We start from the raw sequence: 72089 nt of genomic DNA on the forward strand, positions 1-72089 counted from the left end.
ATACAATTGAAGAAGATTATAATTTGCTGGAAACTGTTTGAATATTGCTATATTTATGTTATATTGATATAATATGTTTGTTTAAACAGTCCACTTGATTATACTTGTAGCTAATAAAAACATTTTAAACAGTCTATAAGAAATTTTATGGTATTGTCACAATGTTTGAAGCCATATTGAGCTACACAAGCTGATAATTAAATCTGTTTTTAAAACATACTTTCATTGTTTTAGTTTAAATTTTTGTTAATAGGACATTAATATGGTTTGTATTTATGTTAGAACAAACAAGATAAGTAAAGTTTATTTGGTACTGAAGTTACCTTAATGATATGATATTAAATCATAAGTAAAATATTTGTAATAAGCTCATACATTTTAAAGCAAACACGATAGCAAAATTTGTAACATACTCTTTAGTAGCTAGAAAATCTAACATCAAAATGATTAGCCTCTATCCTATATTAAAAACAAGTTTTTTACAATAAAAGTTATCTTCAGCTCATACAGAACTGGATAAAGCCAGAGATTGTCTCACCGTTTCAAGGCAGGGTGTGGGCAGTACATTGACAAGCAAATAATATCCAATGTTACAGGCAGAGCTATAGAACTCATTGCAGCCTGTGCACCAACATACATCCACATAGCTCATTGCAGATATGTTATCACTAAAATTGTATAATGAAATTGTTTACTGATTTCAAAAAGGAAAAATCTTATACAAATTTAAAATGTGATTTTATTTATTTGTTCTTCAGCCATAACAATGAATAAAAACCACAAAGTGTTTACTCTGCATGAACACATGGAATTCGCTTGGCAAAAAAAGTAAATAAATGATCTATTATATTGTACATTGTATTATTGTATGTAATTAATATCTAATTATTGTATCATCACTATATGTTATTAGAGTTTTTTTTATGTTATACATGTAATGTATGTGTTATATATTTTCTTCTAAATATTATATATACAGAAGACAATTCTATAACATATACCTTGCTTTATAGTAAATTCCAGATGGCGTACCAGAATTATGTAAAGTTTTAGTTTCACACTACGTAAAAAATTCCATATGGCGCAAAGTCTCTAGTCAGGCAAACTCTGAAATTTGATTTCAATGATAACCTAGTTCAACACACATATGAAAAAAAATGAACTATGCATAGTGTCATATAATTGTTATATTGACTTTCACTAAAACTCGATACCGACACAGAATGGAACAGATTACTGGATTTACATACATTATGCTGTTGCTTGGAAATATAAAGACACCGCCAAAGAATGGATTAATCCCAGAAGTTGTACACATAACACACACCACGGGACGGACAGATAGCAAGCCACACCAACAACAAGACCCATGAAGGCATCCAATAATTCAAATGCAGCAACAAGCTAATTAAGAACTCTAAACTCAGAAGAATCAATCACCAAGAGAAGCTGAAACCCACTCTTCTCCCAGCTGACACCGAACACTGACAAAATAACTGAATATATCATCACATCAATTTGGTGAATTTCCCTGACGTACACAACAGAAGCAACATTGTGCAACTACAACATCCGCCCCGCCGGGACGGCGCTCTTCCGTTGACGCACTCAAAGTCAGTGCTCCCTCAGTGAACAACCGCAGTAATATAAAGACACAACACTTAACACTTATACGTCTACCTTCAGGCTAATCATATGCCTATAAAAGAGAATATTTATAGTAGTTCACCCTCTTTTGACTGTGACCTCTTGTAAACGTACAAGACAGAGCTTAAGGGCAGATACAGCTGTTGGCATAAGATATACTTTATTACTTAGCTTTTATTACTCATTGTTGCTTTGCTTTATTTAGAATTTTACTATTTATGTATTAAGGTTTTGGTTTATGAAAATAAAGAGTACTTCTATTGCTACACTGACATCTGATAGATAGCATACGTAGTTAGACTTGCACTGAAGATTTGGGTCAAGTCCTATAAATTGACATCGCAACTCTTGACAACCTTAATAAGGCAGCTTGCCTTCTGAGACATTAATCATAAAAGCATAGTCTGGATAAAGTGAGACAGGGTAGCTACTAATCACTGATGTTAGTGTGGTGTTCAAGTGAGTAAATTCCTTAAAATACCACACATAAAATATTTGGTGGAGATACCTCTTCGGTCACCAACCTTTCGCATAGCTAAGTGTGTATTCCCCTAACGCATAATCCTTTCGTTATACTTTCACAGCGCCAACTTGTAGCCTATATTGGGATTGAACATCTACTACATACTAACTATAGGCTGGAAGATACGAGGATTCTAAGTACATCTGTGGACAGATTTAACCTTGCCTAGGAGAGGACTTTAATAAATTCATAATTTCCGACTGTTTCGTTTGCAGGGAAATTACACATAACAATTTCATAGCTGCACGCTTCACTTCACATTTGCCATAGTGCATAACATTTCCGACTGTTTCGCTTGCAGGAAAATTACACTTACAGCCGAGCACTATTAATTACCATACTGCCTACCTTTCCAACTGTTTCGTTCGCAGAGAAAGTGCAGATACACTAACATAATTTTACACACGTACATTCCACTAAGGCACTACATAGACTTATCTTTCTGACTGTTTCGTTCGCAGGGAAAGCATACACTTGTACCCTTTCCAACTGTTTTGCCCACAAGAAAAGCGCTTACCTGATCTAGATAGAATCTTAACTAATAGTGACTGTAGATATACTGAGCTTAAGATACGTATAAGGCGTAACATTACACCGGTTACAACTACATATAATTTACGCTATCTTGGTATATGAAGTCGAGTATACTGCCATAAATACCCTAGAATCAAGTACATACATACATTCAGAAAGACATTAATATAGTATACAGACTGTACTTAACTCTTGACATAATTCAAATAGGATACTGAATCAAACTACTGCTAACCTATAACATTTTTGGTGAAGATGCGGTTTCAATTCCAACTTTTCGCATGCTAAGCTTTAGTCTACTTTTATTAATGAATTCCCCTTTCATTTCAGCCTTTAATGGCTTCTACTGGTAAATATAACATCTATATCTGTCTAACATCAAAATCTATATTCATATTTTGTTGCTTAGCTGTTGTCTAAAATATTTATTTGGTTACTATATTCTACTGGACAGGTGGATAATTAAAATATCTATTGTGGGACTAATTAAAAGTCTATGTTAGCTGAGATGTTAGTGACTAAGTAATCTACATCCTTTAGTCATAGCGCATTCACATAGGTACTTTTGAGTCACGATCTAATTCACTAATTAGTAAACTTTCCAGTTCAGATACCTATTATAGTACATCACCAAAGCTATCTATTAATTACAATATAATAGAGTAAACTACGGTCTAATCCCACGACCAAACAAAAGCGAAGCGATTGATTGAGAGATTTATGATAAATGCACATGTGCACACAGCTCCCAAAAAATTATCCGTTTACGGCCATCACCAAACCCTTGCAACAAAACCCTATTAACAAATTTAATTATTTTTCAGTAAAGTCGTTTAAAAATAATAATGATACAAAACGCTTATAAACCTATTTAAATTTGTTCCCAAGCCTTTGAAACGTTACCGCAAATTCCTAAAACTAACTCATCTGATCAGATTATACACAATTAGATTAGATTAGACAAAAATCGCCACAAAACGCTTGAAAAGCTTGGTTTAATAAAAGTTAAGACCTGAAATTGAAACGCCGAGCGACAGAGAATAGAACGATAAAGTTGTGTGCATTTCACGAAAAAATAACGTGCACATTTCACCCATCTATAGCATTGTTGAAGGTTTCTGTAATTAGCGTAGGAGTACTGAAATCGTTTCATTTCAGTAAAGGAAATGACGGTGATATTTTTTTCTAACGATTCTTATGAGATTTCAATATTTAATTATAAGTTTGGATATTCTTCTTGATATTGTTAGCTATGACGTTTTGAAATGAAAACAAAATTTTGCCTTAGTTTTTTATTGGCTCTACAATTGTAGTATTGGCTAAATGTGGTACACAGTTTATCAGCCTACGTTTTTGTCAAATTACCGAAGGTTTTTCAAATTATCTAGAACATCAGCCAGATTTCTTTACATCTTATCTACAAGATAAGGCGTTACTACAACGCCCTTTTATGACAAGAATATATTTTTATTTCACTCCAGTTTGCATAAAACTTCCAGACGTGTAACTGCCAACGCTTGCTTTCTGTTACATATCGCTGTCAAAACCATTCTACATTCACAACACAACCAACTTTCAAACTGTATATTGCACATCAGCTTGCCGTTTATCTTTTAATATTGCATTTCAGAGATATAATAAACATATTTCTTTATTGTTGCTGTTAGTTAAATTACGTACAGTAGGTTAGGTCTACAGCTGGAATTAATATTTATTTTATTATTGTATAATATAAGTTTGAGATAGTTAAATATTCATTTTATTAATATTTGTTTCTGTTACATATCGCTGTCAAAACCGTTCTACATTCAACACAACCAACTTTCAAACTGTATATTACAATATATTTTACTTTTAATATTGCATTTCAGAGATATAATAAACATATTTTATTATTGCTGTTGTTAGTTTAATTACTTACAGTAGTTTAGGTCTACAGCTTGAATTAATATTTATTTTAACCAACAACCAACTTTCAAATTGTATATTACACGGCAGCTTGCCATTTTACTTTTAATATTGCATTTTAATATAATAAGAGATATAATAAACATATTTCATTATTGCTGTCGTTAATTAAATGACCTGCAGTAGTTTAGGTCTACAGCTTGAATTAATATTTATTTTATTATTGTAAAACATAAGTTTGAGATAGTAGTAGCTTAGGTCTGATTTTTATACAACCTTTTGTTTTACATAATTGATTTTCTGAATTTTATTTCAAAACTACTTGACAACTACCTTGGACATACAACCTCCCAGAACATTACGTCGTCACCTTTTTAGACTCGTGCTCCCTCAAATTTATTTTATATCATATCAAACAAGTCTCATTTACATTATACTCTGTCAATTCCTGCTGAGAACTACTTTTTCAACAACCAACAGTACCCTTTGTTTCCATTATTACTTTGGTTGTGGGCTGTATGAAAGTGGAATTTCTAGTGTAATTATTACAAAATAACTAAAATCTGAGGTCAGATTTTTTTGCGTGAGATGAAGCGCTAGTTCGTCATAATTATACAAAATTTTCAAATTCTCAAAATCTTCTCACGACTGTGCTATTGAAATTATTATGAACAAGCCGAAGCATTGCCAACATATCCTTTCTCCCATGCTGAAAATTTATCAGCCTTTATAATATGTAGGCTATGTATTTTGAATTTGCCAGTTGCTAGGGAAAAAAGAAGATTTGCACATTTATGTATAAAGACTCCTAATGTGCATCAAGACAACCGCTTCACGGAACATAGCATGGTTTTTTATTTTATTTACTGGGCGGACACTGTTTTATTATCTTTGTTATGGGGTAGCAATGTTTGCAGGCCCACGCTAGCTGAAGTAAGATAAAGACAGGCTATGGCATTATGACCTCTTATAGATAAGAATATTTCAGCACAACCAATGATAGCGATAATTCTGGAAAGCATATTTAACTAATTGTTCAGAATCCAATATTTTCTATCTTATGGATAAGAATACGCAGGTGACTATTTCGTATTAAAGCAGCTAATTATGCTCGACTCACGCTAGCTAAGAAAAAATACAGATTCACAACTTTATTGAAAACCACTAGAAATGGAGTGCAAAATAAAATTAATTACCTTGTATAAAGCTAACATGTTATTGACAACTTGGTTTCTATAAAAATTGAGCTTCTTACTTTGCAGCATTCACTTAGCTCATGACTACTTAATGGCTATGAATACTTGAGACATGAAAAGTTTTGTTACATTCATGCTCTGCTGCTACTAGAGATTGACCATTAATCACTAATAACTTGACATATTGTTCACCACATTCTAACATTAACATTCCCTTGACAGGTACAGAGTGTCGTAATGATTTTTGACAACCCAAGCTAAGTGGCGAACCAGCTATAAAAATGAAGCATGCCCTTGATAGCTTAATCTTGAGATAGGAATTAGTTGAAGCCACTGTAGGAAATGGTGGCGTGCCTCACTGCATGAGATTATAAACTTGGCTTTTGAATTCTTAGGATAGATGCTATTGTTAATAGACACGGCACATACCATAAAACAAACTCACTTTGAAAACTTTTAACTACCTTTAAGGCTTTCTTATTTTTTAGGATAGGACAGGTTAGTGATAAACACAAATGCTTGAGCTATTTTTCTTTCTTTTTGTAGGTAGCTCTGATAATGGAGAATGAAAATGCCTTACACACAGCTCAGTCATGCATGCTGTAACATGTACTTTTGTGATTTTAGAATTTCAGAGGCACGCCAGTTTTTACTGTCATGTTATATGAAGTTTCTATTTCAAGATTTAGCTTCCGGACTTGACCGTTAGACTAACCACTACAGCCCGCCGTCTACTCCCCATACATACCGGCATCCAGACATACATAAACGAGAGGACTCGTTTACTTCGCCAAGGGAGACGCGATACAAACAACAGGACAGTAACACGCGATTCCGAAATGACAATTGACACTACTACATGACAAAATAGTAACCATATCCTTTTGCTAGTTATTCCATATATTCTTACTGCTCTGGGATAATCAAAAAACTTTTCTTATTATGGTTCTAAATTTTAATTTATGGTTTCAGATTTTATTAATAGTGCTTAACTTTTATTAATACTGGTACATAGTTTTCAGATTACTACTACTCAACCACTATCTTTATTGGCTTTTTTATTATTTGCTCTTTTATATTCTCTTTTGCCCTTACGCCAGCATCAATTCGACCACAGAACGCCGACACCAATATGAGGACATATCGTTCTTCAACAATGGGAGAAATGTTATATTGACATTTCACTAAAACTCGATACCGACATGGAAAGGAACAGATTACTGGATTTACATACATTATGCTGTTGCTTGAAAATATAAAAACACCGCCAAAAAAGGATTAAGCCCAGAAGTTGTACACACAATACACACAACGGGACATACAGATAGCAAGCCACACCAACAACAAGACCCCTGAAGGCATCCAAAGTCCAATAATTCAAATACAGCAACAAGCTAATTAAGAACTCTAAACTTAGAAGAATCAACCACCAAGAGAAGCTGAAACCCACTCTTCTCCCAGCTGACACCCGGACACTGACAAAATAACTGAATATGTCATCACATCAATCTGGTAAATTTCCCTGACGTACACAACAGAAGCAACATTGTGCAACTACAACATCCGCCCCGCCGGGACAGCGCTCTTGTGCTCCCTCAATGAACAACCACAGTAATATAAAGACACAACCCTTAACACTTATACGTCTACCTTCAGGCTAATCATATGCCTATAAAAATAACATTTATAGTAGTTCATCCTCTTTTGACTGTGACTTCTTGTAGACGTACAAGACAGAGCTTAAGGGCAGATACAGCTGTTGGCGTAAGATATACTTTATTACTTATCTTTTATTACTCATTGTTGCTTTGCTTTATTTAGAATTTTACTATTTATGTATTAAGGTTTTGGTTTATGAGAATAAAGAATACTTCTATTGCTACACTGACATCTGATAAATAGCATAGTTAGACTTGCACTAAAGATTTGGGTCAAGTCCTATAAAGTGAATTCGCAACTCTTGACAAACATAATAAGGCGGCTTGCCTTCTGAGACAATCTTCATAAAAGCATAGTCTGGATAAAGTGAAATGCTGGCATCCAGATGGCACTGTTTACAAAAGCTGATTCTAAGTAACTGCGTAAACCAATCAAATTAATTCTTGCACAGGATGCAAGACCAAAAATCTCTTCTCCATTTGTAACAGTTTTCAAGTGTTTTATTTACTTCCTTTGTTATATTAACACAGTTTATTAGAATGGTATCACAATAAAAATCGATTTTAAGGTAATTCGCTGTTAGGTCAGAAATGATTGGGATTCAAATGAAGAATGTTTTGATACTAACATAAATGTTCTAGTACATTTTGACTCCTGAACTGATGACGAACATGTGCTTGATACTACTGTGAATGTTGTTACGAGTTTTTGAAATCATACAAACTGTTATAATTTTAGCTTAGTTTTGTTATTTTGTTTGATAACACTTGCTGCTGGTTACAAGACTTTTTTTGTTAGTGTTTTACCAAATCTCATTGTATTATGAGCACATTTTGCTTTATTTAATAAAAGTTCAAAAACCTTGGATCGTTGGACAAATTGCACAGAACTACTGACATTCGTTGACAAAAACGGTTAGGGTTCAGAGGGTTAAGGCAATTAATTTATGCAGGTTTTACAGACACCAATTTGTCCACCAATGTGAATGTCACGAGTTGGAGTATAATTTGAAATTATCTTTTTTACTGATAAACAGCGCACAGGTATTATCTCTCTTTATATAGCAAATATGTTTATTGTTTTACTTTATTGGGTGCATATAAAATATTTTCTATTAGTGTTACTTTGCAAAATATACTTTGCTGTTTAGAGGAAAATAGGTAAATCGTTGTGCACGTAAATGAATATCAAAGATCTGTGCTCTCCATCAATTTGTTGTAACATAACCACAATAATGTCTAAAAAACTTTATAAGAAAAAGAAGAGAAGTTGTTAGGCAAACCAGTTGTACTGCAGTTAGGGTACAGCCACAAAATCTAAATCTGGTTTTTCCTTTTTGTATAACCAAAGGAAAGATTTTCGAAGGATCTTAGAACGGATTAGGCAGTTTACAGGTACACGTAATTTACTGTTCGTATAACGTAAAATCCTAACAAGGTAAATGTTCATGGAACAGATAATTTATGATGTATATTTATATATATATATATTAATATATATACATATTTATATATATAGATTAATATATATATATATTTTTTAAATATAAAAAAATTTGTCTCTCACCCCGGTAAACCTATCTGGGTGATCATTTCTGCTCTAACTTTGATCTCCTACCAAAGACCTGGGGGTTTGAGCCCTTGCTTCAATATCTTAGCTGTTTTCAATAGCGTACTGTTCTGCAACTCACTTGAGTTGATTGCTGTCGGTATCTGGGCAAACCACATTTTATGTGCAGGGGTTATTGCGCCCAGTGCCCCAAGGACTACTGGAATTATTGTTGTTTTTACATCACAGAACTTTCCAATTTCTCTTCCTAGAGAAAGATATTTCTCAACGTTTTATTTGTTTGCTATATCTTTGTCATTGGGTATTGCTATATCTACAAATATTATAGTAGCCCGTTTGTTCTCCTGGTCTACCACTGTCACTGCGAAGCTCCATTGTCAGAGCAGCGGATTAAAATTCAGCTAGCAACTTATCTGAAGTGGCCATGGAGGCTGCAAAGGCTTAATGCTTTTTTCTTCCTCCTTTACTATCTGCTGTACTCTTTGAAATCCCCCTATCTTTATTTTTCCTTGTGAGAGACAATCTAGTAATATCAGACTTTTGATAGAGTGCTCCATGCATGGTCAGCAGGTTGCGAGTTGCTATATCTGTTTCCTTGGTGTTTTCTTCAGTCCGATTTATTATGCCTGTTGGGTATCTCATTCCTGCCAGTGCATAGGTATTTATTGCCATGACGTGATTCCTGGCATTGAGCTAGCTTTTTAGGACCTGCCGAACGCATTTCTTGTATTCGGTTATGGTTTTGTGACATACTTCAGTTTTATGGATGATGTTGCTTTGCATAATCCCCAAGTACTTGTACCCTTCTTCTATATCTTTGATAGTACCATTTTGCATTTTAGGCCAACTGGGAGCACAGAATGTTCTTTCGTGAGAAATAGCCTTTCACACATCTCAATACGAAAGGTATTTCCGATGTCTTTGCTGTATACCTAAATAAGGCCTATTAGCAAATCAATGTCTCTTTGTTTGTTAACGTTCAGCCTGATGTCATCAATATAGTAGAGGTGGTTTTTCTGGATGCCACTCTTAAACTCGTACCAATATTGAGTCTATTTCAGCATTTTGCTTAGAGGGTTTAGGCATATACAGAAGAGCAGAGGTGATAAGGAGTCACCTTGATGGATGTCTCTCTTAATTTGGACACTCGCCAGCTTTTCGCCCTTAGACTCCAGTTCCGTCTTCATTTTGGTCATTGAAATCTTGATGAGCGCCACAAGAGCAGCATGAACATTGTATAACCTTAGGCACTCAAATACCCAACTATAGAGAATTGAGTCAAAAGCCTCTTTTAGTCAATGCAAGCCATGTCAATGTTGATATGACTTTTCATGCTGTCTTGACAGACCGTCTGATCCACCAGCAACTGATGTTTGGCTCCTCAAGGGTTCGCGTCCATTTCCTTTTAGAGAACCAGTCATATAGAGACTCATGTGGTCTTCGAGTTTGTCTGCAAGCAGTTTGCAACATATTCCTGAAAACAGTTTCCAGGTAGTGGGTAAGCAGTTTATTGGTCGATAGTTTTTGGGAATCGGCCCTTGCTTTGGGTCTTTCATCACAAACTCAGTTTGTCCTTTGTTCAGCCCTTCCGGATTTTCGCGTTTTTCTATTAGGCATTCTATCTGTTTTGCTATTCTAGTGTGAAGTGATGTCAGCTTCTTCAATCAGAAGGCTTAAATTATGTCATGACCAGGTGCTGCCTAGATCTTCATACGCTGCACTCCGCACTTGTTGTCCACAGCGCTGATGGTGAGTCCTTGTTTAGCCACAGTGTTTTCGTAGCTCTGTTTAAGCCTCTTCAGCCATTTTGAAGGGGGGTTATAAGTAGCTTCTTTTTCCCAGATGTCCTTCAAAAACTTTGAAGTGCTTGCTTTGGAAGGATCTGGCATTGGCCTCCATAGTTCACTTTTGAACTTGGAATACACTCTCAATGAATTATTGGTGAACAGTTTGTTCATTCTTTTGTTATCCCGCTTTTTAGTGTACCGCTTCAGTTGTGCCAAGATTGCTACTAGCTGCTGTTTGGCAGATTCTAAAGTTTCAATTTTGGCTTTCCTTTTTTGGACGCTTCAAACTGTGGTTTGATCTTTCATTGAGCCAATTAACTTATTTGTTCATGTCCCTAATACTATTTTGTAGCCTAATCTGCCAAGACAAAATTGCTTGAAGCCATTTTGAAAGTGGCTTAATACTCATCTCCTCTAAGACGACGGTTGCTGTTATTACTGAAGATTAGGTCATTAGTCTGACTGTTCGATGCGATTGAGATCGACTTCAGTGCCAAGATAATATCTTCTAACAGCTTTTTTAGGTTTGGCCTTGCTAAATCTTCATTAAAGTGCTCTGCTTTCATAATCATTGGCAGCTGGCATCTTGTTGATAATTTTTTTTCGCAAGCTCTTTCACCCTTGAGTCAAGGTCAAAGTGCATGTCTTCTTTAACTCATGAGTTAACACAGGATTGTGTATGTGTGATTGTGTGTATTGATATGCACTCCTCCTCATTGGTCGAGGTTACTTGTGCGAACTGTTGCTCAATGTTATCTACCTCATGTTCTGATAAGAGGTGCCGCTTGATTATCTTACTCCTTAGAGCTACAACTTGTTTAGCGGTTAGTGAAAATCCAGGGCACATGTTTATCTGCAGTTGACACATCTTTCCCATGTAGCCTCACTTTCAAAATTGACTCGAAAAATAGCACTGCATGAGGTCAATGTTATTAGTCCATGTTCACTTTACCCGTTTTGAACCTGTAAGCCATTTTTCATTGCCTTGTCCTGGCCCAGCTAAAGGCAGCGCAGACCTTGTTTGACATGGCAAGGTCTGAGCTGACACGGTTTCTGTTATTGCGTTCATTCTGAAGGTTGCAGACGTTATATAGGCAAGGGTCTTGTTTAAAAGTTGACTTGCAACAAAATTCACATTACAGTTATCTGGTATCAAAAGATTCACCATGTCTCACTCTGTTGTGCTGTAGGTGCCAAATACGTAGAAATTTGATTACAAGTTCTTAAAAGCTCAAACACGAAAAGCCACCATTGATCGGAATCCATTTATTTCTCTGACGTAGTAATTACAGTTTGATTATTGTCTCGTCACGTGATGTTCTCAAGGAATTGAAAGGCCAATAAAAAGCTTAATATAAAACGTATTGTAGCACTAGTTTATGACAAACACTTCGGGTTTTCCTGAAGACCCCATATCAAATATAGATGCTCGCTACTTTACAGTTTTGTTTCGGCTTGATCAAATCGTCAAGTCGTAATCTGATCATGTGACCCAATACTTCGAAAATAATTTTTGCAGCACTTTTCGATTATCATAGGTGACCAACAGGCTCGTCTTGTTTATCAGACAATGATATGTACTCCTTTGAGGTAAGGTTAAAAAACTAAATGAAATTTTATGGTAGGTTATAAGATATCGCTGCTAAAAGTGACAGCAGTACAAGGACGATAAAATAGACGCGTAAGAACAACAGACAAGTTTTATTGAATGCGTAAAGTATATTTTTAAAAATATTTCGACGAATAAGGTTGCATGAAAATTTTAACAGAAACCATCCTGTAACAACTGCGTCCCATTTGAGCCATTTTGGAAAGCGAAACCAAACTATGGCGGTCTGTTGCTGCGATTAACTGTTCGTTTCTTAGCTTTTAAGAGCCTGTAATCACATTCCCACACATTTTGCACCTACAACACAACAGTGAAAAACATGGTGAATATTTTGATGTCAAATAATTGTAATGTAAATTTTGTTGCAATTCAACCTTTAAGGATCTCCATAAAGTTGCGGTTGCTGATATTCGAATCGAGAACCTTATGATCACCATCCAGATACGTTACCAACTGTGCCATCTGTCCTATATATAATGCCATGTATAAATAGTGCATTTATGGTATAGCGTACATCATATTTTTCTTTCTTTTTATTTAACACAATTCAAATGATAAATAATATATTATATGATAAAATATATATTTTATGCATATATATGCATAATTTGTTGGCCATCTTGTTTTTTGCACGCAAACTAAGGATTTTCTGCAAAATGTGCGCATGACTGAAAAATACTACATTGGCTGATGGTTTGCTGTAAAATTGTCTTAAGAAGTCATGTTTCATAATTAACCTGCTTTTATAAACATAAATTTCTGCTTAAAACAACGGAAGATAAAATTTTAATTTTAAAAATTGTTTGACGGTATGTAACAAAATGACGTACATATTGTTGGCACATTCTTCAATAACTGACATCAGAAATGCAGAGGCATCATTTTCCCTTCCCCTTTCTAGACTTCTCAAATTTGCGTCGTTCCATGAATCTACAAACAAACACGATTGAGCTTTAGGCAACTTGAAATATATATTCTGAAATTATATGAATTATACTTTCAGAAACTGCAGGATCATGAACAGGCTTTAGTTAATTTAAAGTATATGTTCTGCCACAATGAGAATTCCAAACTCAGGATAGGTAAGAACACAAATAGACTTTAGCTATATATATACATATAAACATGTATAAAAAATTGTCTCCTCACCCTGGATACCCCGTATGGGTGGTAAATTCTGCTCTAACTCGGGTCTCCTACCAGAGACCTGGAAGTTTGAGCACTCGCCTCAAGATCTTAGCTGTTCCCAATAGCGCACTTTTCTGCAACTCACCTGAGTTGATTGCTGTTGGTATTTGGGCAAGCCACATTTTATGTGCCGGTGTTATTGCGCCCAGTGCCCCAATTACTACTGAGATTACAGTTGTTCTTAAATTTCAGCATTTTTCAATCTCTTCTCCAAGAGGAAAATATTTCTCTACCTTTTCTTTTTCTTTGCTGGCTATATTGTAGTCATTGAGTACTGCTATTTCTATTATAGTAGCCATCTTGTTCTCCTTGTCTACCACCACTATATCTGGTTGTTTTGCTAGGACATGTTTGTCAGTTCGGATGTAAAAATCCCAAAGGATCTTAGCCCGATCATTTTCATTGCCCTTACCAGGAGCTTCCCACCAGTGTTGTGGTTTATTAAAGCCATACTCATCAAATAGACTTCTATACACAACACCTGCAACACGATTATGCCGCTCAGTGTATGCGTTTCCTGCTAGTTGCTTTCATCCACTGATGATGTGTTGGATGGTCTCAGGTGCATCTTTGCACAGTCTGCATCTAAGATCGTCTCTAGTGTGATAGATTTTTGTTTGGAGTTGCCTTGTTGGGAGCACTTGCTCCTGGGCTGCCATGATTAGCGACTCTGTATTGGCCGTTAGGTTTCCTTTGTTTAGCCACATATATGTCTGGTGAAGATCGCCAACCTTAGATATTTGTTGGTGGTAAGCACCATGAAGAGGTTTCGTGTGCCAGTCAATTTCCTCATCTTCAGGGGGTAGGTCCGTTGTAAGAGCAGCCGATTGAAATTCAGCTAGCAACTTATCTGAAATGGCCATGGAGGCTGCATATGCTTTGATGCTTTGCTCCTCCTCTTTCACTGTATCCGGGGTGAAGAAACAATTATATATATATATATATATGTATTTATATAAATATATATCTATATATATAGATATATATATATATATATATATATATATATATACAGGACAGATGGCGCAGATGGTAAGGTGTTGGGACCGTGATCATTAGGTCCTCCGTTCAAACCCCAACAACTGCACTTTTCTGGTTGTCCTTAGACAAGACCCTGGCTTGTATAACGTCTACAACCTCTATGATGAGTGCAATAACCAAAGCCATGCCGGCTCGGACGTCGCCCGGTCAAACAAGGTCTGTGCTGCCTGTAGCTGAACCAGGACAAGTGAAAACCAGGACCAGGACCAGTGAAAATTGGGCTACTGGCTCAAAACGAATGAAATGGACTCGGACTGACAACACGGACCTCATGCAGTGCTACTTTAAGAGTGAATCTCAAAAGTGGGGCTACATGGGAAGGATGCGTCAACTGTGGATAAACATGCGCCTTGAATTGCCACTAACTGCTTAGCAACTTGTAGCTCAGAGGAATTACATAATCAAGCGCTGATCCCTAATTTCATCTACTTCAAGTTCATATCAGAACTTGAGGTAGATAAAATTAGGGATCAGTTCACCCAAGTAACCTCAACCAAAGAGGAGTCCATAACAACACACACTGTCACGCATGTTGACTCACGGGTTGAAGAAGAGATGCACTTGGACCTTGACCGAGGTGAGAGAGCTTGCGAAAAATATAATCAACAAGATGTCAGCTGCTAATGATTATGGAAGCAGGGTACCACTACAAAGAGTTAGCCAGGCCATACTTAAGAAGCTGTTAGAAGACATTAACTTGGCACTGAAGTCGATCTCAACTGGATCAATCAGTGAGACTAATGCCTTAATCTACAGTACAGCAACCGTCATCTTGGAGGAGATGGATATTAGGCCACTGCCAACAATGTTTCGAGCCATTCCATCTTGGCAGCTGAGGCTACAAAATAAGATCAAGGACTTGCGCAAGAAAGTTAGTAGGCTCAGTGAAATATCTAACCACAGTTTGGAGCGTCCAAAAAGGGAAGCCACAATAGAAGCTCTAAAATCTGCCAAACAGCAGCTAGTAGCACTCTTGGCATGACTGCAGCGGTACACCAAAGAGCGGGATAACAAGAGAATGAACAAACTGTTCCTCAATAATCCATCTAGAGTGTATTCCCAGTTCAAAGCTGAACTGCAGAGGCCAATGTCTGAGCCTCCCCGATTTAACACTTCAAAGTTCTGGAAGGACATCCGGGAGAAAGAGACTACTCATAACATCACTGCAAATTGGCTGAAGAGGCTTAAAGAGAACCATGAACACACTGTGGCTCAGCATGAACTCATCATCAGGAAAGAGGACATCAAGTGCAGAGTGCAGCGTATGAAGAACTGGGCAGCACCTAACCATGACATGATTCAAGCCTTCTGGTTAAAAAAATTGACATCACTTCACACTAGAATGGCTAAGCAGATGGAATGCCTAGAAGAACAAGGTGACCATCCAAAATGGCTGACCAAAGGATGAACTGTACTTCTGATAAAAGATCCAAAGCAGGGGCCGATTCCTAAAAACTATCAACCAATAGCATGCTTGACCACGACTTGGAAACTGCTCTCAGGAATAGTTGCAGACAAACTGGAAGAGCACACGAGTCACTATATGACCAGTGCTCAAAAAGGAATTGGGTGCAACACCCGAAGAGCCAAACATCAGTTACTGGTGTATCGGACGGTCTGTCAAGACAGCAGGAGAAGGCAAACCAATCTTGCCATGGCTTGGATTGACTACAAAAGGCCTATGACAAAATTCCCCATAGTTGGATACTTTAGTGTCTCAGTATGTACAATGTTCACCCTGCTCTTGTGGCATTCATCAGGATGTCAATGACCAAATGGAAGACGGAACTGGAGGCTAATGGCAAAAAGCTGGCGAGTGTAAAAATTAGGCGAGGTATTTATCAAGGTGACTCCTTATCACCGCGGCTTTTCTGCATATGCCTAAACCCTCTAAACAATATGCTGGAGGAGACTCAATATGGGTACAAGTTTAAGAGTGGCACCAAGATAAACCACCTCTTCTACATGGATGAAATCAAGCTGTACGCTAACAAAGAAAGGGACATTGATTCGCTAATATACCTCACTCAGGTATACAGCAAGGACATCGGAATGACCTTCGGTATTGAGAAATGTGGAAGGCTAATTCTTTAGAAAGGCCATTCTATGCTCACAGATGGCCTAAGAATGCCAAATGGTACCATCAAAAATATAGAAGAAAGGTACAAATACTTGGAGATTATGCAAAGCAACATCAACCACGAAGCCAAGGTACGTCACAAAGCCATTACCGAAAACAAGAAAACCCTTCGGCAGTTCTTACGAAGCCAGTTCAATGCCAAGACCCAAGTCATGGCAATAAATACCTACGCACTGCCAGTAATAAGATATCCAGCAGGCATAATAAAGTGGACTGAGGAAGCCATTAAAGAAACAGATATAGCAACTCGTAAACTGCTGACCATGCATGGAGCACTTCACCCAAAATCTGATACTGCTAGATTGTATCTTGACAGGAAAGATGGCGATAGGGGACTCAAAAGTGTACAGCAGACATTGAAAAAGAAAGAGCAAAACATCAAAGCATATGCAGCCTCCATGGCCATTTGAGATAAGTTGCTAGCTGAACATAAATCGGCTGCTCTTACAACGGACCTACACCCTGGTGATGAGGAAATTGACTGGCACACGAAACCTCCTCATGGTGCTTCCCACCAACAAATATCTAACGTTGGCGATCTTCACCAGACATATATGTGGCTGAACAAAGGAAACCTAACGGCCAATACAGAGTCGCTAATCATGGCAGCCCAGGAGCAAGTGCTCCCAACAAGGCAACTCCAAACGAAAATCTATCACACTAGAGACGATCCTAGATGCAGACTGTGCAAAGATGCACCTGAGACCATCCAACACATCATCAGTGGATGCAAGCAGCTAGCAGGGAACGCATACACTGAGCGGCATAATCATGTCACAGGTGTTGTGTATAGAAGTCTATGTGATGAGTATGGCCTTAATAAACCACAACACTGGTGGGAAGCTCCTGGTAAGGTCAATGAAAATGACCGGGCTAAGATCCTCTGGGACTTCTACATCCAAACTGACAAGCATGTCCTAGCAAACCAACCAGATATAGTGGTGGTAGACAAGGAGAACAAGAGGGCTACTATAATAGATATAGCAGTACCCAATGACTACAATATAGCAAGCAAAGAAAAAGAAAAGGTAGAGAAATATCTCCCTCTTGGAAAAGAGATTGAAAAATGCTGGAATGTAAGAACAACTGTAATCCCAGTAGTCATTGGGGCACTGGGCGCAATAACACCGGCGCATAAAATGTGGCTTGCCCAAATACCAACAGCAATCAACTCAGGTGAGTTGCGGAAAAGTGCGCTATTGGGAACAGCTAAGATCTTGAGGTGAGTGCTCAAACTTCCAGGTCTCTGGTAGGAGACCCGAGTTAGAGCAGAATTTACCACCCATACGGGGTATCCGGGTTGAGGAAACAATTTTGTTTATGTATATATACATACATATATATTTATATACATTTTTATAATGTTAAGCTTAACAGGAAGTACAAAGAAAATCACTGGTTTTTCAATTCTTTTATATTTCATGGTGTAATTTGCAATAATCCATTATTTAATTTACATGTACATATGATCAACAGTAGTAACAGAAATGTTATTGTAGCTAGCTTCATGTGAGTAAATCAACGCATTTAACATGTTCTACAATTTACCTTTGCTGTTCCAAAATTCATTTGAACTGATCACTGTATGATTTAGTGACTTCCGTGCAAGAGTTCGTAAACAGCAAGCTAGGCAGGTGGCAGCAGGTCGAACACCTGTAAAAAAATATCAAGTCTAGTAAGCTAGTTTTTTTGTATATCTAGTGTTTGATGTAATCGTCAACTATACTCTAAGCGATATACATTGTTGAAATATTTTACCCTCTTTAAAGCGGTTACACAAGTCATAAACTCTAAATGAAGTTTCTTTTGTTCACGGAAATATTAATAGTTAACACTCCAAAGCTGAAACTAGAGTTTTATTGCAGAATAAACTGAAGGCCTTAAAATTCAAACTTGGAATTGAGGTTTTTATAGAGTGCCCTTAGCTGTTTATACTTACATGTACTAGGGTATTGCACGCAATTCACCACAACCAAAGAGTAAATCCACTACTGCTAAGCAGATCGCTATCGCTTTTTATGCCCAAAACAAGCAAGATTTCTTTTTGTTTATTTTCTCAACAATTATTGAAAATAACTAGATTTTTGAAGCATTTAACATAAAATAGATTGTATGTTTAGACATTTAAAGTAAAGTGAAACCTCAGAATACCAAATCGATCCCTTCTAAGAATTTTTATGCTTCTGATAGAGCAAATATCTGAGCAAAAGTATGTTACAAGTTTTACTGTAAGTTCTTGCAGCTTTTAGCAGTTCTTTTTAAACTTACTAATTCTCACAGCTTTTATATCACACTATGCTGACAAGAAAAATGAATCTAGATTTAGTAGTTGAATGAGTATCACCATCAAATATAATTTACAAAAAGCAACGCATTACAAAACCTACACAGTATTATTAAATTTTTGAAACAGCAATGACCTTTGTTGGTCATCAACTAATAACGGGCTAACTATGAACACCCTCTACTCTAGGGCTGGGCAAAGTGCGGCTCTAGAGCCGCATGCGGCTGTTTGCACATTTTGTTGCGGCTCTTTCAACTCTGTGAAAAGTCCAGTTCTTTTAATGTATATAAAAATATCCTTATCCCAAGACCAAACACGAGTGAAGCGATTGGTTGGGGAGAGTTATGATAAATTCATATGTGCATACAACTCCCGAAAAGTTATCTGGTAACGGTGTTACCAAACCCGTGTACCAAAGTTTCTTCAACAAATTTAACCATTTTTGTGTAGAGTCGTTCAAGTATAATAATACTACAAAACAAATACGTATAAACCTATTTAAATATGTTACCAAGTCTTTGAAAGGTTACCACAAAATTCTAATCTACCCATCTGATCATATAATACATAAATAGACAGAATAATTCGACCAAAAATCCAAATAAAAACTTGAGAAACCTTTTTTAATCAAAATTAAGACCGGCCAACAAAACGCCAAGAAAGCTGTGCGACAGATAGTATAACTATTAAGTCGTCCGAATTTCACAAGCAAAACGTGCAAATTTCACCAGTCTATGGAATTGTTCAATTGCCAAAGGTTTCTGTAATTAACTTAGAAGTACTGAAACTTGATTGTTTCTCTTTTGCCAATTTTATTATTCAAATTAATTATTTGATTTTATAAAAACTATTATAATATTTAATTATAATAATAATCATTAGAATTTATAACATCGAAGTATGTAATGATTGCATTGTCTATTTGCCGAAGGTTTCTTTAATTAACGTAGACCGTTTGAGGCATAGACCGATTTACAGGTATGAAAATGTGGTACACGGTTTATCAGCCTATGTTTTTTGTCCAATTACCAAAGGTTTCATTGAATTATCTAGAACATTAGCCTGATTTCTTTATGCCTTATCCAAAAGCTAGGGCAAAACTCCAATGTCCCTTTGCGACAAGAATATTTCTTTATTTCACTCCAGTTTGCAGAAAACTTCCAGACACGTTAATTCTAATGCTTGCTTTCTGTTACATATCGATGTACAAACCATTCTACATTCAACACAACCAACTTTTAACTTTTCAACGCAACTTTCAAACTGTGTGTATTACATGGCAGTTTGTCATTTCACTTTTAATATTGCATTTCAGAGATATAATAAACATCTTTCATTATTGCTGTTGTTAGTTAAATTACGTACAGTAGGTTAGGCCTAAAGCTTGAATTAATATTTATTTTGTGGTTGTAGAACATAGGTTTGAGATAGTAGTAGATTAGGTCTGAATTTTATACAACCTTTTCTTTTGCATAATTTACCTTTTGATTTTCATTTCAAAACAATTTGACAACTACCATGGACATACAGCCTCCCAGAACACCATGTCGTTGCACTGGTCCTCTACGTGTCTCCAAATTATTACGGAGGACGAGAAATAGAAGGTCTTCACAGCACCATCAACATCAAATGCTAATGTTCAACAATACGCTACTCAACATAATTACAACAACTAATCTGATTCAGAGAATTCTTTAGTAAATGTTGTAGGCGAAGCCTACAACATTGCCACCGCCAAGCACCAAGCACTTTAGGCTCACTTCAATGTTATTCAATGCTATTGTAAAAGTATTCTAATGAATAAATTTTATTACAACCACTACCAAACTGGTATTATTAGAATGAAATGTTATAATGTAGTTCTTCATGAAATGTTGTAGGCGAAGCCTACAACATAGAAGTTGGACAACATCTTAGTTGTCCAACATCTTAGTTGAACCTAAGTATTCTATTATTGTAGAATTCTGACCTTTTGTCACTATTTTTTCAACAACCAGCAGTACCCTTTCTTTTTTCCCTTATCACTCTGGTCATGGGCTGTATGAAAGGGAACTTTTTAGTACTGTAATATATTGTACAAAAATACATGCATTGTGACATATTAGCTTCTCTAAAAGTGCACTATTACTGCGTTATATATATAGCTTACACATGCATCATGAGTCATAATCCATGACATCATGTACATGTAGCTTCTTAGATGTAATAACGTTCATTGCTGACCTAATGAGGACAAAATTAAAATGCTCCAGAAAGGTTCATCAGGAAGTCATCTCATCATGATTTCATAATGCTGGCTTATATATTATGCTGTGCCTTAGTTAAAAATGTCATTTGCAGTTGAGCCCATTAATGCAATGATGGTAGCAATGGCATCTTCAACAAAATGAGCCATTCCCAAAGTTACAATGGAAGCCTCAAAAAGTAAACAAAATAGAAACAAACCTACAAGAGAATCCCAAGATGAGTTGACCCTGGAATATGCCTTCATTTTCAGGCATGGCAAAACGCAATGTCTATTGTGCCAGGAAACGATCTCTGCTAACAAGAAGACGAACATCAAACGACATCACGCGACCAAGCACAGAGAGTTTACTGCAACATTCCCACTAGGATCTTTAGCTAGACATCAAAAGATAAACTTCATCAATCACTAACTTCTTCAGAAAATGTGCTAGTTTGTTTCACAGCTACAAACGCGCTACAAAAGCTTTTCTACCAGCCTCAATTAAGATTCTCGCAAAAGCAATGCTTCCCTATTCTCAGGCTGAGATTGTAAAATAATGCATGGTTGAGGCTATGGAAACACTTCTTTCAGATAAGCGTGATGGGATTGGTAAAGTCAAGGCAATACTACTTTCTAGGAAAACTACCACTAGTAAAGCTGAAAGCATTAAAGATCATCTCAGAATGATATTGCTAACCTATATAGACCAGGCAGATTATGTACTTTTCAATCGCCATTGATGAATCTACTGATATAATGGATGTAGCTCAATTAGCAGTTTTTGTAAGGTATGTAGGCTACTGTGTGTACACTAACAACTGGTAATCATTTTTACCATGTGGTTGCAAGCTAAAGTCATACAGGTGCATTTTAAGACAGTAAAGAGAGAACACAACTCCAAGTAGAAAGTGTTGCACCTATTTTATGATATTTGTTTCAAAGTGACAAACCCACACATTTATACTACATGCTTCTTTATGAAGCATGTTTCTTTATAAAACATAGTATTCTGATTTAGTCATATACCCTGTGTTGCAGATTCTTTGATGGTGAAGAAATGAAGGAGGAGCTTCTTACTTTGGTTGGATTAGAAGGAGAAACCACCGGTCAGACTACTAATGATGCAATCGTTAAAAGACTCTCTACAAATGCATATCTGTAACAACAGATGGCAGACCAGCCATGGTTGGAAGAGATCAAGGGTTCATAGCTAGATTGAAGAAAGATATGCCATCAATCCTAACATTCCATTGCATCATCCACCAAACTGCTTTATGTGGAAAACTAAATAATCTCCTTCAACAACTAATGTGTAATGCTATGAAGATGATCAACTTCCTCAAAAGTCAATCAGCTCTCAAACACAAAAACTTAAGGAAGTTTCTCAAAGAAACCGATGCCGCTTGTGAAGATTTACTAACACAGAATAACATTAGATTGCTAAGTAAGGGAAATGCTCTGTCAAGGTTGTGGAGTATTCGTGAGGAGCTATCCTCATTTCTAAAAACATGCACAAGCCTGATTGCAAGAAAGTTTCAAGAGATGATGAGCTCTTCTAAAGATATGAGTGACTTTGACTTCCTTGTTGACATCTGTGGCTATTTGAATGATTTGAACCTCAAGCTTCGAGGGAAGAACAAGACTATCATTAATACACTACCAGCTGTTCAAGTCTTCTTCCATAAGTTGGAGTTGTTTTGGTGGATGTGCAAGATGATATTCTTCACGATCTTACTTTAAAAGCCTTTTTAGATGACAATGAAGAGATGGCGTCTTGTACAGCTAAGTACGCACACTTTATAGAAAAGCTGCAACAAGAGTTTAGCAATTGATTTAGTCAGTTTCAATCTTTGAAACATATTATACAACTCTTAAAAGCACCTCAGAAGGCAAAGCCTAATGGAGAGGGTTACTCAGTTGCCAGTGGAAAGTGTTAGTGTCTCATCTCTGCAACTGGAGTTGTGTAACCTCAAAAGTACCGATATAGATAAAATTGAAGAGGGGTTCTACTTAAAAGCTTCAACAAAGGCTGACTATCCACAGCTTGCTCAACTAGGAAGATGGTTGTACACTGTGTTTGCTGCCACATATATATGTGAATCAGCATTTTCATACATGAATAATATCAAGAGCAAGTTGAGATCCACTTTGACCCAAGATCACTTGTGTCAGCTCCTAAGAATAGCATGCCGCAGTAGAGAGCCAGACTACTTAGAGATAATGAGCAGCCATAAACAATTCTATGCATCTCACTAATTTTTAAGTTATACAAAGCTCTTTAGGCTCACTTCAACATTATTCAATGTTATTGTAAAAGTATTTTATTAAATAAATTTAATTACAATACCACTACCAAACTTGTATTATCAGTATGAAATGTTATAATGTAGCTCTTCATGAAATGTTATATTGTCATACCAAGCACTTTAGGCTCACTTCAACGTTATTCAATGCTATTGTAAAAGTATTCTAATGAATAAATTTTATTACAACCACTACCAAACTGGTAATATTAGAATGAAATGTTATAATGTAGTTCTTCATGAAATGTTGTACTGTTATACAAAGCTCTTTAGGCTCACTTCAACATTATTCAATGCTATGTAAAAGTATTCTAATAGATAAATTTTATTACAACCACTACCAAACTTGTAATATTATTATGAAATGTTATACTGACACACATATTATGCGGCTCCCAAAAATCTTGCAACTTTAAAATTTGGCTCTTTGAGAAAAACTTTGCCCACCCCTGCTTTACTTCTTCAATGACTAACGGTGGAGAAGTAGAGGGGTTACCAGTAGTAAAATGACTAACGGTGGAGAAGTAGAGAGGGTACCAGTAGTATAATGACTAACGGTGGAGAAGTAGAGGGGTTACCAGTAGTAAAATGACTAACGGTGGAGAAGTAGAGAGGGTACCAGTAGTATAATGACTAACGGTGGAGAAGTAGAGGGGGTACCAGTAGTAAAATGACTAACGGTGGAGAAGTAGAGTGGGTACCAGTAGTAAAATGTTCTAGTAAAGTAACATGCAAACCAATAAGCAAAAACTGGCTGCCATGGCAGCAGCAGGTAAACATTAGAATAATTAAACGGTTGCTACTCAGTGCACCATTCTGTTGTAAAAAAGGTTTTGACACTGTAAGGCAGGTTAATTAGCTATGGCTGGCTTCTAATTTATGATAGACTTTATGGAAAATGGCTATATTTTTCTTTCTTCAATGCTTCCATACCATACCGATAATACGGAGTTGCTCTTGGACATAAAAAAACATTGAAATGTAATTTTTTCTTTTTTCTTATTTAACGACGCTTACAAAGCATACAGAGAATGTTAGAGTTTCCTCAGATATACATGTAGATGCTATGATAGTTCTCCTTCTCTTCTCTTACTTGTTAATTCTTAGAAAAAAACCAATAATACAGAAGTTGCTTGCCAAAAAAGGACATTCCAATAATTCTCATTGTCTCCCCTCCTTTGCTTTTGATTAAATGTATTTTTTTACCATAAAAGTGCAAACTATAACCATGCAAGCATCAAGTTAAAACTGGTCAGTACACATGTAAATATACTCACAACTAGAAGCATTCATGAACTCAGGTAAATGTGTCAGCGCTTGAAATACTGATATCATGTAGCAGTGCATGCTCTCATTTACAACTGCTCCTTCAAAAGTTATGAAACAAGATGACAGCCTGCATACCATCTTTAAAGTATGCAGGTTTTATAAGTAATTCTAGTTTGTAAAGATCCCAAATAACAAAAATCATATAAGTGGCTTAAGTAGCTGAAAATCTTATATTTATTACCAATGATTAAATTGTGTCTATTTATTTAACAGATCAAGATAGAGCTTACTATTCTACCATCTTTTGTATTTCTCTATCGGTTTATTTAAATGACGGCTTGCAGATTATTATTTTAGATTTACCAACTCACCTAAAAATGCACAGCTTGGTGAAAAATTAAACAAAATATTACTGCACATAACTTATATATCTACGATATAAACGACAAACAGCCTGTATGCATATTTGTGTGTGCGTGCACACGTGTGTGTTTGTTAGTCCATCTTATAGAGCAATATTTTCTTTTTTCGATTTACTCTATGAAGCCAACAGAAGGTCACATGAAGATTTGTCTTTTTCGGCTACCGCGACAATTGTTTTTGCTTTGAAAACTACCTTATAAATTTACAACTTCAAAAAGGTAAGTACTAATGATTTAATGTTCTATTGTCTATGAATTGCTACATCTCCACTACTTAAAAGCGTTGCATTTGCCACTGTTGGTGATATTACACATGTTCATTTCCTTCCACAGCTGGGTTACCTTTATTTTTTTCCAGCTACGAGTACTGTAACTTGCTACTACAGAACTTGCACTTCCACAGGTACTTCGAGTGTTTGGATAGGCGACGGTGAAAAAAAGAGCAGCTGGAACCGACTTATTGTCACCCTGTTTAAGCCATGGCCAGCTGTACATTGCCTGCTCAAAAGAAGGCGCAAGCCCAAAACTCTTGGTTTGTTCATAAATCCGACAAAAAACAAAAACTGTTGTCAATCCGCAATTGTTGCATTGAATTAACATGGTGTTATTGTTTTGTTATGCTTGCATCGAATTAAAATTATGGTATTGTTTTGTCATGCTATGTTTTTCATGAACTGAAAAAACAAAATAAACATCTTAAATATGTTGAATTAATAATAACTATTCTTGCATACAAGTGTCTGTGCTGTGTGTATAAAAAAGTTACTGTTCCACCGGAAGTTATCTATCAAAACTGTGAATACGTTGATTCGGGCAACTCTCGATACTAGTACACATGAAAAACGAGATAGTATACTGTCTTTTTCTGAACAAGCAAAAAGAGAATGTTGAGGCCCTTCCTACAGAGACAATACAATTGTCCTTGTAAAAAGAATTTGCCTTTACCGTAATCGAACGTTGTGAAATACCGAAAATAGAAGTTCAAGAAAACACAAAAAATAATTTTGTTTCAGAGAGTTAATAGAATTCGTAAAGTTTCAAATAAAACGTCATTTAGCAAATAGCTAAATGGTATATAATAAAATCTCTGATCACTACTCTTCGTATAGCTAGATTAGAAACTTGTGGTTGATATCCCTGTAAGTTCAAGTTTGTCAAAATGCAAAATTTAAATTCCCAGATTTTAATAGCAATAGCTGGACATACTAAAACAGAATGATGACAGCAGGCAGATAGACAAGCAGACAAACGACAAAGAATCAACTTGAACATTTTTGTTGTTGTATTTATTAATATTAAACATTTGCATATATAAATCTGAAAGTTTGTCATTTGTCTGTTCTTGTCTGTCCTTCTTGGTCTGTGTAGTTATAGCTACTGCAATCTAAAAATGATGAGTTTGTTCAGGGCTGAATTTGAACACAAAAATTTTACTACAGCAAGTTTGTAAACATGCGCTAAACAACATGGCTACACAGTTTTTACCTTACATTGTCACTGTATACCCTTTCCTCGATTGCCGACAAAATTTATGTGCTGATTCATATATTGCGCCTACCAGTGATGATGTCCTGTTTTGAAATATTTTCTGCCTAGCTCTTGGAAGCCCCATGATTTTTTGTCATTGCCATATTAGAGAAAATTTGTTTTAAATCTTTTCTACAACGCTTGAAAGAGATGTTCATCGTTAATTGGTGTAAATTATAGTGCAAGCAAAAACAGATACATGTAGTTGATCAAACTTGAGCTTTTGAAAAAACTTTAAGTTTAGTTTTCTTAAAATCCATGCTGTGGCAATCAATAAATATGAACAAAAGTCCCTTATTTTCTTTATCTACAGCTTTGATGTCATTATTCAAATTGCATTTTTAACCGGTTCTATTGAAAACATTTTTATATAAATATTTTCAATTTTTACTTAATGTATCTTTCAACTTAGATATAGTGAATTAACATACACACTTTGCTTTCCTCAAAAGAAAAATATTTAGTTTGTTGCACAGATTTTCACAAAATTTTATTTAAGTGCTCGCTTTGTGTATTTGCTTACGCATGATTCCTTTAACTTCAACGACGCCCTGATTCGTGATTGATTTGACATTTTAGAACAAAAATAGTTGCCTTGCCACTTAACTGTGCTATTGTGTAAAATTATAACTATGAGTTATTCATCACTCTTTTATATTTAATCAATAACTATTACATTCAGAAAAGTTGTAATGATTTATGATTATAGATTGTTGCATTTATTTACATTTACAATGTTTTAATTAATTTTTATTTTATAAAAAAACTTTGTGTATCAGCTTTCACATTTTTCTTTCCAACCCAAAAAATTAGTAATTTATGATAGATTTCACATTTTAGAACAAACATAATTACAATTCTACTTTACTGTACTATCACGTAAGATTATAAGTATCAACTATTCCTCACTTTCTTATATTAAATAAATAATTATTACATTCATGAAGTTTTTGTGAGTTCAGAAGTTTGTATTATAAGTTCATAAATTTCGTTTTATTATTTCCGTGTTGCATTTTTTCAAACATAATTTAAATATAGTGTTTTAAGTTTAAACACTTATAACTTCCTTACCGGTGTTATTATTACATGCAAATCTTCCATTTTTTATTATTGGTAACTTATCTTCCAACATTCTTTCAAGTATTGTTCTAATAAAATTCTAGTTAAAAGTTACTTTCATGTTTAGCTTTTACTTTAAATTATTCTGTTAAATTGTCAAATACGTGTATTTTGAAAATTTATAAATAATTTAATGCCTTCAAAGACAAGATTTTCTGAGTAGTGCGGTAATGACTTATGTCAGCAAATATCCAAATCTATAAATAAACAATTTCATCTAAAACTAAAATACTAAATTGTGTATGTGTTAAATAAAATAAAACTACTGTTGTGTGGTGTGCAAAAACCTTTTTGTTACCCAAGCACAGCCTGGTATTTATCAAGTATATTACATTTATTAATATAATATATATTCACATATATTGTCATATATGCTAATCAAGTAATCCATTTAAAAAAATTATATTACTTACCAGAAGGCGTTGATGGTCTACAAATAAAATGTGTATACATATATTGTATATTATTGTAATAATGTGGTCAACAGAAGTACATTTTTGATCCATACGTTTAAAAAAAAAAATCTGCATATGAGCTGAGTAAATACAGTCAACCATGGAAAACTCGCCCACGGATAGCTCAAACACATGGTTAACTCGATTGGTTTCTTTGGTCCGTTCCCACGTAATGATAAATTGCTATAGATAAATCGAACTCAACACTGTTAACTCAAACTGTTTTTTTTCCAATGGCTACCGAAACGGTTGTTATCGTTTTAGAAAATCACTTTATTCCAAACCATAGAGGTAAACCTCAACTTTTCGTAATTCATAATCGTCGTTATTACCACCATCGGCAAAATATTTTTTGTCAACACCTATTCTAAAGGTTTGGTGAAATTCGATTTATACCAAACATCCGCTTAGCGATCGCCCTTTGGAAGCAAGGTAAAGCGAGGTAATCTTTGCATAAACTTCAAGAAAAATCGGAAAAATTGTTCGTGGGTAAAACGCTCATAAAAAAGATGTCTTTTTTTTGAGCATTTTAACAACGATCGGCAAAGTTGATCGTAGGTAAAACGCTCAAAAGAAAAATATGTCTTTCCTTTGAGCATTTCAACCATGATCGGCAAAATTGATCGTGGGTAAAACACTCAAAAGAAAACGATATCTTTTCTTTTGAGCATTTCAACAATGATCAAAATTTGCCAATGTCATTCTAAAAATGTCCTGGCATAACATCACCTCGAACAACAAACCAATCTTAAGTGATAGAAAAATCTCTATACTTTTTAATAAAAACGTTTTAAACTTTATCTTAGAAGCATTTAATGTGAAACAAGCCATTTGTGCTTTTGATTTATATTATAGTTTGTATATGTACATGTATCTATTAATAAATAAGTAAATACATGGACTTGTGACAGTGCTCTGATAACTTGAACGCTCTGATAATTCGAACACTTTTGCTCGGTGCGGAGAAGTTCGAGTTATCCATGTTTGACTGTAGTTGTTTCAAGCTTATACATGTAGTTGAGAACTTGCCTATGAAGATGTCAAAATATTTGGCAAATCAAAAAATCTTTTGCTAGCAATAATATACATGTATTTCTAAAGCAATTGCTGAAGCATCTAAGCGTGTTTTAGTTTGGTCTTTATGGTTTCGCTAGCCATTGACAAAGCCAAGCGTATGGACATTTAACCAGCTGATTTTTAACAACTTACAACCTTATACTGATAAACGTTATTTAGAGTCACACAGAGATTCATTATTTTAGGATTTAATTCTCACTTACGATAAATCTTGTTAGCTTTTAAATAGTTTTAAATGCATCATTGGATGTGAAATAAATTTAATATATTATAATTTACGCATGTTTAAGAGAGTTGTGCACTTACGTCATTTATTTTAGCAAACGATCACTTAGACTGAGAAAATCTACAACGAGCTGGTCTCACACCCTGTAACCCTTCAAATCTACTACTATTACTAACGACTTGTCAGTGCTCACAATGTTGTCATTAGATTTATCATTTGGCTATATGATGACTGACACCTGCACAAGATTACATGCCAAGACTATAATTACACTGAGCTCTAATGCACGTCATTGACTTTTAGTGCAGTCATTAAGACTTAAAGCTAGTGCAAAAAATTAAATTTTTAAATTTATTAGACACTGTGTTAAATTTCTGTTGCTATCAGTAATAATTTCTTTTAAAGCAAATAATTTTTTTTCAAGTTTTAGTTGAGTTACGCGTATTAAAAGTATAAACTCAGTCTTCAAATATATTTCAACTGATGGATAAAGTTATATTGTAACTGCATAAAGTTATACGCCAAAACATAATTATAAAGTAAACAGCTGTTTTTTCTCTTGTACAACTTTTCAGAGCTTACAAAGAATTCCAAAAAATTTCATAAGATACTTGCACATCTACCAGTATTGTCCCGTTTACCATGCATTAAATGTTGTTGCTGAGATTATAAATTGTCTTTTGGAGCCTTGAAAATAGTCTTGGGAGCTGTTAAGGAAAGTCTTGTTTGGGGCTGGTTAGCTACTTTGGTTATTAGCATTCAGTAAAGTCACAGCTATGGTTTTAAATATGCCTATTACGTGTTATTATGTTTCTTGTAAAAAAGTTATTGTGCTATGCAATCTTGAAAAAACTTTTCTAAAGGTTTTTTAAGTGTAGATTTTACATACTGCCTAAGCGAACTAATTAGAAAACTAATTTCTGGCAAACCATATTTTAAAGTGTGAGTAGATAACCACTTAGGCTTTGAAAAAAAGAATATAAACTTGATTATCTAGATATTTACTTTTTGACTAAGCTTGCTAAAAAGTTATTTATTCATAAAAAATATGCTGATGTATCATTTTATTGATTTTTAATATAAACCGCCCAAAAAAGATGTTCAGCTCAATTCACTAGAACAATAGTTATGTAAAATGAAACTAGCATCAAACTCGCCAAATCTAAATATACATGTAGATGCAGTTAAACTACAACTTATAAAATGAATCTCTCCTGATATTGACAAAGTATATCAAAACTGTCATACCTTGGAGCAAATATTTGTATAAGAATACGATGTATTTTGCTTGATTCATTTCAAAGCTTAAAATTCAATGAAACATGATTTGGGTAATTGCATTTAGTGTGCAGGAAAAACAACAGCTATATACAAAAATGTATAGAAACATTTAGCTGTAAAAAATTAAGTATATTACCTTAATAATAGGTAGGAGTTAAATGATAATCGGCAAAAATATTAACTAGAAATGGCGTGTTTGAAAAATGTGTGAGCTTCACTATTCAAAAAGAAGTTAAAACACAATTCTTAATCATTACAAAATTGTGTGAAACACTCTGCTAACTATTTATGAGTATATAATATTAAGCTAATAATAAGTTTGGTTAAATTCTTTCTTAAAGATACTCACGTTGTAACAGGCTGGTTGCCTGCAGGTTGGTCGTTTTGAGGCACCTTTTCATTAGTGCCTATCTCTTGAGACTTCGCAGAAGAAGAAGAGTCAGAACCTGATCGACTTCGATCTGATTTATTTGATGAACTTGATGAGCTAGAAGGACTACCAATAGCTATAGGCGCTATGGAAACCTCACGCCCTGAAGATACTGGCTGCTCACGGCTGTAACAAACATAAAACTAGGTAAATAGCATACTAGTCTAGAACTTCTGTTTCTGTCTGTCAAATTTATTATCGAGCATTGGTTCTGTGTTTCAGTAGCAAACGTATAGCTGACCAGCCTTACTAACTTTTGAAAATAGTTCTAAATTATTAAATTCAATCATATCAATTTTTTGGTAAGCATAGCCCTCATTTTTTCTTAAAGCTCCATATGCATTGGGAGCAATTGACTGACCAAGAGGAGGCAAATACAAGATAATTTTTACGCATGTAAAACTAATTACATAGCAAACTTGTTACTTTTTACCTAAATTGAGTCTTATTATATACTTACTGCCAAGAACTTACATTTTACATTTTCTTTGCTGTACTATTTAGGTGTAATTTGAGACACAATGATGCAAAAACTTTTGTAACAAGTTAAAAAAATTCAATTAAGTGCTAATAACTTTTTTTTTCATAAAGTATTTACTCTTTTAACAGTGGCTAGACAAGTCCAAACCGTGTTAACAGAAACACACTTTCAACTTTTTTAATGAAAATATATTCCAACTAGCTTAAAAAATGACCTGAACACTACCAAAGATTCAGAATCTCTGAAATGTTAAATAATGATACATTTTTTTAATCAAAATTTGTAATAAAAAAAACTTAGCTGGAGGTCTAGACTAACTGTAGATTTGAGAATGTTAATCAAAAATTCAAAAGGCTCAATGTCAACACATAGACCTGGCTTCAAATGGGGCTGTATATAGAAAAGCGAGATAACATTCTCAAAGCATGACAAACAAAAAACAAGTTATGCAACAAGATGAGCAAACAAATAAAGCAGAATGAGCAAAAGGGATGCCAAAAAAGAAAGAAGTGGAAACAAAATTGCTCGCCTACACCAATAGAGATTAGGTATCAGCTGCCAGAAGGTATACCTACCGCTAAAAGCTGGACCACGTTTGGTAGATGAAAGGAAAAGTCAAAAACCATAAATGTGGAAAAGAGGGTAATGACATTAGATAGGGAAAATATAGAGAAAAACCGATGACTTGACAATAGAAATAATCAAGCTGAAAAAATAAACCTCAAGATAAAAAGATCTGAAGATGAAAACAGGAATAAAATTGCAAAGAAGCAAAACATACAGTAAAAAAGATAGCAAAAAAGATCATTCAAGAAAAAATAAAGATATAAGTTAAGAAATACTGAAGATAGTTCACTACAGTTAGCAAAAATAAACAGAAAAAAATAAAATCAAGGACAGGAAGGAAAAGTAAATGGAAAATAGATGCTCAAGTGTTCCAGGTGTATACATAGAGAAGGCAGATTGAAATGCTGGCACAGAAAACAAAAACGAAGCGCGAGAGATAGATGAAAGAGCAGAGAGAAAGTAAGGACTAAAAAGAAAGGAAAAAATATGAAATATAAAATCCCGAGACCTAGAGAAAAAATGAAACTATGCAAAGGTAAAATAAGTATAACTACATTTATATTCTAATTTGGACAAAAAATAATTATGTTTTGAATAAACTACCTTCTAAAATTTACTTCTTATTTTACAAATCTGATTTTAGCAAAACAAGCCTTTGGGCAAACCTAAAAAAAATTTTATCTTTCATTTTGATTATTTTGATGGAAAGATTTTGTATCTTTTTCATTACTGAACTTGCAATATACTGTAATCTGATAAAGTTGCTAAAATAATGTCACAAGCTTGCATGGACAGGACAATCCAGTTTATACACCTACATGTATGTGTCTACAGATTTTAAAATACCACATCTCAAATGTGATATTTTTCACTACTATTACTGTTATCAGTATTATTATGTGGTTTTAAGTTCATTGAGAAAATTAAAATTGCTAATAATAGTTTTGAATAGCTTGAAAAGAAAATCTAATAAATACAAAAACAGTATTTTGTTTTTACTTGTTGTAAAAACAATATTAAAATAAAAAGTATTAAAATTAAATAAAACAAAACGCATTTGATAAAAAATGCTCTACTTATATGCCTAAATTTTTATTGTTTAGCTAGGCAATTAGGCTAGTTTCTACTAGTCTTCGAGTCGTTTTCTAATAGACTAACATAGAAGTAGTCAAAGTTTGCTAACAAAAACTAAACCAAGATTTCTGAAGTCATGATAACTTACAACACTTTACTAACTAACTTTCTAATGAAGTACTATTTAGTAAAAAAGTGGCTACATTACTAGTTAGTAATGCAAGTTCAACCAAAGAAAGCTGTAAAGAGGAGTTACATAAGCCAATATCAAAACGGAACTCTGAAAGCTAATATAATTTTGCTACTTGTAATTTTGCATTTAAATAGTTCTGAATCCTTTTAAACCAAGCTTTTTATGAATAATAAAGGTCAGTAGTCATTAGCTAATAAAATATCAAATCAAACAAGAACTTTGGGTGTACTCGCTTCATAACTACCAACCAATAAAACCCATTTTTGATTGTTAGTTTGATGAAGTCTTTTGTCAAAGAGTTTTTTGTGTGCTGTTAGTGATCTAAGAAGAGTCATAACTTGCAACTTGTCTTTTTAATGTAGTACTCATATGTATTTAAAGTAGTTGGATTCATCTTGGAATTATTCTGTACCAACTATAAATTATACATTATTTCCTTAATCTGAATAAATCAATATACCTCACTGTCTAGTCTGGTTTCATTAATAGGCGACATGCTATGCTTTTAATTATTTGCTCTGCACTCACTTTGTAGTTTTTTGTAATTATTACGCTATGGTAAAGGAATTTGCCGGCCTTTACTTGACACTATTTAATATCTGGACTATTTTATAAATAAATTGTGTGTGGTTTGTTCAATTTTTATTAGAGAAGGAAAATCCACTAGCCGAGGAGCGTACCGCCATTTGCCCTGCCCAACTGCGTAAGCGCGCTCCTTTATATAAAATAAACTCGCCTGTTCCAGCTAACGCAGCCGAGCACAAACCGTATAACATTAGTAATACACAGGATCTCTAATAATTCATTGGCATGGTTATAATACAGCAATAAATATTGATATAATATATGGTCAAATTGATGATGATATAATAAAAGAACAACACAGCATACACGATATAACATATAAAAATATCTACACAAATTACAAGGTCGTGACCCAGCGTCCACCACACATTCCTCTCCATTAGATTCCGTGTCTAACTAATACAAAAATGGTGGAGCAACCAGCTGAGCCCACGTCTCAAGCTGCTTAACATGGTGTTCAAGGTGGCTAATCTCTTGATCAATCAAATGTTAGTGGTCAGTAGCTGGCGTATCTTCTTTTTGGTACTGCGAGCTGCCTTTTGGAACTGTTTCCTTTGTTCTCGAAGTTATCATGACAAGATTTGAAAAGCTGGAATACCTGAACCAGCTGGAGGCTGTCCTAACAGAGTGGTCCAGTGGTCCGGATTAGGCTCTCGAGTCATCTGGTCTGCTACCAATCACCATAACAATCAACCATAATCTGTAACCCAATCACCATATCGTTCCGGCTTTCTTATAGTATGGGACGAACGATGATTTAGATCTCCTGTAGCGGTGATGAGGTTTTCCACGGTCTAAGGGGACATTGCTAGGTGTCCGGTGTCCAGGTCTGTAGCTAACTCACCGGGGCTTGCTAAAGGAGAAGGGTTTAATTTCTCTCTAACTTCATTTGGAGAGGTGCTGCAGGAAGTCTGGAGTTTGAACCCTTGAGTCTTTTTCGGCATTGGTCTGTAAAATTGCCTTTCCCATTCCGTCGAGTTTATCAGCTGGACTCATTTAGGAAGGGAACTCCATTAAATCTTCATCAGGTTGCGGGGAGTTTCTTTGTGAGGGCCAAGCTCTCTTGGCTCCTTTCATATTTGGCCCTCTTTGAGGCTCAAGCGATGTCGGAGCGCGACCAAAGCTCCTTGGGCAGGCATAATAGGGTTTCAACCTGGACTCGTGTTGAGTCGAGGTTTGGCTCTGTCTTTCCACCACATAGGTGTGGTTTGGCTAGGCGGTTATAATTTGGTAGGAGCCCGCGAACTTAGCTTGCAACTTATAATTTGCCCCCCTTTGCCGCAACCTGTGTACCACCCACACCCAATCCCAAGGTGAGAAAAGCGGTGACTCTGTTTTGTCTGTCTGCCTAGTCTCTATCTGCACCTCTCTAAGGGCCTCATGTGTTTCTTCATGCCTATGCTGCCTCTGCAGCACGTAGTCGCTGGCAGATTGCATCTCTGTAAGAGGGGGTGACATTCTAACTGGTCAGGCATACACAACTCCCTGCCAAACATTATAAAGTTGGCCGTCTTAGCAGTCACGGTGGGGGGGGGTGCCGCGATATGCCCGCATGAGCTGGGGCAGTAGTTCATCTCATTCCTCCTAGCCTCGTTCCAACAACATGGACCTCAGAGAGTCGCCCAAGCCTTGATTGTTCCTCTTTACGATCCCATTGGCCTGGGAATGGTAAGGAGTTGTCTGTGTCTTTTTCAACTTTCAAAGCTGGCAGAGCTCCTTCAACAGTTGGCTGTCAAATTGAGTGTCTTGGTCTGTATAGATGTGCTCCAGAAGCCCCAGATAGCGAAACACCCTTTCATCAAAGACACTGGCCACCCCTAGAGTTGTGGCCTCTGGTGTGGCAATGGCATTCTGCCACCAAATAAAGTGGTCCGAGAGCACTAAGATCCACTTATTGATCTTCAGGATGGTTGGGAGGGGGCCTACCAGGTCAACGGCGACCTTCTGTCAGGGTCATTCAGTGTGTAACGGCTGCCGGCTTCATGCAGGCTTAGTTCATCTATGCTTGGCAGCCTGACACACCTCACAGCTTTGTACTAACTTGCGAACAGCCGCTGTAAGTCCGGGCCAGTATCATGTACGCTGGAGGCGGCTTACCATACTCCCCACCGCGGAGTAAGTCATGGCATGTGTCTACCAGAAAACTGGCTCCCTCACAGCCTGGGGGCACATGGCACACCACCAGGTTTAGCCATGAGGAGCTACTCTGACCTCCAGCATGTCATCTTGCCTGACTCTCAGGGATTCCCTTTTGCCATGCAAGACCCTGAGCTCCTGGCTCCCCAACTCCAACTATTCCGAAGACATTTTGGTGTGGCTTCAAAGTGTTTGGTACATTATATCTACAGCACTCAAGCCTTTGCTCTGCAGCCGAGCCAACTGATTAGTTAGCTGAGCCAATGCCTTTGGTCCCAGGGTGGCCTCGACCAACCTCGAGAAGGTCCGTGCTCCCGTGGGTGCAGGGTGCAGGCTTGTATGGCCGATCGTCTTGCATGCGGTCCTGGCAACCTCTGTCCAGTTTTTACATGGTTCTTGATGGCGACTAGTAGTGCCTCGGGTCATCACCTACTCAATGCCAGGAAATCCTAGGATTGCCTCGACCGGTCCCAGGTTGACCTTGGCTGTTTCGGTTGAAACAGAAGGTCGCACCTGTAAACCAGCCACCTCGGGTGTGGGCCTGGCGATCCCTGACAGAACAGGGTTTCTCCCAATCACACTAGCCTCATCTTGGTTTTCTTGATCCAACTCCAGCCGATTTGAACCCCTATTGATGTATTCTATCTGAGCACACTGTCGACAGTCTTTGCAAGTCTGTCTGCTTAAGCCATCGGCTTTGTTGTGCTTTAATCCCGCACAGTGATCCAAATTGTTTTTGAACTCAGCTAGCACCTCTAGCCAATGTGCCACCTGGTGGGAGGGCTCTTTCCTGCAACAGAGCCATTGTAGGGAGGCATAGACCGTGCGAAGCCGAAACCCCTGTCCGCATAAGTATGAGCGAAAGTGTTTTACCGCTTGGACCACTTCCAGCAGCTATTTGCTGTCACATACTAATGTTGCTCCGAGGTGGTGAGTGTTTTGCTATAGTAAGCAATCACTTGTTCCTGGTTGTGATACTGCTGTGACAGCACAGCTCCTTCGCCACACCCAACGGCATCCGTGTCTAGGATATAGGTATTCCCCGAGTCCAGATACCCAAATGGCGCAAGATACTCAAGATACCCTGTGGCGCAGGGTGTCAAACGCTGCCTGCTCCTCACTTGTCCATTGCCAGGGCTCTTCTTTCCCTACCAGCTAGTGGAGGGGTTTGCAATGGTAGCAAACTTACGGATGTACTGCCGGTAGCACCCCACAGTACCCAATAATCATTGCAGTTCCTGGACTCCATGTGGAACGGCCCACTGCTCCACTACCTCTATTGCGGCTGGGATCGTGGCAACCTGTTCGCTTCTTACTATGTGGCCCAAATACCGCACTTAAGACTGTAGAAGTTCACACTTTGTTAATTTGAGCTTGCAACCGACTTGCTGCAATCGCTGGAAGACTTCCTCCAGCTTCTGGAGGTGGGTCTCACAATCAGGTGCAATAAAAATCACATCATTTAGGTACAATAGTAACGTATAAGTAACATCCATTAACCAAGGAGCGTACGGCCATTTTTTCTGCCCAACTGAGTGAGCGCGTTTTTGTATATACAATAAACTCGCCCATTCTGCTAACATCAGTAATAAACAGAATCGCTAGTTCGTTGGCATGGTTATAATACAGCGATAAATAGTGACATAATATATGGACAAATTAATGACGATATAATAAAAAGAACAAGACAGCATACAAGATATAACATATACATTCTCTACACGAATTACAATGTCATGTCATAGCTTCCACCACACTATGAACTATCACATGGGATGGTCATAGTGTTTGGTGCTCTATTGTTGGGTTGTTGTCATGTAAAACTGAACAAAGAGAATCCATTAAATCTTATGATCAAACTTATCTGAATAAACTTTTAGTACAGTCTTTGGCCATAAGCGTTGACTGCTTTGCCATTTTTTCCAGCTGAAGCCTCAAATTCCAAAAGGTTTCACCCAGTAGTCAAGAAATCACTTTTTTCGCATGGCTAACGTTAGGAGCTTATTTTCAGGGCATCTAAAGTTTTTGTCTAAACTAGCTTTTCATTGATCACGTGGAGATAGTTAAATTATGAGCGAAGTTGAAATATATGCACTTACACGGTCTTTACTTAAAAACTATGTTAATAAAATGTATGAACATGAAATATCTGTACAGTACTTGGAATACATGCTCTTAAAATATATGTAATTTAAGTGTACGTTACTTGGAATGTATGTACTTAAACCCTACTTATGTACTTAATATTGCATTTAAATAGTTCTGGTTCATTTTTGGATGGCAAAAATAGAACACGTGTACAGTGCTTGAATTACATGCTTTTAAAATATATGTACTTGAAATGTACATTACTTGGAATTTATGCACCTAAAACACATGCACTTGAAGGCCTCATGTAACAAGATTAGCTTTTTTATTCTCTTATTATTACAATAATTACTTTTTGATATTATAATAGCAAATAATCAACATTGTTTCTTCAAGTGCGAGAGTTTTACATGCATATAACAGCCGTCACCCTTGGCAGTGCGATGAGTTACACTGAGAAGTCTGAATTGTTCACTAAAGTAAAGTAACATCTTTCAAAAGTTATTCTTACCGTTCCACTCGAGGTCGCTGAACTCTTACAGGTCTCTCCCTTTCTGGTCGTGGATTTGCTAATCTAAAATTAAAGGTTTTACTGTAAGCACTGTTAAACTGGTTTGACAAGCTGCCAAGTTGCAACAAAGTGAATTTGATAAATTCAATAAATATAAAATAGACCATTAGTAGCATCACTTAGAAAGTTCATGGCATAAGAAATATCCTGTTGACAGACCAGCTAACACATTTTGCTGCTCATAGTTATTCTTTGAACTTTATTTTTTTAAATTTGAAGGTTATCAGAATTACTTCTATGATTAGATACATGTATTTAAAATGAAGCATAGAAAGAAATAAGAATATAATACTTGCTCTGGACTATTCAGCTCACTTCTTTTTTTTAAGTATTATTGATAAGAATTACTGAATTATCATGTATAAAGCCTTTTTTTATTTAACTTCTCAGGTTGGTTTCTATCTAAACATTTGCTACCCGAGATTTAGTAAAAGTTTCAATTGTAGTTTTATTGCAATCTTTTTACTTCCAGTTTTTTCAAACGTTTTAATCATACGACTCTCAAGTTAATTTTCACCACCAGAAGATCAATGTTTTGGAAAGAGTAGACAAATTCTATTTACCTATTGCAAATATATAAAAAATTGCCAAATTTTTGGAATGTGTAGCTCACCATTTTAAAAGTTATTAATCTGATTTCAACATGAGTTTTTCTTTTATGTGTTAACTTCAACAAAGTGCAATTGAAACATGTTAAGATATGTAAAGCAATTTTGAGAGTATTTCATGGGTTTCGCCAGATGTGATAGTTTATACTGACTCACAGCAATATGATTAGGCTTTAGGTTTTGAAGAAAAACACCTAATTTTACAGTCAAACCTTTTTACTAGATAATTTACGATAGTTCCCAAACTGCTACCAATGTCAGCTTAATTATTTTGCAACATTGTAAAATAATCATGAGCAAGTAATCAGCCCACACTCTTTGCCATTTGCTCATTTCATACCTTTAAAGTAATCTGCATTTCCATAAATTTTCTGGAAATGTAGACACAAAAATATTTAAAGTATTCTTCAATGCAAACTTAAATCTGACTGGTTTTATTCCAGATTTACATAATGTAAATGAAATGTCCTTTTATCGGTGAAAAGCTTTTGAGCTCAACACTATTAACCACTATTTTTATGGGTAAGTCTTTTTGATCACATAGCTATAATGATAATAAATAATGATAGACAATAATACTATGAAACTAATATCATAATAGCTGCATAATAATAAAACTATTAATTATTACCATTCATACTTTAGTTTAACTAATGTTCCTTCCAAAGTAAGAAACTTTAACTATGACCAGTATATTTACCCTGTTATTACCCTTGTCCCATAAAAACTTTTTAAAGCATTTAAGTGTGCGCACAGCTTTTTTTACCACCTGGAAAAATCAACTTTATAAATAGAAAGTTATAAGCTAGCTTAAAAAGCATCATACTCATATTGTGTGTATTATGTGCACTTTCTATTATTTTTTGTTATCTTTTTCATTGGTTATTTTTTTCAAGGTTTTCAAAAGCTAATTGTTTACCATTCCCTATTTTTTAGTTTGTAATGTTTAAATGTGCCGTTTTCATTTCAAATACCTTTACTCAAATGCCTTTACCCTAATATTACTTATTTCAAAATATCTGTAAATAATTTTTCTAAATTAATAAATAGTGCAATTTTATTTCAAATATTTAAAAACGTTTGAAATGGATTCATTTGTCAGCTTAATGAATGTCATATCACTATCAGCCAGGTTTGAGTAAATCAAGACGATCAAAATAATATCGTGGACGTAAGTTCACCACAAGTGCGTGTTGTGATACTTTGGTTGAAAAATTAAATTGCTTCACTTATTGCGGTGATGTCATTGATTCACTAAATATGGGAAAGCAACAAACTTTATGCAAATGAAAAATATAAAATGATGAAATAACTCACTGAAATCTCTTCAAACAGTCTTCCTTCTCACGAGCGACCCGCCTCAAATCATCAAGGCAGCTCCTATAGAATGTTCGTGTTTGTTCTTCTACCCTCCTACTATTTTTCAAGGCTCGGTTATGAAGGGTCCTTGAAACAAAAAATCAATTTAATTCAATCAATTCTCAGGCAAACTTACAACATTCTTTGTGACATGATATAAGTTTGCTAGGATTTTAGAATAAACAAAGAAGTAAGAAATAAAGCCTGCGGTTGTTGTCTGCAAAGCCTTATGTTAGTCGTTAGTTGGGATCAATGACAGTACCGACAATAGTACCGCAAGATACAATTTATAACAACCGATCAACAAAGTTATTCCTTTAGCTTTTATATTATATCAACATTGATGAGCTTTTGCATTATGTTAAGTATTAATGCAGTGAGATACACTGAAACCGTTGCATCATTTTCAAGTGAAGAAATCTTACATAAAGGAGACCATGTCTACTCATCTGTTCAAATTCTACAAACTTTTAAAAAGCGGGCACACAACAGCAGAATTGAACAAAAAATTTTGGATCTCCATCAAGCATGCTACCAGCAGCCCACCAACCGTCTATGCAAACCAAAAAAATGTTGTCCACCCAGTGCTTAGACATAGTCACCTCTGAATTTTTCTTTTGCTTGCATGGGGCTGCAAGTGTACTAGTTACAATAGTTTTGTAATAGCTGCGAGATATAAAGGTCAAATATGAGTCATACAGGCGTTGATGTTAAGAAAAAAAGCAATCCTCTCATTGTTCCATATTTACATGTATATTTTATACCTTTTCATTATATAATATTGCAATATAAATGTACACATTCATTTAATATACCGGTATAATAGTGCCTAATATTGTAAAAACACGTGCCTTGAACTCTTTGACTGGTGTCACACCTAAATTCAGAGAAACAACGCAATGTGTTTCAAGTTCAGAATAAAGTTATTTGATTTACTTGATTCACGTACAATTAATGTGCAGTGAAAAGAAAGTGCAAATTAACTTTTCCAATGTATTTTGCTTTTATTTGGCTATTATATAGTCTATTGGGAGCTCGGGTTTTACCTTTTTCCGAGTAGGTTTTGAAACAATTCCTGAGGCGAGCCAACCTTAGCTGGGCTGGCTTTTTGTTTGCAGAATCCCAAACACTCCCTAATCAGGAGTAATCAGGAGTGCTAGCCTCTAGGCTGAATACTGTTGCAAGGGCTAGCTGAGCACAGGTCCTGAGCAACAAAGCCAGTACTTTTACTTTAGACCTCCTATTATTAATAACAGCCACTCTTCTCCAGAGTTGAGAAGGGCTTCTCGGCCTTGCCTTCCTGGAAAGACGCGTCCATATCAAATTAACCTGGCATGTCTTTGCTCAAGTGTCTACCACTTTTCAGGCTAGTGTAACCGCTAGTGCTTCTTTCAGCCAGTCAAGACCTTTTGTTTGGTATCTTGAGTGGTGGTTCTGCTTTTGTATCAGCCTGTTTTGTCATACCTTTAAATGTAATGACTTTATTTGCATGGGTTTTCTCGGAGACAAACTTGAAAAACTCCATAACCATTTTTTTTAATAATTTAGAAGTGATTTTGGTCAGGATGCCTAGCCGGCTTAGCAGCTCATGCAAAAATGTTTTTGAAGTGCTATTAATAGTTGTTGAGAGCAGATCATCGTCTGTACGCCTTTCACATATGGTTTTTTTCAAAGGAATAAAGTAATGTCTGAGGCGGAGCCAGGTTCTCACTTCCTTTGCTTTTGATCATGATGTATCACTTTGCCATAAACTCTGACTATTGATTAAAGAACACGCCAATCGTCGTACTGATTTGGTTTCTAGATAGCCCTTGTAGCTCTATATTATGATGAACCTGCTTGACAAGAGGTAAGTTGGGTTAGTTTCTCTCCAGCACAGTTGGTTCTACAGCTTCATTTAATAGAGAGCCTGTTAGTATTTTTGCCTCACTTTCTTTTTATTCAGGCTCTCTTGCAGACTTTGCTTTGGGAGACATTTTTGGAGACTAAGGAGCTAGCCAGGTCAGTTCAGAGTGTTCTTTACTTTTCTCTGACAAAGGTAGCCTTGCTTCCTTAACATTTGACACCAATTTGAGTTCTAAGGTGGCTGAAGCTTGGCCCAGCTCTATTGGACTTACTTGGTAAGGCTTGAAGCAGCATTTGTTTTTGATGTGGGACTGTGTTGCTGCTTCACCAAATTTTTTGGGGTTAAGCTATACCTTTAAAATTTGATAGTCTCACGACCTTGGCATTTGATTTTGGGCTGTTCCCCTTCTTTTGACTTTTATCTACTAACCAATGCTAGTTGCCAGGGATGTACAGAAATGGGGCTTCTCAATCTTTTTGCCAGATCTTTATCTTACTCTGGCTGAGGGCATAGTGCACTACCTCTGGTCTCTTCAAAATATTTACCAATTTTTCGCTAACTAGAAAAAGACCCGAGCAGTGGAGGATATCTCTCTGTCTGTTATGGCTGCTTTAAATTGCAACATAACATCAGCGTATTTGCTGTGACTCTGATTGTACAATGGCAAATGCCTTGGTGTTTCTTCAGCAGCTGAGGAAGGTGCAAAACCCATTTAATTTGGCTCTTGGTTAGTAACAGGGGACAAAATGAATCGAATAAACTATTGTTGCTTCAATTTGATATTCAATTTGCTCGTGAGTGGTAGCATATCATGTAGGTCTTGTCGATGGGCCAGAACAGATAAACATTAGCCATTAGTTAGCTTTTTAATTGCGCCATTGACACAATTTGTCCTCTCCGGCAGCCCCAGGTAGCAGCATAATCTTTCATCAAGTGCACTAGACACCACCTGTGCTATAGCATTCAGCCGTGTCAGAGCATTTTGCTATTTAGTAAATTTATTTATGAGCACCAACCCCTCTTATTGCTGTTTTTTTAAAGTGAGACAGAGCGGGTCAACTCAATTGACGGCAAATTTTTGCCAATGTCGGCCGGTTCACAGTTTTTGTTTTCTGTGGGAACTTCTAGATCTACTATGATTTAATTGCCTAGCACATACCACCGCTTCTTTTATCCCAAAGATTGGTGCAAACCAGACTAATGCTGGATAAATTGGAGTCATCTCATTCTTCTGTAGTGCTGGAAAGCAATCCACGTCTTCAGTACTACATGTGGTCAAAACCTGAGAAATTTCCACGTATGACACAAAACCTCCAGCTTCTTATTCTCAGATCCAGCTGCTTCGTGAATCTTTCTTTTCTAATAGTGATGGTCAAATACATGGTGGCCATGGCCCATGATCCAACTTTGGTAAGCTGGCTAGGTCACCTGATTGTTTGCCGTCTCCCATAGTTACTTGCACGACCTTGGAAAGTCCTATCATTGGCTGTTTGAAGTCTGACACACTGCTTTGCTGAGTCATTCATTTGGAACCACTGCCTGTGCTGAGTTCAATCCCACTGTTTTTAAAATGATAGTTTCATTTAGGCTACCAATTGGTATCTGTGCGTGTATTAGTATATACATGCACATTATTAGTGTAATAGGTGTTTCTATTATGGGTTTATCGTTGTTTCACTTGTTACCAAGAGTATAGCAATATTTTATAATCTTTTAGCTTTGGGGTGTTATTAATAGCAAGCTTTGCTCGTTAATTATGGTAGGGCAGTAAAATATGAGACTTACAGAAAGCAAGTTGTGCTGCATAGTGTTATATTTTACTTTAACCAGCATGAGTGTTTTATAAAATCCTCCAATATACTGGTGTGAGAGCAATTCGGAGCTTTATTGCAAGTAAACGCATAATGTAAAACAGCTTATTTTTTCTCCTGATTGTGATATAATCATGACAGTTTAGTTTCTTTTAATAATCGAGATGATAAGTTATTGCTAGTTTTAACATGAATGTTTGTATGTTTTCATTTATAGGTTGTTATAACTAACTTTTTTACCTTTCTTGCTTTATTGATTACAGAGTACAGTGTCATAAATATATGGACTGCTGCTAATATTCTCAGCTCAAATCCAGTACTGTACATTGCGGTCTCTGTTCCTCTATTCTTCTTTGGCTCGTCTACCCTTCTTCCTTGACTAGCCTCTTTCCAAAGAGTTCTCCATCCCGTAGGTCAATGTTTTCCTATTGACGACAGTCTTAACAGGTTCCAAGGTTCCAGTGTATTGCAAATTTTGGCCCTTTCTAGCTATCAAACCATTTAGTTTGAAGGGTGCTTAGTTTGACATAGCCAACAAAGAGAGGCGTGAGTGGTCTGTAGCAAAATGTTTGAACATGCAGATAGAGCCAATAGTGTTTAACAGCTTTGATTACCGCCATACATTATTTCAATGTGATGCAATAATTCCGATCCATTGGTGCCAGAGTAACACTGTAGTAAGGGATTTATGTTTCTTGACTTTTCTACATCTAGGACAGCACAGCTCCTTCCTTACCTTTACTAGTAGTGTTGGTAACTAAGATATACTGCGCCGGGAAATTAGGGTACCTCAAGATAGAAGATGTGATTATGCTTCGCTTATGTTGTTTGCAGGCAATATGCTTCAGGCCTTTTCATCTGTAGGGTCTCTTTCTTTTTTATCAGTCTGCGTATTGGGTGAGCTGTGGTGACAAACTTAGAGATATACAGTTAGTAATAGCCAACCATGCCAAAGAACTCTTGTGGTTTATTCATTCCTTGTAGAGTTGACGACTCCCAAACTTTCTTTGCAATGAAACTCTCTCCTTAAACCAAAACTGTCATGTACAACTTTTATCGTGTTTACTAGGTAAATCAGACACGTTGGTTCCGATTTTGTACTTAAAATAAAAATTAGTCCACCAACTTTCAGATTAATGAAGGCTTTTTACAGCATTTTAATATCGGTCTTGAAAACAACACAATCGGCACAACAAGCTTTGCTCATCAATACGTGACGTAACCTAGCTTTGTAGGAACTTAAGGTAAGGGTGTTTAGACTGATTTAGAATAATAGAGATGGGTGTTTTGGTTGATGAGTTATTTACATGTAACACTGCCTACTTAAAAATGAGCTCAAAAAAGCACGATAACTACGCTAGCTTGTGATAAAACCGCGCTTTTTGAGCTTTATTTTCTTGGCATTCAGCTTATTTCAACATCATGTAACAAGATACGAGCAATTTTAAATAGTTTATATACCTTTAATAAAAGACTGAGATCATTTTGCAGGCTGGATTTACATAATAATAGGTTTTAAGACACCCATGTATATCATTCTAAATCGGACTAAACTTCCCTAACTTCCATTCTTGAAAAAGCTAGGTATTGTCACATATTTATCGGCAGAGCTTATTATGCCGATTGTGTTGTTTTCAAGGCGGATATTAAAATGCTTTAAAAACATCTTAATGACTTTGAAGGTTGGTGGACCCATCTTTATTTTGAGTACAAAATCGGAATCAGCATTTCTGATTTACATAGAAAATACAAGAAAAGTTGTACATGACAGTTATGGTTTAATAGTTATGCTTCTCAAGCAGCATACCTTAAGTTCAACAAGTTTTCACCATGAGAACTTCATTCATGAGTCAATTCAGTTCTTCGGAGTCTCTGAAAAACTGTCTCAAGGCGGCAGCATTAAGTAATTAAGTTAGGGGCAAGGACAATGATTTTGTCGACATTTAACACAAGCATGCACCACAAAAGGTCATGCAAGATGTGTTCTTGAGTCTCTAAAAGGTGACCAAAACAGAAGCCAGTCTGAGAGACATCGACATTCATATCTAAACAAATCATACCAGATAAACAGAGCCAACATCTATTGAGTTCGATCAACTGAAGGCACCATCCTGTGCCTGCTGACTAGGTCAAGCATATTGTAGTACTGACTGCCATATATGGCATTTAAGTTGTTGTGAATCTGGCATTGGCCTGCTTGGTAACAGGGTGTGGATACCGACATTCAATATAGAAATGCTATTTCTAATCGTTTTTTTCAAACTAACTAATTGTTTCAAAATTAGGCTTTTTTTGCAGGCTTGATGAGTCTTTTTTGAGCATGTCTTTTGAGCTGCTTTTCTGCTTCCAATTATTTATTTTGCTGGAGCCAGTTAAGTAGCCTCCAAATAGGCTGGATTACTTTTTTAGCGCAATATAATGTTCAATTTTAAGTTTTTCCTGCATCGAGGCTACTTGTACTAAATAGGGTAGCATACTTCTTCAGAAGTTTGGCCAACCATCTTGTGTGGTCTGGCTCGGAGCAGCTAAATCAGACTGCCTGAAACAGGTCCTTCTAGTTTGCCGGTACCCTATTCGATGTCGTCAAGCTAGGCTTCTACAATAGGAGACATTGATCGTCAATCTATAAGGTCCCGACTACCATATTCATGCCAATGCTTGTTTTGAACTTGAAAGTAAAAAGCTGTCTTGTCAAATTGAAGCTCTCTCTGATTTTCCTACAATCAGTTTCATAAAAACACAATTCTTAGTAGTGATGAAGCTATGGCCAAAACCAACATGGCTTTCAGAACTTGCACATTACTTTGCGGCAACCAACCATGCCTGTCCATTCAGATAAATGGCTTGGTATCTACTAGAACCATGAGTTAACTCCAAAATCACATCTTTGAAATTGCTTCTTTGCTCAAGGGATCGATTACAAAATGAACCTCAGTTTTTAATTATTTCAGCCAAATAGAAAATCTGATCACTATGTAAAATGACAGTTTCCTCCCATCGATTAGCAGGTCATTGGTGTCACTTTTTTGAGCTATTCCCACGAAAGTATTGCTAGTCAGTGAAACCTTATCTAATTCAACAAGTTTGTAGTACAACTGAGTCCAATGAAGGATAGAAGAGCTGATTCTCTAATCGTTCTAGAATAAAGTAACTGATTGGGTAAGGCTGGCTCAGAACCTGATAAATAGAATGTTTGTCATCAGGGTCTCTCACATGGTGTCAAGTGTTTCTCTGCCCTACAGCAAACAAAATCTCTCTGTCAAATCTTTCTGAATTAATAGTCAACCTAGTTATTTGGTTGACTTGTTTTTGGATGGCAAATCGACCAGTTCTGCTGCTGTTAAGGCAAGATTGTAACAGTTTCATCTAATTTGAGTTGGCTTGGATTCTAGCAAGTTAATGGGATCAGTCGGGAAATATTTACTATTCATTCTTTCTGTTTTTACTATGCCCTTCCCATAATTTTTTTTGGTGCAGGGGTGCTAGTCAGATTAGTTTTCTTACTGGTATAGCTTTGATGTGTTCTTGGGTGCATTTTGTACACAAAGCTCTTTCTGTCCAGCTTTCACAGAACGAAACCTTTTCTTTATATCCTTTGGACTCTGAGCTTTGTTTTCTTTCAAGGGGCAGAAGCCTTAGTACAACCAATAACCAGTGCTGCTGCTGTGGCCACCTGTAGTTTTTTGAAAATGGCTTCTTTCTACAAAAGCACTCTGCTCGAATATGCCTTTAACATCCATGTTCTTAACTAAAGCGGCATAAGGTTGCTTCCTTTTTTGGATTGAACTTGCTTCTGCAACTTCTCCACTCTCTGGTAAAATAGTTAAACTAGCTGAGTTTTTGAGCTAAAAACCTTTGACTCCACCACACTTACCTGACTGGCTGTCTTTTCTTGTACTGTAACGGCTCTGATGAATGTACTGGTAAGCTGACTTTCTCTCCCTCTGTATTTCTCTCCTTTGCCAGCAGCTACGGCATCTGCCAGCATTGATGCAGGCTCAGCCAAGAAATGTCAATGCAGTGAGGGGGTTGTGAGCCATTTGCAGAAAGCCTTCATTGCCATGTTGTCCCAATAAAGGTCTATCAGTTTTCCATAAGCATTACGAACCAGCTTTTTACATCCACATTTTACTAGTTTTGTCTTCCCACTTGTCTCAAAGCACTTGAGACAAACGAGAAGACTCTCAGTTGTCCTTAAGTCCAAACCGAGTCCTTGATGCGCAAAAGGCAGCATTAAGAATTTGGGCTAGTCAGCAGTATTCTGCTTAGTCCTTCAGTGCTTCCCTCAAGTGTAGCAAAGTTGAGTGTTTAATTCAGCGGTTTCCGTCGGCACTTCCTGGAACTGATGAATGACATATTCATCATTCACAATTTTCTGTACCACAGAGCTCATAAAAGATGCGCTGACGCAAAAACAATAGTCCATAAGTGTTTAACTGTTGAAAAATTTTAAAAAGTAAATGGAAAACTTGCAAAAAATAGAAAAAAATATTTGCTTTAGTCGACATACTATTAAAAGAGTAATCAACCAGTTAAGGTTCTGAGTTGTACAAAGTTATATATTGAAATAAAAAAACATCTGAAATATATTCATTTTAGTTCAACATATTTGAAAATACCAACAATTTATTCATACTAACAGGCTAGATTCGTTTAAGCACTTTATAACTCATTTGAGAATATTTTTATGTTCATTACTCCTGAAAATAACTTGAGAGCAAAATAAACTTGGTAATAGTTTAGTTTTAATAGTAAATGAAATGTTATTTAAATATATTGTTGCTGCTTTATAAGAATAACCTGAAGAAACTATGATCCTTGTCATTTCCCATAATATTGTATAAATGTTTTAAGCTATTGAAATTATAAATAATATATGCAAATCATTTAAAAAATGTTGTTTTTTACTCGATTATGCTACTTGTAGAACTATTCTTACCCTTTCTCAATAATATCTTTAGAAAATATGAGTGTTAAGCTTGTTTACCATAAAATTAACAATAGTGCTTACAAAGTATTGAGAAAATTGTAGCTCTTCACCCAGTCGAAAAGAGCCCGAAAGTTTTTACTGTCATAATAATCAATTTGGCACTGTGGGACTGAATCTTGCAGATAGTCCCAGAAGCTAAACTTGTAGTTGGAATGAGTCATTATTCTCCAAAAAGAGTTGAGCTGTTCATTGATTCTACAATGATAGTTCAAAGAGAAAACTGTAGCTAAAGTTATTTTTCTTCAAATGAAATCTATCCACCATCACTTGTTTCTACCTGAGTCCGGAAATTACATTTAAAAACTAAAATGACAGCAAGATAATGCTCGAAATTACAGTTTGAGATACAAAAAACTGCTTTTAAAATAGATAATTTAAAGCCGGTTTCATCAAGTTGCAAAAAATACGAAATAAAATTAAAATTTCCTAAGAAATTGTCTTCACTTGCAACCACAAAGTTTTTACCAAATTTTTTGATTTGAAAGAACAATATTTACGAGTCATTAAAATATATAATATATGTACTAAATTTAATTTAAAAAATAAACAGCTAATAGTTTTTCTGTTGAAACACAATCAAATTTGGCTATAATAAGAGCGTGTAGATTCTCTGTTCAAAGCCTTGCTAAGAATGTTAAGAAGAAAAACTTTCTTGTGCAGGAATAAAACTCATAGTGTCAGATTCAAAAGCAAGTTTCCTACCAACACATCGCAGTAAGGTAGCCTTACAATGTCAACTTTTGCCATTCTGACCTCTAATATATATGTAAAGACATTGAGTACTTTGTAGAATCTGAAATTACAACAATTTGTTTAGTTTATTTATTTGAGCTATAAACTCAAAAGCTTCCAAATTTTTGATAAAACCTTAAATAAAATTTTTGTAGATTTTAGAACTTTATCTAGCTATTTATTCATCAGTTAGATTGACTCACTCAGCTTACATCACTAACATAAAATAGCCATTTCTTACCAGCATGCTATAATGGTAGGAAAGAATGTATATACATTTGTGACCTTTTAGCTTAGTTGAACAGGGAGCTCAGCAAAAACATCTTATTTAACCCTGCATAAAAGCTTTAAGCTGTAACATATTATCTTTAAAAGTTAGAACTACAGAAAAACAAAGGTTTCTAACAAGCAAAAAGCCTAACCTCATGAATATATACTATTCATTTTATGCTAGTAAACACAGTAAAACCTTATTTGAAAGAAATATGTGTGTACGCTAATGCCTCTGGATACGCACAAAAAACTTTAGGCGCGTGATATCTAGGTTATGAAACAGCTCTTTAGAAAAGTATTACTTTTTGTTATGAAAGGAATTTTGATAGGATTTGAGCGAAATGAAAAACAAAAATCTTAATAGACATCTGCATTTTGGATTGTTACTCACAGCTTTTGACAGTTGTGACATGCTCAGCCAGTTTTTGTTAATAATTATTACAACCGTATAAGCGTGAACTTTGATGAAATTTTATGTTAAACATACAGTAATTTAATTCTAACATTTATTCCTTAAACATTTGCGTAAATTTGTAAAGTTTTTATAAAAAATTATGCTTTACTCTAAATGGTATTGGAGACAGTTAAGCCATTTATAATGCAAAATTTTTTCAACTTGTGCCCTGTTCCTTTCGCAAAGCAATTTTCACAACATAATAATTTTTCAAATAGGTGTAATGCTGAATATCTTGAGAAACCTGCTGTGTTACAGTATTGTTGTTATTATTGTAAAAACTTGCTTGAGTTCTGATAGGTCAGCATGGTGTGACAGTCTTCTTAAGAATATGTCAACATTGTCAAGGCTTACTACATCCTCTAACTGCAAACCATACTGTCCCAATACCCACTCTCTTTCTCTGTCTTCCACAAAGAGAAGGATGTCGATGGATTCGATCTTTTTGGTGCTTCATAATGAAATGTAATACAATTAATATTTTTAGCTCATATACTATTGACCTGTGAAAATGCACTATAAGATATTATTATACTGTAAGTATCAAATCTATATTTCAGGATAGGTTTATTTAGACAAATTATAAGCCTTTTTGTCATAGATCTGACAAAACTAGCAGTTATGTTCAGCAATATCACAAGTAGCCACAGGTGAGATTCTATTATGCTAACAAATTCTATTCAAAAACTTCCATTTAGTTAATTTGTTAGATATGTTTGGGCATTCCAAAAACTTACAAACAATTTCTTTTACCTAAAATTTAGGAATAGCCATAATAACTTGTATTATTGATCAGTGTCTTTTGATTATTTTAGCTTGTAAAAGCTTAATTCTAATGAATTAATACAATTTATAAGTTTATACATGTACAAACACTGCATAGAAGGACACTTTGTAATGAAAAGCTAACTTTAGATAAACCAGAACATGTTTAAATTAATTTGTCTTCAAAATTTTAAAATTGTTTCAAGCAGTACTTTTTATGCCATAAATCACATGACTTTTTACCTTGGGTTCCGAAGTCTTATTCCGCTTTGCCATGCACTGTCCATTTCAACTTGTACTAACTCATTTAAGCAAACGGAGAGATGTTGGTTTGAAAAGCTGCAAATATTATGACTTTTTTCAGTCATGATAATAGGAATAAAAGATTCTATAATAGGTTAAAAACACCACTAATTTCACAACATAAATTTTTCTGTTTTCAGGCAAACAGCAATATATTCTCAAACTAATTTATGTTTATGGCAGACTAATTGTAGAATTTTATATGATTTGGCCTTTAATAAGTTTGCCGCATGATTAATAAACAGAGATATTGACGTTATAACAAATTTATCATCAAAAAGAATTAGAAAAGCTAAAAAACTTAATTTTTTCTATTATTTCATATTATTTCAGAAGCAGCAAACTTACAAATATCTTTCATAAGTAGTTAAAACACGAGCAAACGCACTTGGGTATTTTTTTAAAATAACACACTAAGTAGAACATAGATTTATGTCAATGAAAATACCAAACTTAATGCACAGAAAAAACATCACAAATGCATGAAAGCAGAGAAACTGTACTCAAAAATTAAAAATAAAAATCTAAGAAAATCTTGTATGAAAACTAAAAGGTTTGAATAAATTTGGTAACTGTAAAATATTCAGACTTCAAGTCTGGCACTTTTACAGAGATGTCGTCTCCCAAAGCTACCAATGCGACACATATGTCTATTTGTTGTTAAAATCAGCACAAAATTTTTAAGGTAACTACTGTACTTCCATAGGGTTAAGTTTTTGCTGTTCATTCTCTAACACAGATCAACATATTGCATTTGCTTTGTTGTGGTGAATTTTCTTTAAATTATTGAGTGATTCGTGGAAAAAAATTTGTGCACTAAATCTATCATAAAGTTGATAACAAATACCTAGTGAGTGACCATTGTATGAGCAACTTGGCCGTAATTGCGCTTGCATACATTCCTCACGGTTTCTTTAGCGTTTACCATGGAATATATGCACCTACCTTTATGCTTTAATAAAGTTTTAATTGTATTTTAATGTTATCGTATTTTTAATACAACTTTGTTCTACCAATTAGTCACACATATATTGTTAAGATCTAATTTAACCATATTGGGTTTGCTAGTGCAATAATATATTAAACTTTCTAAATAGGTTTATCTGTAATAAAATATATTGACTTCCAAAACTGTTGTCTATTCTTAAGCATTTTACATATATGTTTAGCTAATTTCATAAAAAGTATTCCTTTTTAATATTGTCTGTAATTTACTAAAAAATTTTAGTGAACTTATTTTGAACTTATTATTTTTATATTTATTATGTTTGTAAAATAGAATAAGAATTGTTTTATACAAATATCGGCTTTAAGATATGGTGTTTTGACGTACAAAGCAGTTATTGAAATGAATAATTTTTGCATGCCAAGGTTTTGCTCAAGCAAAGTTGTGAAATTGATTTCCACAAATTGTACCAATGATCAATTTCAAAATTTTTTTGGAATGGCTAGGTTCAAAAAGTTGCAATTCTACTACAAGAATTAAGGCTAAATTCAAGGTCAACAAAAAGTTTAAAATGAAAACATTTTACATTTAATTTAATCTATTCTAATTTATCATTATGCGTGTCTGCAAAAACCGTTTTAGTCTTAAAGTTCATAAATTTCATACCATTTGCTAGGTTGCCAAATTATATGGTTTAAATCCGTTTTTAATTTCTGAGCACTAGCAACTCAAACAACCACCAAAAGCTGATCTGATTACAAGTTAAGAAGTTTCTGGGCAGCTCTGAGCTTATTCTACTAGCTGCGCAGTAGCAGTAAATAGATTTGAAAAGAATTTGTGACATTAACTCAAATTCTTTTATGCAAACCAAAGATGTAATAGACCTAAATTTATCATAGGTATAATAAACCTAATATGGATTTATTATATCTATAATATAAACCCAGATTTGATTGAATTAGAATGAAAAAGCTTTTTATTTTTATTTAGTCATATACTGCTGAACATGTGCTTTCATAGGTTATTGCTGTTTTACATCCATTAGAACAAAAGCAAATTAGAACGCTAGGAGATTTGTGTACTCCAATGGAGTTATGCTTTTGCCATTTATTCCCTAACATAAACATTGCCATGTGTAATTTTTGGTATGTGTGAATAGTGAGAGAAAAGTTACAACATGATTGTCAATCTAAAAATACCTAAAACCAAGTCATGCGCCTTGCAATAAATATTTAAATAGATAAATAGAATGACTAAAAAAATATCATTCAATTATGAAAAACAAAGTATAAACAGTAAGACAATCACTTACAAGTACGTAATATTGAGTTCTGCAGTCAATTTTAAGGTATAATAAACAAAAACCAAATTTTTTTTATCCCCGATAAGTCTTAACATCAGCTAATGACAACATGAGCACTTGAGGTATGAGTTCAAATTTTCAAGATAACTCGGCTTGCAGAAAAGCATTCTGAATTCATTTTTTTTAACACAAAAAGTTTTAATAATTTGAGAAATTTTTTCAGTTTGATATATTGCTACTCACTTCCACATTCCTTGTTGCCTTGGTAGTCTTAAAGCAATATAAAGGTAGTTATTGAGCCATCTTTTGAGTTGGCCCACTGATCTGACATCTTCATCCGCTAAGTCTCTAATTGTACCAAATTCTCCATTACAGTAATATTCACGAAAATATTTAATAATTCTGTTTCGCCTCTCGTTAGGTAAAGTCAAAAGGCACCATACTCTTTCATATTGGACAATCCTACAAATAATGTGTAGCAGTTGAGTAGATTTTTTCAATATTACTGAACTGGGGTGTCTGTGTAACTTGTATTATATTTAAAAAAAAATTGGTTAGGCTGTCACTTATTGATCAGCAGTAACAAGCCAGCACATCATAAATGATCAGTCTGTAAAAATTATTTACACAATAAAACAACAGTGCCTTGTCGTGATGTCTTGTTTATCATTATGCATTTTCTCAGGCAATAATGAACAGCTGTGTCGAGTAAAAGCTGCCTTACAGACAGTTTTCTTACTTTGGTCCGTATTATCAGCTGCTATAATCATCGCCGAGGTTTAACCACAAAAGAGAGTTGAAGTCTGAGGTATATCAAAGGTTGACGTAAATTAGACATTTTATATTTAATAATTAAGCAAAACAATTTAGAGTGTTCTATATAATTTGTAATAAATTCCCCAAGCCTTCTTACTTTGCTCCACTATCAGCCAAAACAATTGAGTACAACATGTAATGAAGAATATATATGAGTTAAATGCATACAATGCTACATAAAGAAACTTCTACGTTTAAGTGCTCTGCTCGACTGGGCTCACCTGCGTTCTTTATATACATATAAGGAATGTATGCAAAATATGCAATGAGCTTTGTCCCTCGACTACAATGGCTAACTCATTAGAAGGTCGGCTTTCTATGGCCTCGTCGACAGTCGACAGTCGACCTAGTCAGCCTGCCAGATATTGTGCTCCTTTGGCCAATCAGGGGGCAAGCTCAGTTTTTTTCTTCTATTTTAAGTTTAGTTTCTCGCATAAAAGCTTTAGGCCTTAGTGTTTCTTGCCAACACAATTTATCATCGCATATATAAACATATGGTTAAAATTTAAATTTATAAAAAGCTAAACGGAGTGAATAGTATTGCAGGATATGTTTACAAAATAACTTTTTTTTGCGCTAAAAGTTTAGTAGTTTAAAAATTAGTTTTGTATCAACAGTATAATGCATTTGTTGAAACTGAAACAAGTTAATTTAAAATGCATTCATTTTAAATTTCTGACAATAAAACCTTGATTTCCACACAACGTGTCTTTTTCATAAGCTAATATGTGCAAAGCTACTTATCACCAATTCACGTTGCCATATCTTTGGTCGTTTTTTCAGTACATTGGCCAATTTTTCCACAGTAAGGTAATGCAGCCTTGACTAAACTTTGTACAAACATCTAAACCTAGTTCAGCAAATTTTTTTATAGCGATTTCAAGAACTTTCTTTGTTTTTGTAAAGTCAACGCTTCTTCATTTAATCTGAAGTTCTTTTGTCTATTGACTGCAGCATGTGGATGCCATTGAACAAAATATTTAGTAGGCAATCAAAATTCCTAAGGTTAGAGTGATTATACAAATTGCGAAATAAATTTAGTTTTTCTCCATACCAAAGGTCTCGCAAAAAACTTTAAACTTATCAAACTATTTTAAATAACAAGTAATGGTAGCTTCTTGACTGAGGTGAGTAACTCCAATTAATAAAATCAAGTTATGATAGAAATTCAATCAATCAGATTAGCTTACGGTTGGAATGATAATGAGTTGATTAGCTCGCATGCTTGTCCAAGGGATTTGCATTGACACAGCTCAGCATCATGTGACACACCAGGCCAACGACTTACTAAGACAAATGGATTTAGCAAATAGGGTTGCATCTGTGGAAGTTCTTTTATCCATCTACCGCTGAAATCAGATCTTAGTCTTTAGCAATATTCCTAGAGGTTTAACATTATTGCATGAGTGAAAACTAAATAAGCTTATCACATGTGAAGTTTGCTACATTTGACAACAATACTACATTATTCAAAAATAGATTTTTGTTAGCGGATCATGTGAAGCTGTTTGCTTTTTGACACACTGCTTGCAGAGATCCCAACGTCAAATTTGATGCTATTTTTACAGGAAAATACCATTCTCAGTCCTGATCAGAGGAAATGACCAAGAAGATACTACAGCTGTCCTGCTGGTGCGTGAAGATGCTAGCGCAATTTAATAAACCATCAGCTTAGTTGGTTATTGAAGATGTTGTTAGCTGGTGTACTGTGTTGCTGGTGCAACTTAAGAGATTCCCAACTTGGTCACTTTTAGACTACGATACTTACTAGTGCCCTGTGAATGCTGGTGCAATGCAGACAAACTAGCTATTTGATAATTGTAAAAAGATCCAGAGGACGTTGTAGTATGTTTTGTATTGTACCGTAGAGACGGAACTATTTATATCTTAGAAAGCAGGCCTTAGCAAGTTCAAAAGGGTACAGAGGATGGCTAGATTTGCCATAAAAACATGCCTCAACCTCAATACATGATTATATAATGGTTAGTCCTATTATACACATACAGTGTATAACGATTACAAACACAGAAATGACTGATTAAAAATTTTAAAGTCTATCGTTTGTACTAGTTCAAGTCACAATGTAGAGCTAGTGTTCAGTTTGAGTCCATACTTTGCACGTGTTACCAAATAATGTTCAAAAATCCTCTATTTTGATGCGCTTATAGAGCTTGAGCTACTATATTTAAGGATAAATGCAGCAACATTTTGGATTGAGATTTAGTCACCTCTTGCTGCTGCCTGTCCATATACAAATATATTCCTAATTTGCTAACATAATGTAATCGTATATGTAAGTTATATACATGTATATGATGAGCCCAATGCAGCTGTGTAACATTCTGCAGCAACTAAATTTTACAGGCTTTATATGTTAATAAATAATTTCTGGTTATCATGGTCAATAGAGACCAATGTTGACAACAAAAAAGTAGAAAACTGTAGTCAGCAGCTGTCCTTCATCTTGTATCTTTATCCGACTAAAAAATGTTTGTTTACTGTCAGCTTTAGTTGTTTCATACAGCTTCACAATCTTCGAAGGTTAGCTGATGATTTGATACGTAATGAGAAAATTTGTTAATGGTTTGCTGTAGCTTTCAACTTATATAAAACTGTTTTGCGATTGCGATAAATTGAAACAATTATTGTGTAGATGCATGCAAGCATGGAGAACTATTTAAGCAGCCTATTATAAGATTAAAGGAACTGGAATTGGAGTTCCAGTACTACTTAATCTAAAAATGGGCAAATGTGAAATGAATTGTCATTACACAATTATATTGTTTGTTCAATTATCAATAAATATTTTAACTTTCAGGAGTTACAACTTGTCTAACATAAACAGGGATACCAAAGAATTAGATCACCAAATTTCAAAGCTTGAACTGTGTGCCAGCTTTATTAAAACTGCAAACAATGTTACTAATACCATCACAACAATGTAACATATGGTATTAGTGTAGTACACCAAATAAGAACAGACGTCCAGCGATAAAAAGCACAGACAAATGATTCTTTCAAATAAACTTCATTCAAGTAACATTTAATAAACAAGCTATAGTTATATGCTGCGTGTCATGTAGTTTTTGTTAATATTTTTAGTTGATGGTTTAAAAGATTTCTAGAATAACAGCTCAATTTTTTAATCTTTTAAGCAGCTGTCAGACTTACAGTCGTCGCTGTTACTTTTCTCACCTCAGCCGTGCATGACAAAAGCATTACTATTGAAAACTTGGCAATGCACTTAATCTGCTATAAAATAGCAACTAGTGAGGTATAGCACTCTTGTAAAAGCCATATGTTGCTAAATCAACCAATGTGATTGATTTATAAACAAGAAAAGTTTCTCTCTCCATGAAGTGCAAAATTGGCTAGTTTACTAATTATCTAAATTTTCTTAGATGTAATAAACATTTCTCTTGCATGTGAACTTATGTTTGTTTTATTTTAGGCCGCTCATAGCGTCCCCATTAACTTTGCTGAAATTCTGTTTGCGAGTGGTTGCGAAACAACGTGCATAATCTTTCAAATTGATCAGTTCATGGATGACAAGAGCTATAGTTATCTGCGGATGCGTCACCCAAACTATCACCAAAGCTAGGGGTAAATGACATTTTAAATCTTTTATCAACAATACAACTATCTGATATAATACTTATTCAGTTGAAGTCCACTGAATTTAAGTGTCTGTCACGATTGTAAAGCAATTAAAATCTAATAGCGAAAACTCACTTTATAAAGAATTGAAGTAGAAAGCACCAGTTTTGCAGACAGACATTATATCTCATACGATACAAGACTACCTGGTCTTGCTAGGGAATAATTGTATTAATAAGAATATTAATAATATGTTATTATTATAATAATAATTATTATTTTTATTAATTATTATTAATTATTATTTTATAATAATAATAATTAATATTATATTAATAATTGTATGAATGTAAGTATGGATAGATACTTACAGAAGTTACTTAAATAAAACTTACAGCTACAGCTTAGGTTGTTTTACATTAAATACTTTTAACCATGTTTTCAATAAACTTACAGCTCACTTCCTTCTGCTTCAATTAAATTCTGAATTGACATAAAAGTCCTGCAGTCTAAGTCATCTTCTATCTGTAACGTTAATCCTAAGGATCTAAGATAGTAATTTCTGTCTTCGTGATCCATAACAGCCAAATTGTATATATCCGGTCTATCAACGTATCTAAAAATAAGCAATAATTTGGTGAATAAATAATAAAGCTATATTATCTATGCCTATATAAACATTATTTAGTCAAAATTAGCTTTTTGATAGTATATTTGATAATAAACCAAATTTGTTTTTCATTTTATAGTATACTAAATCTAAGTTTATTGTTGCTTGCTTTTTATTTGCAGTATGATGATGGTGTGTTATTGTCACCTATCAAATCAACCGTGTTTGATTTTTGTAAAAACCATATCACAAAGAATTTCTATAATTTATAAATAAATATATGTTAAGATTACTTTATACATGCATAGGTAATTGTGGCTGCCCAGACAAGAAACAAATGTTGAATGCCTGAATATAATATTTTTTATTTTAGCAATTTTCAAAGCATATAAAAAACTAGCCCGAGTTTCAGTTTGAGTTTTTCCAAAACTAAAAAAAGAAAATTCTTTTGACAAGTTTTTTCAGAAAACCAATTATTTTGATTGTGTTAGATTACTATTAATTGTTAAGTAAATTTAGGTAAAAAGATTATAGGCATACCCTTATTGTACTCGCATTGTACCCTAACTTTCACAAAATAATACTTTGAAATTTTTGTATGTTGTTACTCAAGCGCTTTTTACAACTATGTAAAAAATTAGGGTAAACTCGGCAATTTCGAATAAAATGACTGGCAGTAACCCAAAAGCTAAATTTTTACATAAATTTCAATGAGAAGGTTAAAGTAAATTAAGCAAATTCAAAAATCAGCGATTCAAAAACGCTCTTAAGATGGGCAAAAATGTCACAATATTTATAACTTAGCAGAAATAGCAGACCGGTGCATTCTATGTTAATCAAAACAAACAACGCGGCTTATACACAGTCACAAACTTTTATATATATGCTATTGTACCACCACTAAATCACCCATATTTTATCAGCACAGGTTTTGCAGCTTTGAAACCTATATAAAAAAGGTTAGGAAAAAAATTATAATGGCGAACATGTACTTACACCGATATGATTTTATTAAAAAAACAGAAACATGAAACTGATTCTCATTTAAATGTATAATCGTTTAAATTGAACTGTAAAGTGGTTGCTGTACACTGTATGTCTTTCACGTACAAATAACTGTACACTGTATGTCTTTCACGTACAAATAACTGTACACTGTATGTCTTTTACGTACAAATAACTTTACACTGTATGTCTTTTACGTACAAATAATGGCGATAACAAATGAGGGATGCGAGAACTGCCTTCAAAGAAGGAAATTCCTCTAGCAGCAAGGAATAGCCTTCATAAGGATTGCTCCGGAATTCTTCGACAGTTATTGCATTTGCAGTACATATGCCTTGTTGATCATACATTCCACACCATTCATTGTATTCCCTGCAATTAATTCAAAGATATAGCATGCTCAATACAATACCTCAATCATGAGTATACCTGTAAACAAAAAATACAATTAGAGTAATAACCTACCTGTACACATAGTATACATTTAAATAATAAATATAGCTTTACAAATTGTGTATATTTATAAATATAATCGTACACGCAAAATATAATTTAATTATGAATATAAATGTACAAGCAACAAATAATTAGATTATAAATATAGCTGTACATGGTATATCCTATTTACAATTAAAATTTATATAAAAAAGTCAGCTCAAAATTTTGCAAGGTAACAAGCGATAAACATTTAGCAGAGATGTAAATTAACTTTTCAAAAAGAGACTATGTTGACCATCAATATACATAATTTAAATGTCATAAATGATTTAAAAATTTTAATAACTATTTACTTTAAAATGAAAACTTTTAAAATCATTGAAAATTTTGGTATATTTTAAAATGTGTTGAAGAAAATGTTTTAGTGCAGACATAAAACTCATATATGCCTACAATATATATTATGGCTAAACATCTTCAGCATTGGAAATCGTTTAAAATAGGTCATTGTATTAGGTTGGGTTATTTGTATTTAATTTTTATGTAACCTGCTGAACTATTAACATTATATTTGGCATATTTATTGGGGTATTAAAAGTGAAGCAAAAAAAAACTTTAAGTTAATACTTTTCTAAAGGTAACCTTTGCAAACCTTTCAAGTACCAGAAACTCTCAATTTCAACTTAGTATTTTGTCAAAATTGTTTTGACAGTCAATGTAGCTGTTGTCACTTCAATATTGGAATCTACTATTTTGGCTATATTAACTTCTTATCTACATCATTGTGCATTATAATAGTTAAATGAATAAGTGCATATAATTTGTTGCGTAATAATGTTATCAATTGCATTAATTATTTGCATTTTTATGTTATACCACTTTAACCATTCTAGCCATGGCGAACTTATATCCATAATGACCTAAACATGCTCAACAGAAAATTGCAGGCAATGGGTTTTCTTTACTCTCCGGCTCGTCTTATCAAAGACTTCATATGTATAATGGTCATGTAGAGGCTCTACTCTTTTCCTAGAAAGGCCGACTTGATGGAAAGCTGTTCTCCTAATTTCTGATTCGGTGAAAGGTCATTCCCTCAATTGCTGACTTGGTTGTAGCTCGTTCTCTCAATCTCTGACTTGGTGGTCACTTGGTCTTTTCATTTTTGACTAGCTAGTCAATCAGTGATTCTGCATCAGCCAATGAGTGCCTATCTGTGCTTTCGCTGAACAGAAAGCTGGAGCGGCCTCCTCTCTTTGATTTTCTGCTAGTTCAGTACACGATGATCCATTTTACTTGTCAATGTTTTTTGATCACTTTGCTGATCCCTCTCATGTTATGTTACACAACTCATGAATGAGTTTGACTCAAATTGTGCACCTATCTTACAGTGGACTTTTCAAGCAGCCCAAAATAAGCAAAAATCTTTTGATCTAATATGTCTGCGACTAGTTTGAGGATTTTATTTGGGACAGCGATGGCATTTTGCGACCTGGTGAAATGATCAAATAAAAGCAATATAATTTGGGTATTCTTATTGTTAGAGTGATGGGTCCTCCAATTTCAATAGATTTAACTTGCCAAGGCTTGTAAGCACTTTAATCTGCACTGACTCCAGCTAATGAGTGCTTGCTGTTTTTGCTGCTTGAAAATTTTTTGCAAGTCTTTAATATCCTACTCAAATTGCCCGAACATGCCTAGCCAGTGCTATGCGAGCAGTAATCATTGGTATGTTTTGTTTATTTCAACATGAGCTTGAATACATGTTTCTTGTATAGTGAATGCCCTCATGCTTGTAGGGCAGATGGTTACCCTATTTGTTCACTTTGTTTAAGCTATCTGGATTTTTAAGATCCCAACTTCTATTCAGCACTTGTGCAGTTGCTCTGTTAGTTTTCAAGATCTTGGTCCTATTGGTCAAGTGTCCCTGTCAATCTCTGACCTGACTTTAAAGCTGTTATGGTACAAGACATGCTGCTAGTTTGTTGCTATAAAGTAGGCGTTTCTTGGCTCACAAGATCTGCCAGACTGATTGGACTGGAAAAAGCTTATTTTTCTATATCTGAACTCACATTATTTGTATGGAAAGAAGTTTCACTGATTTGTTCGTCTAGTTGGGTATTAGTAGGCGCGCCATCTTTGGTTTCGATAATTTGGTATTGTTTGCATTACACATGGTTTTGGTTGAGCTTATCAGCAATTGAATCTTTGCTGCTAGTTTAGTGTTGGAGCAGTGATCTAAATTATGACAATATTTCCAGCCACTAAGAAGTTTAATGAGCTGGCTCTTTTTTCCTGTATATTCGCTGTAGTGAAGTATAGTTGGCGACAAATTGTTGTTTGTACATACATTATCTGAAATGCCTCATTGCAAGTACCAATTAGAAGAGTTGTTTTTGTTAATTTGAGTGAAGTAGTTCTTCTCACTACTGGAGAGGGTCTTAGAGTGGTAAGTAATCATATTTTGTTCATTTTTTGGACCCACCGGTGTACCGCTCCAACATCATCTCGGCTAACATTCGTATCCAGAATGCATTACTTAGCTAGATTTGGGTTGGTTAATACAGGTTCTTCAAGTAAAAATGTTCTCAGCTTCTAAAAGGTTTGACTCTGTTTCACCCCATTCGAGTTTAACTTGTTTAGCAGTCAGGCAATTTAGCGGCTTGGCAACTATGGCATAATCAAAACGGAAACATTGATAACCAATATGACAGTTTTTTTACTCTTTAACAGCCCTTAATTAGTCTGAATCTGTCTGGACCTTTATGAAGCTAACTATGTGCCCTTGGTGCTTGACCTTTCTTGGCAGCAACTTATATTTGCTTCGTTTGAGTTTTAAGATGCTTTCCTCAGAACTTTCCAGCACCATGCCCAATCTACCTACATGTAGGTGAGTGTCAAAATATTTTGCAAAAATTACGAAACAGTCAAGGTAGACCAGTAGTAAATTCTATGTAGGACCATGCCACACACCTTTTCTTTTAGTCACTTGACTGTAGCCGGTGCTGATGCGAGCCCAAAAGGCAAATAATTTAGTTTTTATATCCTGGTTTCTTTGGATCAGCTGCCTTGTAGCTGGCATTCTTGGTCATCTTGAGCTGCTACTACTTAGATACTGAATCAAAAGCTGAGAAGAAGAGGCTACCTAAAGGTACATCCAGGCTGTCGGTTGTACGTGGTAGTGGATAGGCACCTTTCCTGATCATTGCATTGAGTTTTTATAGAATCAATGCATAGTCTTCAGGAATTATTTTTCTTTTTAACAAGTAGTACCAGGTAGCTCCAGGTGTTATAAGCGGGCACCACCAAACCGTATAGCACTAACCCCTGTACTTGGTGCTCTACTTATTTGTCTTCTTCTACTGTTAGCTGCCTAAGTGCCTGTTCACTAGGCATAGTTTCTGGTCAAGTAAAAATTTTGTCTGTAGCTAGCTCAGTCACCCCAAGTCATTTTTCCCAGCTTTACGCAATTGCGCATGTTGTAATCAGCTGTATAAATTTATTGAGTTGTTTTGCGTTTGGTGCAATTCTTAGATGCTTGTTTTTACAAGGGTTGCAGGTGTTTGGGACAAAGCTTGCAGCCTTTAGTATTCTGAATTTAGTATATTGTCATGGTGGAGTGAAAGTTTGGCGCAGCGTTAGTGATGGCCTTTTCTTCTTTTAGTCTTGTGAACAGTCTAATGCTAGAACCTGGTCAGGTATTGATGGAAGCCGACTGTGAGTTGATACGTTGTAAAACTATTTGTTGACAGTGTTCCGAGACTTTCACTAGTGTCGAGGCAATCCTCTATTCTAGGTCTTCGGTTTTTAAGTGCTTCACTGTTTTAATTGCTGTAGCTTTTTATTGATTGTATGACACTCAAGCTGGCATTAAGAGTTGGCTGGTATACCTTGAAGCATTGTTACTTGAATCTTTGAACAATCTAGTTTACTATGCTTATTTGTAAAAGTAAGGATATATTCCCCTAACCTGAGCATACCTCTGTTTGTCAATAGCCGACTTTGAAAATGTGTGAATACATTCATACTGAATATGTCAGAATCCGCTATGTTTGCAACTTGAAAGGAAACCTTTTCATGTACACGGCGCTTTTGGCGTTGTAGAGTGTTTATTTGAAAAAGCAAAAAGCCACTGCAGTCCACCACTGAGGCTTTGTTATTTTTGTATCAAATTCTTTCTTCATTCTGAAGGTTAAGGCGGTCAAAGACTCTCTTTGATAATGTTTTGTCAATAATTCCTGATATTGAGGTAATAGTGGACAGATTTCTACTTTTGATCTTGCTGGGCATGCATAGACAACTTCACAGCTCAAAGCTATTGACCTCTGATTTTTATGTAAGTGCGTATTTTTTGCAGTTGCCTTGAGCCTCGTTTTTGGTCTAATTCAGGCCATGTAAAGTCAAGTACGGTGCTGGGCCATTCGGGTGACGTTTCCCAATGACTGCTTGCTAGTCTGTGTTTGTTCTGTCCTCTGCTTTTGGTAATACTTGGTCAACATACACTTTTCTACACTGAAAGCATGCTCCGAGTGTGTGAGAGGCCTCCTTGGTGGGCTTGTTAACTTGTTTTGTCAAATTAGCATAGTTGGCAACAAGAGTCTGTAAGCTTCTCAGAACAAATGTTTAGTTTGTCAAGTCAAGTCGTTTAGGCTTGTTTACCATGTGGCTCTGAGCCGACTACTGTGTTGCTGCAACCTGGTGCGGTTTAGTCTTTCCTGGAATTTCTCCTCTGCAGTATTATCTCATCTCCATAGTCATTTAGGTTTGGCTTAGGATTGTGCCTGATTTGATTTAGTCGGTCTTTAGCTTATCGAGCTGTCATGCGATACCGCCCCGCATATCTCATAAATCTCATACAGCAATAAATCTTTATTAGCGTCTGCCCTCCTACAGATTTGGTCGGGGCTTCAACTGACCAGGTTTGAAGGTGTAGTGTGATTTCTGCAATATTCCAAAAGTTAGCTTTTGCTGCACCATTGAATTGTGAGATGAATAGTTTTACATCAGTTGTACTACTGAACAGGAAAGGTTTAAATTTGAGTTTCCTGGTGATGTTTTATGTTATCCAAGACAGTAGCTTATTTATTGGACTAAGATCATTTTTTCTTTGTGTTCTCAAGTACGAAGCTCGGGGTGATTTGACTTGCTTCTCTTTTCTCCATTTCTTGACTCTTTTGGGGTATTTTGTTTAGTATGTGTCATTGTTTTTCTACTTGGAATTTCATGTACTGACCTTCTACCATCTTCTCCTGAATTTCACCGCTGCTACCAATGAAGTGGAATTTGGTTGGCAGGTTATGGGAGGTTGCCCAATTTCCAACCTTCTGTTTACCGGATTTAACTTTTAAAATCGCTGCCACTTGATCAAGTTGGTTACTACAGATGGTGTTAACTGGTGCACTGCGCTACTGGTGCAATTAAGAATATTGTCAACTTAGTCATTTTTGTCATTGTTTGCTATCTGCTGCTTTTTATCACAAAAATGATTTTCTCTAGGTTAATGGCCTAAACAAGGCTTTAAAAAATTTCATAAACATTCTGACATGAAATGTTTCTCTACCTGTGTTTGTTACCGAGAATTTAATTGCATGCCATAGGATTATATAAAAATTTACATATATGCACTTGTTAGCTGACCAGCCGTTTGACTGATTTCACTTCTAGTAATTGTAAAGTTTTAGACTTGCCACCAACATATTGTTACCGTGACTGGACTCTAAACAGTCTCATCATAACTTCCTTAGCTACAGTAGTTCATCCTCAGCTTCTTGCAACTATAATTCTATTTTTGAAATCCTAGGCCTTTCATGTTGGAAACATTTAAAGCAGCTCTACTGGGTCTGTATCACACTCCGACAGCAATTTAAACTTATATAGTGTAAAATATTTCTTGATTCCATTCAGTCAGATTGGAAACTAGAAACTTAACCAGAAGGGAAAAATCAGCCTTAACAAGTAGTAAAACAGTATCGTAAAGGTACATATTTTATGAACATGGATTATGGTAGGAGGTTGGAGTGCATGAATGCAGGCTTGTTTACTGCCTCTCTCTGCTTGAGACATGCTCCTTATGTAGTGATCTCATTGTTAGTCTACTCTCCATTTTTGTTTGGTTTGTCGCTGTACCAGCTAGTTAACACTAGATTATGAGGCGCTCCCTGGTCAGCTGACCACTGGATGCTATTACTTCTAATATTTAACTAATGGGTTTCTATGCTCCAAATAGAAATGGTAAAACGTGAATGAGTTCAACGCCATTTCGCTTCGCAAAACTTGTGCGAAAGCATTTTCATTGAGACTATTATTCTACATCACAGAATGCTTACTGAGAATGGATTCAACTTGCTATTACCCTGTTAAGCTCTCATCAGTGCAGTTGAAGAAATTCAGCAACTTTTAACACACTACCATGTAGGTATGTTTTAACTACTGTTGCCAACAATAGCCTACTCATACGATGATGATGACATAATTACCTCATTATTTATTTTATTACTTTGTTCATTAAATAATTAAACCTGTGGACAGTAAAAATTTCCACTGCACTGGAGCTCAGCAATCTTTAGCTTAACTTTTCATGCAAAATAATGTTTTTGTTGAAACTGATCATCGTTTATGTGACCTTTGAAATAATCACTCTGTAGCAAGTAGTAAATTATGTTGCTGTTTTGTAATATAGAGGGATGTTAATATTATTTATAATAAAATAAATTTAATCAGGTATTCTGGCGGAGTTAGCAGAAAAAGTGTAAAAATAATGCATTAAAAAAAGACTTTGACCCAAAAGTGAGTCTAGTTCAACAAGTTCTGTTTTGAGGAGTACAACTCTTGTATTAGATAAATTGAGCAAGTACAATTCCAAATCGTTGAAATGGTAGTGTGCCACTTTGTCGGCAGAGGTCAACTCTAAATCCTTTCGTACTATGGAAACCCATTGAATATGACCATAGCTCTTTACAAAAAGACTACCAGAAAATTGCATAATTCTTACCATAATTCAGGCATTGGATAGTAACCTTCAATTGCTGCAGCCATAATTTCGGCAGGTTCACATATTGTCCGTTTCACGGAACTTAGACGCCAATCTGTCTGCCTGTAAAAGTTGTAATGCTACTTATTATTCTGTCAATTTTAAAGTCCGATTCTATATTATTTAAGCTTGCATTAGCCTTCTACATAAAAAATTGATTACAGAAAGCTTTGTTGGTAACTCAAAGATGAACGTACTCAAAATTTTAACATATTTATAAGAAATTAATGATCTGTTTCTATCATTTAAAACTTTTTTTGATTTTGAAACTGATCTGACTGCCAAGTTGTGTTAAGATTAAAATGAACAAAACTTGATTGAAGGTAAAACGCTCTGATCAAACAAAATAGTATATAGTTGCAAAGACATTTATAGTTGCAAAGAGGTCAACATAAAGAGGCACCAAATGCTGCAATTTGAACGCAGTAGCAAGTTTCAACTATACCAATGTTAGCGACTAGTGATGTCATTTTGGCAAGAATTCATTTTCTGAGCATTTTAGCAGTGTTCAAGTTTGGTCAAAATGAATCTTGAAACATACTGCCTGTCAGGTCACCTCATAATCAACAACTTCAAATGATAGAAAAATGTCAATAATTTTTACTAAAATTTACTGAATGTTTGCGCGAGTTATAATAGTCGAAAATAAGGTGCGGCTATATCTTGTTTGGTACATACTACCTACATGTAGTTAGGCCATCAAAAATACAATAACTAAAATGAAACACATTAAAATAATATTTTGCAGTATTCGTTATATATTTACACGCAATCAATAAGGCATATACAGTGTAACTATTCAAAACACTTATTCCCGCCTGAATATATTATTCTTAGTGTTGGTTTGTCCTTGTTGATCTTATTGGGCTTCTCGTGCCATGTCCAGTTATACTGAAGAAGTTTTAGGAATAACATTTTTTCTTGGCATAAGACTTGGTTTCACAGCCTTCAACTTGTGAGTCTCCCGACAGGCGCCTCTAACTATTTGGTTAATTGGTCCTTATCAATCTCAAGTATCTTATCCATCCTTTTCCCAATTGCTGGTTACAAACTAAGTATGTTATATTTATCATTAATTAATGTTTTCTTTTGCCCTTATCATTTTCAAAAGTTTTCTAAAAGCCTTGCATACATTTATCATTATTTTAGTTTATTTTGTTTTTAAATGCGCCATTTCAATTTTAAATGTGTCGTTACATGCCTCCAGTTTCTGATTATTTCGAAAGACTCTCACTAAAACCATGAAAACTAAAAACGTTTCAAGTGGCAGTTACATGTTGCGTTATCTCAAATAAACATTGCTTCTACATTCTCTCTTATTTTGATTAAAAAGAGTACCCCTATGCGCTTCACTGCTTCAAGTGATGTATTTCATTCTGGTATCTCAATGGGAACTCATCTCTCTTTCTCGCACTAGTATCTAGAGGTGCTGGCAGGATTGTATTCAAAATTAAAAAACGTATGAAGGAATAATGTAGAGCCTGTATATGTAGGCTAGAATACAATTGTCTGCGTGGACAGTATTGACCTTGGTCACAGTTTTAGAAATTGAACCTTCAAAAAGCCATAAATAGAAGTTTACGAAAACGCGACAAAGCATTGTGTTTCATAGAGTTAATAGAATTCATAAATTTTTAATTTATACATCATTTAGCAGGTGTTTTAGAGAAATGAGTGTATAGTAAGAGCTCATATATAGTAAGATCTGAGAATTGCAACAGCCATCATAGATTGGTTTTTAGGCAATTGGATTACTAACCTGCGGTTATGGTTTTTTTGATTTTCTATCGAGTTGATTGCGAATTTTTATTTCCAACACTTAAATTAGCTATAGCCGGACATACTGAATAGCCAACGGACAAACTTTGAAAAATATATATCTACTAGCAGCTGTGATACCTGACGTTGCTTGGGTAATAAAACAGTATTTGCACAGAAAATCGATTTGTAATTAACCTATAACAACATTTGCCATTCTAACTTTTAAGCTAAGTATGAAGAAAAAAGTGTTTTGTGCTGTGGAAATAAATTAAAAAAGAAAACGAAAACAACAGTTGAGGTTTCCAAACATTGCCAAACAACTGTAACATTTTAACTTCATATCGTGAGAAAAATGTTTTGAGAATTTCAAGTAAATTAACAAAATAAAACAGCTATAAAACGGTTTAATTGTAAATATGAAACAATTAGCTAGTAATAGCTAAATTCAGTCTGTTTTGCTAAGATTACAATAAAATATTATTCCGTCATAATGCAAATATTAAAAAATTATAAAACAAAATAAGAACCCAGAATATGTTGAATTAAAAATAACAATTTTTGCATAGAGGTGTGTGCGTGCGTGCATGTCTGTACAAAACAGTTCCTGTTTCACCAGAAGCTATCCATCAAAAACTTGAATAAGACGATACCGGTACCTATCAACAATGGTTCAAGTGTAAAAATAGGATATCAGACTATCTTTGTCTGACTGAAGGTTGATAAAATGTAGAGACAATTCCTACTTGGGATACTACTATTGTTCCTATGAAAAGTATGGACCTTCATCACAATTTAGCAATTGGACTTTATGAAAAACCGGAAGTAGAAGTTTCCCAAAGCGCAATAAAGCATAGTTTTCATAAAGTCAAAAAAGTTTCAAATAACATTTAATTTAGCGAGCACATACACTATACATTATATGATGATGTCTGATCAATATGCCTTGCATAGCTCATTGGCGCTCACTCAGCGCGTGGTTAAAAAAAACTTGCAGAAGCAATCTCTGTGAGTTCAAATTCATCAGTTTTCAGACTCATAATTTCAAGATTTTAATGGCTATTAATAGGTAGACGTACCAAAATACAGACAGAACACAAACGGCAAAAGACAGACGACAAATTTTGAGAAATATACATGTATTTATATTGACTTTTACTCAAAAATACACATATATAAATATACATACTATATATTTGTTGCAAATATATACTGTCTGTTTATAGTGTATATATATACAGTGAAACTCGGATAACTCAACCTTCAAGGGACCGAGCAAAAGTGTTCGAATTATCAGAGTGTTCAAGTTATCAGAGCACTGTCACAAGTCCATGTATTCACTTATTTATTAGTAGATACATGAACATATACAAACTATAATATAAATCAAAAGCACAAATGGCTTGTTTCAAATTAAATGCTTCTAATGTAAAGTTTAAAACGTTTTTATCAAAAAGTATAGAGATTTTTCTATCACTTGAGATTGGTTTGTTGTTTGAGGTGATGTTATTGTCAGGACGTTTTTTAGATTGACATTGGCAAAACTTGATCGTTGCTGAAATGCTCAAAGAAAAGACATCTTTTTCTTTTGAGCGTTTTACCCACGATCAATTTTGCCGATATTTCTTGAAGTTTATGGAAAGATTACCTTACTTTACCTGGGATTCGTTAAGAGCAACACTCCGAGGCAGTTCAATTAAAAGTTTTACGAGGTTTAACAGTACATTGTATATCACTCACGCTTTTTGAATGGATACTTATTGAATGTACACACGTATTCTGTGTTTAGGTCAAACGATGAATAGTTTTTTTAGCTAAGAAAACGTATACGTTTAATAAAAACAAATTTTAAGATGTTTTAAACATTCAACATTCCGACGTTGATTCAACACGGAATCAACTTCGGAAAAATATTCGTCACGGGCTAGCCGGGTCACGCAGTCAAGGATTTTTGCCACGCACATACAAAACAACATGCGATTTTTGTTTTGTATGTGCGTGGCGAAAATCCTTGCGCCCGTGGCCGGGCCAGTCCGCGCTATTCATCGTATAGCAGTATAAATCAAATTTCACTAAACCTTTAGAACAGTCGTTGACAAAAATATTTTGCCGATGGAGGTAATAACGACGCTTATGAATTACGAAAAGTTGAGGTTTACCTCTATGGCTTGGAATAAAGTGATTTTCTAAAGCGATAGCAACCGTTTCGGTAGCCGTTGGGCAAAAAACAGTTCGTTATAACAGTGTTGAATTCGAGTTATATAGAGCCATTTATCATTGCGTGGGAACGGACCAAGCAAATCCAGTCGAGTTAACCATGTGTTCGCTATAT

The 72089-nt window shown here is 35.1% G+C and overlaps 1 protein-coding gene across 1 annotated transcript; it reads left to right on the top strand.

The window, feature by feature from the left end:
- Positions 1-22494: 22494 nt before the first annotated feature.
- On the top strand, positions 22495-23052 carry LOC137390289 (protein FAM200A-like). Its single transcript, XM_068076624.1, has one exon. It carries the CDS (start codon positions 22495-22497, stop codon positions 23050-23052), a length of 558 nt encoding a protein of 185 aa, XP_067932725.1.
- The last annotated feature ends 49037 nt before the right edge of the window (positions 23053-72089 follow it).

The sequence above is a fragment of the Watersipora subatra genome, chromosome 3 (assembly GCF_963576615.1).
Source record: "Watersipora subatra chromosome 3, tzWatSuba1.1, whole genome shotgun sequence".
Lineage (NCBI taxonomy): Eukaryota > Metazoa > Bryozoa > Gymnolaemata > Cheilostomatida > Watersiporidae > Watersipora > Watersipora subatra.

What these genes read in the sequence shown, in the direction of transcription:
- LOC137390289 (XM_068076624.1), top strand. Translation starts at nt 22,495, where the DNA reads ATGGTTGGAAGAGATCAAGGGTTCATAGCTAGATTGAAGAAAGATATG.